The sequence below is a fragment of the Photinus pyralis genome, unplaced genomic scaffold, assembly GCF_008802855.1.
Source record: "Photinus pyralis isolate 1611_PpyrPB1 unplaced genomic scaffold, Ppyr1.3 Ppyr1.4_LG4, whole genome shotgun sequence".
Lineage (NCBI taxonomy): Eukaryota > Metazoa > Arthropoda > Insecta > Coleoptera > Lampyridae > Photinus > Photinus pyralis.
In genome coordinates, this window is record NW_022170511.1 from 10,476,246 (window position 1) to 10,548,334 (window position 72,089).

General features: G+C 35.7%; 4 protein-coding genes across 5 annotated transcripts in view; 2 read left to right on the forward strand and 2 right to left on the reverse strand.

Moving 5' to 3' along the window:
* Positions 1–7,953: 7,953 nt before the first annotated feature.
* LOC116168054 (thyrotroph embryonic factor-like) lies at positions 7,954–8,706 on the reverse strand. The gene has a single exon (XM_031483704.1). It carries the CDS (start codon positions 8,704–8,706, stop codon positions 7,954–7,956), a length of 753 nt encoding a protein of 250 aa, XP_031339564.1.
* LOC116169356 lies at positions 8,615–9,687 on the forward strand. Of its 2 annotated transcripts, none has more exons than XM_031485427.1 (4): positions 8,615–8,916; positions 8,959–9,220; positions 9,268–9,404; positions 9,452–9,687. In XM_031485427.1, exons 1-4 carry the CDS (start codon positions 8,853–8,855, stop codon positions 9,676–9,678), a joined length of 690 nt encoding a protein of 229 aa, XP_031341287.1. In that variant the 5' UTR covers positions 8,615–8,852; the 3' UTR covers positions 9,679–9,687. The 2 variants fall into 2 exon arrangements, with proteins under 2 accessions (XP_031341287.1, XP_031341288.1); XM_031485428.1 differs by having other exon boundaries at positions 9,268–9,398.
* A 23,680-nt stretch (positions 9,688–33,367) lies between these two features.
* LOC116168543 (40S ribosomal protein S12, mitochondrial) lies at positions 33,368–38,271 on the reverse strand. Its single transcript, XM_031484445.1, has 3 exons — positions 38,214–38,271; positions 38,013–38,163; positions 33,368–33,757 (listed from the first exon to the last, which is right to left on the reverse strand). Exons 2-3 carry the CDS (start codon positions 38,152–38,154, stop codon positions 33,414–33,416), a joined length of 486 nt encoding a protein of 161 aa, XP_031340305.1. The 5' UTR covers positions 38,155–38,163; positions 38,214–38,271; the 3' UTR covers positions 33,368–33,413.
* A 33,018-nt stretch (positions 38,272–71,289) lies between these two features.
* The window catches only part of LOC116169761, an 8,371-nt gene continuing 7,571 nt past the window's right edge, over positions 71,290–72,089 (forward strand). Inside the window, exons 1-2 of the mRNA XM_031485926.1 lie at positions 71,290–71,353; positions 71,407–71,760. Coding sequence (XP_031341786.1) covers positions 71,339–71,353; positions 71,407–71,760 — 369 coding nt within the window. The 5' untranslated portion in view covers positions 71,290–71,338. The remainder of the gene's footprint in view (positions 71,354–71,406; positions 71,761–72,089) is intronic.

The window sequence follows — 72,089 nt, forward strand, 5'->3', positions numbered from 1 at the left end:
CCATGTGGAATTATACGGGTCACGTGTTAATACAACCCCTAATATCATCTCTCTAAACGCCCTTATGCGGGTTAAAATACCAGTAATAGATTTGAAGGGTTTAAAAATTTCACCCCTCTCAATAAACCCCTCCTAAATAAAAATAAACATCATTCACATCGGTGTAATGATGACACTATGTAAATTTCTATCACTAATTGATTCGTTCGAAATAAATATGTACAATTAGAGAGAACAATTGAGCCTTGTTTATAGATCACTTGACAGCAAATCAGAAGCTCATGTCATAATATATTAGGTACAAGCAGTGTGAAAGTGCGCAAATACGGACGTAATTGCATTACAGCGATTAGATCAAATGCATGGAATTTTAACTGTTGCACGAAAAACCCTAATTAAATTCAATTAATTCAGTCACTACTATTAATTATGTAACGTATTCAATGATACGATATACCACAGGTACTTGTTATAATTGACTGTGACTCACTCACTTGAACCGAGTAGAACTAATTTCGTTTCTAACTGTATACTAGTAATTTGTCCTTATCGTATGATAGTTTCAATAGGGGCACTTAATATAGGAATAAAAACACTATTCAATGATTTGATCGTGCTCCTACATAGATCGGGTTTAGACATACATGCATGATCATGAACCGAAAAGTTCCACAACTATGTTACTTTTCAAAGCGAGGATCATTTCAGCTCCATCTGAACGTTTCGTATAAGCAACTTCATAAAATTAACTTCAATGCATAGTAACAGAAACCCGCACTAGATGACACTAGAGACGCAGACGCGATTGTTTGAATCTTTGAATTTATGTTATTAATCAAAGACAGAATGTATCATTTTACCTACTCGTCATGAACATTAGCAGAATTTTTGCTTTGAAAATAGTCCGTCCTTAATCATCGAAACATAAGTCTGCACTTACATCTTATTTGCAACTTTGTTAAACACTCCCAACAGAAATATATTTGGGACAGGCAACACCGAGATTTATTGATTCATATTTCCATCCCAATTTGAGATTATAGAATTTCGAACGTCCTCCAATAAAGTTTTTGCTTGCGGCTTACATGATTCTTGTTTTTGGTATTAAGAAACACAAACAAAACTTTTTGGAGAGGCTTGGTGTTTCAAATCGAGTTGTGGACTGCCTCAATAGTTCTAAAACCTTCCGCAATGGAATCATAATAAAAGAAACAAATATAAATCGTGCACAACTCTGGTTTTTTTAAAACTTAATACTTATATTTCATGATTACTTTAAATTGGTAAGATTGTGAGCAACATTCCCACTTCTATTTCTTAAGACGTTATATTATTTTTTCCGTAATTTAATGAACTTAAAAAATGAATTATATCATAATAGCAGTAAGTAGTTCTCTACATATCTTACATAATTCATGTGTGCATTAAGATGCATCTTCCCTGTGCCGTTCATAGTTTGTCTTTTAATTAATTAATTTCTCAACGTAATCTCATAACAAACTATTATGGAGAACTTCATACTACGAATGTATCTTCCCCTTTCGAGTGATGAGGCGGGCGATGCTAGTCACAGGCTGATATAGAAAAGGCGTTCGAAATTAATCGACGCTCGCGGAAGATGGGAAAGATGTCTCTCCCCTTTCGAGAGATGAGGCGATCGATGCTAGATAGTCACCGGTTGATACAGAAAAGGCGTTTGAAGTTGATAGGCGGTCGCCAACAAGAAGGCGGTCTATGGAAGATGCGAAATATGTGCCTTCCCCTTTCGAGTGAGGAGGCTGCCTATGCTACTCACCGGCTGATATGGAAAAGACGTTCGAAATTAAATGGCGGTCGCTAACAAGGAGACAGTCTATGGAAAACGCGAAAGATTATCCCTTCACTTTCTTGTACTAATTATTAATCTTTGAATTTCATATCACAATTTATTATTTACATTTTCATGTTCCTTGCTTTTGTTTTGGGTACCGTTATCTGAAATACCTTTATTTGTTGTACCTACTGTAGAGGCGATTATGCCTTTATAGTTATTTTTAAGTATTTATTTATGTATTCACGAATAAGTTTATAATCAATGTGCTGTTGCTCTGTATACTTCGATTTAACTGTTGCATGGAGGAAGTACCGTATGCAGTTTGATTCTCCACCGCGTATGTAGCTCTTTCATCTTGTGTGGACTGCAGCTTTTGTTCCTTAGCAATACACACGAAGGGGGTCCCCTAATTTCTTTAATTTATAATATGTTTTGCTTGGGCGATAATGGATTTCAACGTGAATAATTATTATTGGCGTTCTCACATATACCTTTCATGTTAAATTAATTAAAATCGATGCTGGAGTAGCGCCTTGCTTTTAACGTGTTCTTTTTTGCACATTTACTATTTTATGAGTAGTTTTGCCTAAATTGTAAATGCGTTTTGTACTGAAACCAAAGAACATGTTTCCACTTTCTATTTTTTATATAATGTCTCTTGTGTTTCGTTCTTGTTGATTTAGTGGATTTTATTGTAACGTTTATGAAAGCTTCGAAGAGTCTTGAAATGTTTTTATATTGCTTTGAACATCATTCCAATGTCCTGTGCAGCGTTAGCATTTAGAAAGGCTTTGCCTAATCTAAACTGGCCGTAGTACCGTCTGGTAAGACCTGGGAGGCTCTGGGAAGATCTCAGAAAACTGTAGCGGTCCAGCAAGTCTCCAATGAGCTATAAAAACATGGAAAGGTTTTAAAAACTAGTTCTAGGGTGGTAGCGTGCCCTGGCAAACATCTATTAGAATTGATATGAAAAGTTTTTCATTGCTCCGTAAAGCTTTGAAAAACACTTGTAGGATTCTCTCTCTGGAGAACAAAATGTTTTGCCAAATGGATTGCGTAAGTAACAAATTGAACATTTTTAGTTTATTATTCCTGGAACGGGGAACCGTATTCGAACGGAAAATCCAAAATTAAAACATCTTTTGCTTAACTCCTGTTCGCGCTACTGCCCAAAATCATCAAAGGACTTATTCAACAGCATCAAATAGCTCTCGATAAACACAGTGCATATCTTCAGCGTACAGTTTGATGCAGTGTGTGATGCCTAACCGTCGGGGTAGGTCACCATAAGGCTTTTAAAGACTTGTGAAAGAAGAGGTTTCTTGTATTAAAGATTTTCAAAACTTTTACATAATCTAAGAAGAATTAAACGTCAATACATTTTGGAGAACTTTCGAAACTATTGGACACTCATAATAATATTTAATGTCCAACAGAAAAAAATACATTTTCCAATTACAGGACAACAACAGATTAATATGTATAGAGTACAAAATAATATAAAGAAAATGAAACGAAATTCTAACCTTATACAGTGTGTAACATAGTAGTACGCAAAAATCCGTGAATAACAATAAAAGAAAATAATTAAATAAACAGATATACCAAAACAGGAAATGCAATCTAAGGGGTAAACAAAAATTATTAACTAATACGTAATATAACTAACCATTTCGAGTAATGTGGAATGAAATAAGTCAATATTCGGGCAAATTGAATCAAATAATTTACATGCGTTTACAATAGGAGATTTGTATAAAATATTTGTGCGAGGTGAGTAGTTCTAGAGAATGAGACATTGAAACGAGTATTGTATGAAGGAATATGAAAATTAATGGATGACAACAAATAAGGTGCATCCAATTTATTGTGAATAATGTTATGCAGAAAAGTAAGGCAGGCAACTTTCCTCCTGCTTTCGAGGGAGCTAAAATTGTACTTAGATAGCAAAAGGTCATGGTTGAACCCGCGAACAGGATAAACTCGTTCCTCCCTAAAATACAGCATTTTTAAGAACCGTCTTTGGATAGATTCGATCATGTTGATGTGCACTTTGTGGCGAGGAAACCAAATCACACAGCAGTATTCGAGTTTGCTACGCACAAGTGCAAAGTATAATGTTTTCAGCGAATCCAATTCTGTGAAAGACCTTGTATTGCGCACAATGAATCCAAGGGTACGCATCGCAGAACGACACAAAGTGGTATAATGATGCGTAAAAGTAAGTTTATGGTCAAAATAAATACCTAGATCTTTGACAAGATCTGTGCGATCTAGCTTAATTGAGTCAAGGAGATAACTAAACTCGATAGGTTGATTTCTTTTTGTATACGAGACCACTTTACATTTAGATACATTCAGAGGCAACTCATTAGTACAACACCAGTGAAGAACTAAATTAAGTTGCTGTTGGAGGAATAAGCAATCTTGCACTGAATTAATTGAACAAAAAATTTTTAAATCGTCTGCAAAGAGGAGCTTGTTGCAAGTAATTGTATCTGTAAGGTCATTAATAAATAGTAAAAATAATAGGGGCCCCAGGGTGGAACCTTGCGGGACACCCGATGTGACAGTAATCACGCCTGACACATGATTATTATACACTACACGTTGGACTCTGTCTCTAAGGTATGTTTTTAAAAAATTAACCAGCGAATGATGAAATCCATAGCTACTGAGCTTCATAACAATAATATGTCATGCGAAATAACGTCAAATGCTTTGCTGAAATCGGTATAGATAACGTCAACTTGACCTCCTCTGTGGTCAAGTTTTTTGGTTACAAAATCTGAAAAGCAGGCAAGATTGGTTATTGTAGAACGTTGCGCCATAAATCCATGTTGATCAGTGGATATTAGTCTGTTAACGTGAGGATATATACGACTGTAGAGGATGATTTCAAAAATTTTAGCAAAGTTATTTATAATGCTGATGGGACGATAGTTACGAATGTCCGCAGGATCACCACTTTTTAATATAGGACATATATTTGCAATCTTCCAAAGGTTAGGAAAGTTTTGGGAACGTAAAGCAAGATTAAATAAAAACGCTAGCGGAGGAGCTAGCACCTGAGCGCAGTCCTTAACTATAAAGGATGGTACTAAATCGGGCCCTATGGAAGTTTTATTTTTGAGTTTACGAATGGCCAGTAAAATATCATCAACAGTAATTGTACCAATACATATGTTTTGTTGATAACTGCTTAAATTAAAATTCGAAGAAGAATAACTTGACGGAACACGATATACGCTAATGAAATAGCTCTTAAAAGCATTAACAACTGAGTCCGGACTAGAATAACACTTATTATTATAGTTAACTATGCCAGGAATACGTGAAGAACCTTTCTTTGAATTTATGAATTTCCAAAATTCTTTAGGATTAGTTCTCACAGACATTTGTAATTTATATAAATGACTTTTATATGCTAAAGTCAGCTGCGATTTAAGTAGTTTACGCAAAGCTTTGAACTCATGCAAGTAAATACTATCATTATATTTATGATAATTGCGATGTGCAATAGATTTTTTCCTAATTGAGCATATGATCATGGAGGCTCTTTATACAGATTTTAAACAGCTTTATATGACTTTTGTATACCTAATCTTGAAAGAATCCCTTAAAGAAAAATTTGATGATTCATGAAGCCTCTTACATATTTTTAAACACTAATAAAGCTTCTTCTTAAAGATGTACCAACCGTTAAGGGTGCCCTTAAAATCCCTTAAAGGTTCCAAGGTGGATGCTTTTGAATTTTCTTAACGTAAATACTATTAAAGACTGTAGAAATCGTAGATCATTTTATTAAGCTCTAAAGGATTCTCGAATATTCTTAAAGGGGAATAGATGTATCTTGCGGAATAAAAAACTGCAGAAACTCATAGAGACCCTTACAAACTTCTTGGGGGACCATAGTGATTAAACATTTTTAATGGTTCTTAGAATACTATAGAAGGTGCTATACTCTGTTTTTTAACTAGGAAGACGGATTTAAAAACCTGATTTACACTGAAAATGTCACTAGAATCTAGTAACAAAAATTATAGACTCATTTTATACAGTCATGTATTGTGTGTTGCGCAGGGTGTTGCGTGATGTGTTTTTCTTTCACATTTGGATAGATTTCATTATTTATGCTTTTGGGTTATTATTTGATAGGAACTACTTTATATTATGCATACATCACACTTTTAAAAGCGAATTATAATAAATAGGTAATACATTGATAATAGGTAATAATCCGACATACATTTTTTGGCCTTTGAAACATTATGTTGAATTGTAGTTTTAAATGTTTTATCAGTTGTAATACTACACAATCCACATTACAATTTACAACAAATGTTAAGTTATTGAACAAATTCAGAGCAATGGAATTATATTCATATTATTAAACAGCACAGTTCACTGTTTTATGTATAAGCGATTTAGACACTGTCTTCCGAAAGTTCACTAAAACTGTCACTGTCCTCCGATCCGAGTGAAATAATTAATGGTTCTATAAGTGTATCCATTAGGCCATCCAATCTACACATCTTACTTTCTTCCTTAATAACGTGTTGCACACAATTCCGCCAATCGTCAGAGCACACATTTGCAACAGCTTTATGACCATCGGGACGTTTCGAAGGGGTATCAATCCCAGTACTTCGATCTTCTTTAATTATCCGGTATACTGTAGATCGTGCAATTCCTAATATGTGTCAAACTTTAATAACCAAATATATACCTACATCATTATTTACGTTACCTGTGGTAGATGCAATCTTCAACACAAGCATATCAAAATTCATATTCCGAGTATCAGATAACATTTGTTTATAAGTGTTTATAATAAACTGCTTCTCGGAGACTGATAAATTGACCCAAGTTTAAGCGACTACGTTTTTTCAAAGGAGACAAGCTTGCTTTACTGGTACTTGGAGTTGAACCCATCACCAATGCCAGTACACTTAGGACGCGAAATATCAACTTTAGTTCTTAAAAGAACTGTTTTATTTTGTTAAAATTTATGCAAAAGGACTCAGAACACACGAAAACTCAAAAATAAGTACAACAGTTAAGGACGAGAATCGCGATTAAATTTGACAGTTAAATTATGTCAATAGCAATTTTACCTGGGTGTAAAACGGGCGCAGCGTGAGCCAATAGAAACTAAGATTTTTTGCGGGAACTTTTAAATCCGTCTTCCTAGTTAAAAAACAGAGTATAGAAAACTTCAAAATCTCTGTGTTCGAACTGTGACAATACTTTTAAACCTTCTGAACGACTGATAAAGATCTACGATCGCGTATGGTCTCTAAAAGCCCTTTTTTTAGAATTTCCTGTGCTGCCGGGGCAAAGTAAAAACGTAAGTGAATATGTATTTTGAAAATCTTAGAAATAGTTTACGACGGACGAATGGACAAAGGAAGCGGCCACAATACCATACAGTGTTATTCACAAAGTCACAAAAAGTCTTCTGAAAGACGCCTAATTTTATGCAGCCAAAATAACATGCGCACGAATTTAGTACCTACTGTCATTCTAGATTTCAATAAAAACGACAGTAAATAGCATGCTTTTAGGTTATGATGAAAATATATTAAATTGGGCCGCTTTTTCCCTTAAGTTTCTTATGGGATTCTCTTCCACAAAAATTAAAATATTCACTTTCATATCCTCCGTTAAAATTGAGGGTTGTTTACGGTGTCTTATGCGCATCGGATTTAAACAACCACTAATTTTAAAGTAACCAACACAGAAAATAAGTCTCTTACGCTCCGCTTGGATCTAACTCAAGCAAAATCTAGGCTTGATCCCAACTATCGTTCTTTACAGGCCTTTGGATGCCCCAGATATTCAAAGTGCCTTTTGAGCAAGGAATGTTATTAATGCAATAATTTAGTAGAACCTTTTTTTACATGTTTTGAAAGAATTCTTAAATGCATCAACCAACATCTATCAATGTTATTCATAAATACAAATAGAATATGTTCCTGGAACCAAGAACTGTAACGTCCTAATAAACATTTATAAATTCTAATACTGTATTTTCTTTATAAACTACATAATGCACCGCAAGTAACTTATTAATACATAATAACTAATGACAAGATTATTGATCACCAGAGTGGACAGTCTTAATTCTTAACAATATCCTAAGCTTGCACTGGACGTCGATACACGACGCTTCTCAGCTCTTCTAATTCTATTCGCATGTTCGCAAGTTCGCATCGCAAGTGAAGGTTTTCTCCTTCCAAAAACGCGGCTCTAATCGCAAGTTCATCTTCTTTTGCCCTTCTGGCATCTCTCGAACGTTTGGCCGCTTCATTGTTTTTCCTACGCTTCTCCCAGTAGCTGGCGTCGTTGCGATTGTGGAGGTTGTTTGTTGGGGGGACTCTTCGCATGTTCTTATTCGTAATACCTGCGCCCCCTGTCTGCACTTGGGACAGCATTCGTTTCCGAAATTCCTCATACGCTTCCGTTGACGTTTTGTTGAGGACGCATTCGGCTGCCGTCAGCGATAATGGATTCTTTGGATACGCTTTGAATGGACGAGGAATTTTCACCTTTGGCATATACGATGGCGACGGGTGTACGTCACGATATAAATCGGACGATGTTGATATGTCTGATGTTTCGGAGCCAGGACTGGAAACACCAACCGTTGAGGATGGCATTTCTGTGTACATCAGCGGGTTCTTCATGTTTAAGTGAATCGAGTGCTTGCTATCCTCCGATAAATCATTGTACATAAAGGGGGTTTTAAGGTTCGAATGCGGGGTCTGCTTAGGGTCTTGAGCTAGAGATGGTGGGCGTGGTCCTCGTCGCGTACAGAGATCCAAAATTGAATCCGTGCAATCTATCGGCTCTGTGCTAACAATCGGAGACGGGGTGAATCCGAAATTCATCTGTAACAAAAAAAACAAAAATTTATTCATACAGACTGCACGTTTCACACAAATCAGAACAAGCTTAAAGTACGGTACGGATGATGTGATTAGGAGCTGATCTGTCATACGTCCGTCAAATTCATCAGTATCTCACTCATCTCAAAATGACCAACAAACCATTTACATCACAAAGTACAAATATTTCAACTGAAACCACTTACTCCTCAGGTAAAAGACCATAACCAAATCAAATTCTTAAAAATGTTTCAGCACCATCAAGATGTGGCAATGAACCGGTGGTGATTACTAACTTAACTAAGCGTTCGCTTTACGAGCAATCAATAACATCAATTTACAAAAATGGTTTACCTTTTAAAAAAACAGCCTGCAACAGTTATTACCCTGCCAGAAACTACCTTATGTATAATAATTCGCAATGTGATATAATTCCTGGACTAAAAGAGTTTTTTCCTGGTGGTTTATCATTTTCGTTTAACCAAGTTGGTCATCATTTCACGAATCAGTCACCCAAGTAAAGAAAAGGACCGCAGTAGAAGTTTTTTGATATCTTCTTTTTAGCCCTTTGTACACGCAATGCTGGCCTCCACAGGATCCAAATCGATTAGAGTTAATGCTACAACCAGATCCAACGCCACTTAAATTTCATTATGAGGAATCAACCACCACGGCCGATATGCCGAACAGTACACGTACTTGTGAATTTCTCTTATGGGCAAAAACATCTCACCTACTTTCTTTGTAGATGCCATCCAGTGTTCATTACAAACCTCAACGACAAATAGGGAAACTGCAACAAGCGAAGAAACAACGCAAACTAACGGGGCAGAAAGTAAAAAGAGTACCACGTCACTATCTTGCAGAAAATCCAAAAGAAAGAAAAAAAGCAAAAAGAAAAAATCGACTCCTGCCGATCAAGATTCGGATTCGCCGTACGGTGATCTTTATTCGGATAATGCAGAAAGCCAATAAATAAAAATAGTAAATGCCGAAGTTTCAATTTATACTGCGCCAAAAATGTGTCTCAGTGGTAGAGCGTTGGGATCTTAGATTAGGAAAGAGTTGGATACCGCGTATGCCATTTTATATGTGGCACAAATGTCATTTAAGTAACATCGTTTTTTTGCGCTTAAATTGAGAGGAAATACACAAAAAACAACTTGAAATCATGGCGAATTGTGCAGATTGTGGATGCAAAGTCGTAGTGAGAAGGAGGAACCTGGAATTTCATTTCAGACGTAAATATTGAAAATGTGCCTAATGCCGTTACCACATATTTTCCTATTTTTAATCATAAAGCTTTTTCTTTGAACATTTTTCTTTTAATATGTTAAAATTCATAGCTTAATGAACGACTAGACTTAATTTCCTACAACAGAACCAATCCCATGCATTCAAATTTTGATAACCAACGTCTTCAAGGACGGAACTCCATAGGCGTAGTCATTAGCAATCCGTGTTTTTCAAAGAGAAATTTTGTGCGGCAACAGCTTTTACGTGAAAAATCAAACAGAAAACAATGAAGATTCATATTTTCATACAATCTTTAGCTGGAGAGACAGTTAGTTTAAAAGGCATTCCCGAAAAAAGAAAAGCGGAAGTTTCGTTTATAGCCGTGTCTGATTAATAAATAGCGCAACGCACGAATTCCATTCGTATATTCAACGTGCTTTATTATTTTTATTATTTTTTTAGGTACTTCTGCTACAGAGACTTGTTATAACTTGTTATAGCAAGTCTCTGTTCTGCTACTATTCGCATTTACGGATGCTACGCCACTGGCCAATTTCATTATGTGGCAGATGGTAACAATTGCTTGCGAATTATGCGTCCATATTCTTTCCTTGTCTAAGGTTGGGATACATAACCGGAGGTCACGTGTTCGAAATTGTGCCGAGGTAAGGATTTTTCATCTGTGGCAGAGATGTGAATTTCCTTAGATCAATTTCGAATTAGGTTTTCCTGCAGTTTCCCTAATTCGTAAGGTAAATACCGGAGTAGTATAGAACAACTTGAGACCTTCTGCAGGGGCATCTCTAAAAAGCACTATGCGGGCCACTCTGTAATTGGGCACAAATCTGTTGAGGGCCCAGAACAAGAGAGAGACAATAAATAAATAAATAAAAAGTTGCAGAATGGTATCATCGAATTGGATTGCTTTGGTGGAGACAGCACTTGTTTTCTAGAATTGTTAAACGCTTCCACAGCTACGGGAATTTGCATTTGTTGTCAATTTTGCTAGGTCGTAGTTTTCATTGAGAGCCAATCCACTCTAAAAATGTAGTGTGGTTTATAGAAGCAACTGCACTAATGATGAAGGTATTATAAACTTGTGCAACAGATCGCGTTTCCTTTTTAAATAACGTTAACGTCCTATTCCCACACCTGGTTCATTCGAACATTCATATTCAAATATTCATTTTTCTTTTGCTCACCTCTTTGGGAAAATTTTGATTATACTGGATTTTTTATGTTCTTTCTCTGTAACATTTGGAGTAGTTGCTATAACCTGCGTTTGAGATGATTTAAAGCGAGATTTAAAGTTTTTTAGCGTGTGACCCCAAAATGTTTAAATTGTAACCACTGTCGAGTTTCACCTTATTGCAAAAGTAATCCCCATAAATCTTTTTTAATTACTTTTAAAATAAGGTAAAACTCGACAGGGTTACAATTTAAAAAGGGTGTCAAAGTTTTAAACAGTTTAAAATGTAGTGTTTTTATGGCACTTTATTGATCACGAAATTTCCAATCTCGGGACTTTTGGAAAACCATATACAGGGCGAGTTTTTTTCACTCCACATGGGGGTTCGTAACTAAAGTACAATAGTCATACAAATTCGAAATTCGGATTCGAGTAATCACACAACATTGCTATTTCATTAAACGTTGATGATTTACTTTATTCAATAGAAGAAAAAAATTTCAAAAATCGCTAATTAATTAACTAATTTTCATCTCGATGTGAAACAATACCCGAACCCGTATCTTATTGGCCCAGTGCGTGCTTTCTAGACAGAAAATGATGCCGAAAAAATAGAAACGCACTTATTTTTATTTTGTTGCGATTGTACCCTCGCTGTTTTGCTGCAACGTACCGTCAAATCAAAACTAAACAAACCTGTAAAAAAGTGTAAAAACGTACGAGAACTGACCGATCTGTATTAATTCCGATGAATTTTGAATTAGTAATATATGCCAAAGGTAGAACCTTTTTATTTTTCTTAGCTAGTAAAATATGCCAGCATACATTCTTGCTTACTTTGAAAATCTCCTTCTCGGCCACCAGTTTTCAAAAATGTGTACTCCTCTACTTTACTTTATCGATTTTACAGGCAGTAAATTAACGTCGCTTCATTGCAATCTCTTGGATCTCTGTGGTACAAAGGACGTGTTTTCATCCTTATTCTCATAACTGCCGCAAAAGGAATTATGACCAATATACCTAATTAAAAAGTTGAAGTCTGAAAATAACAGTAATCATATAGCCAACGTTGAAAAATAAAATGAATTGTGTCATTACCAACAAACTGAATGAATGTTTAAGAATTACCTAAAACAACGCCTAAAGGCAAATATTTATATTTTGTAATAATATTATTGTAAATAACAAGTCGAAAAATAGAAAAAATAGTATAAAGCACACGTTCCATTGTCTACTTTCGCACTCGGCTTTTGCCGCATCGCCGCTACGCGCTTATGCGGCAAACTACCTCGTTGCGACAATTCTTCTCAAATGACACTTGCTACTTTAATAACATTTTGCACTGCATATTGATAAATCCCCAAAAAGTCCAACTTTATCATTCGCCCTGTACCTCCAAAAATAAACTAGTTAATTATCGTTTATGACATTAAAGTTCACCCAAACAGTACAACCTGTCCAAAATCTCGTACAGATTACACCAATTACTAAACCTTTGATATAGCTGAAACCATGCAAAATGTTATCACTATTCGAGAGCATGGTCTGCAAGTACATACAGGATTGCCAATTGGTGGGGAAAACTCAGTCTAAAATAATACATTCTTTTTGATTATTACTATTCCAGTGTTAAAATCATAAAAAAATTGCTTCTGTACTTATGTCCCTTCTAAAAAAGGCATTATGAGGTCACTCTCTATGGCGCGAACCTTGTTGAGGCCCAGATACAATCAGAGTATAATTAAATAATAAATAAAAGTTCCAAATTTTCCTTAGATGCAGCTTGTGTATTATTAAATCAGATTTTTAGATTTGAAAAGAAATTTAATCAATTCTTACTTATCAAATTTTATTGCATGTAGCTAAATATTAAGTGAAATAAAAATTAAGCCCACGTTTTTTATTCTTTAAAAATAAAATTTTAATGCCATTCCACGTATATGACATAGTATGAAATATTGCAAAGAGCCTTCATATAAGTATTACAGAGTGGCGGAAAAACAGTATCGGAATCAGCGAAGCTACAGCGCTTAACCATCTTTTATATGAAAAAAGTGGAGATGAAAGTGCTTTGATATCTATCATTATGCAGTTTGACTGCGGAAGTTTTTTTCGTCAGGAACTCATTTCAACGATTCAGTACATATTTTTTAAATTATAACACCCTTATTTTTTTTAGTTTTTATAATCCTCTAGACCAGCGGTTCTCAAAACTATTCCATGCGCCCCTTCATAAAAAACTAAATCACTATCACGCCCCCCCCTCCCCTTATCCCGATTAAAAATAAATTTACTACTGTACTACAAAAGTATATTTAAAAGAATTACAGGTGAGGTTTTTTTTCATCCATAGGCATCGGAAATCGTAAGAATACAACCGTTTGGCAAATTTATGCAAAATTGTATGTGATTAAATGTCCCTTCCGAGAAAATCATAGGTATTACAAATACGAAGTTATGCCTAAAAAAAACCGAAAAATGCATTTTCGAAATACGCTGCTCCATTTTATTTTCAAAATATCAAAAATAATTTAACAAAAGCTTTCTCAACTTTCTGACTGCTAAAAAAGTTGTATAGCCCAAAATATTAGTTCAATCAAGTCGGATATTGCATCCATAACATCAACGGTCTTTTAGTCGTTTTAGTCTATCGAGATATCTTCTTTATACACATTAGCACCATCATTATCGCACACTGCAATCATTGTCAAACTTCAAAAAGGAATTTACCGAATTGTAGATACCTTCTATTGGTGAAAGAATTGTCAAAACAATTACATAAAAATACCTAAATATAAATAATTTTAAAGGTAAATATTTCCTAAAACACATCAGGGATTCGCCCCCAACTTAACAATCCCTTCTCCCCCCCCTTCCAGGGCGCGCCCCCTAGTTTGAGAAACACTGCTCTAACGATGGGCTTCAAATGGGTTAGTAGGGTTTTAACACTCGAAGTTCTCGACTCCAAGAATTTAGTTTTAATGTAATTTAAATCAAAAACATGAAAGCTCATGTAACAACACTAACATGAAATCTTACTCATTCGTAACGTCAAAACTGCATAATACAATATAAAAACTCATCTCACACTTTTTCAAATTATAACGAATGTTAAGCTGTAGCTCGCTGCATTCCATACTTTCCGCCACTCCGTAGACAAAGTCAGTTATAAATAGTCCATGCACTGAAATTAGTTTTGTAAAGCGTTGTTACAAGCGTTCGTATTTTACATTAATATATTAGTACCTACTATACAGGTTGTCCGATTTTCGACATTTTTTGTAGGGTATATCCGTAATTGTTATTATTATTAAACAATCTTTCACTCTGCCGTATTCAAAATAAGTTATATAACAGACTTAGGTAAAAAAGATATCGGGCCTAATCTAATTTTTTTAATAGAACACCCTGTATTTTTTAATCTAAAAAGATAATAGTTAACGAAGTTGTATTACACTAATTTTTATTAAAAGTTTATTAATTCGTCGCTATCGATTTCGGACGAGCTTCGTCCATCATCAGGCTATACTTCACCATACATGCTTTTATCTTTCACAATACTACAGATAATAACATACAACTTCAACATTCCAACATCTTCATTATTTTCATGATTCGTTTTTTACTATATACTGACGTATCGCTTGATGATGGACGAAGCTCGTCCGAAATCGATAGCGACCAATTAATAAAGTTTAATAAAAATTAGTGTAATACAACTTCGTTAACTATTAGCAACACGCTAATTGCAAAATGGAGCAATTCATCAACTAAAAAGATAAATTTTAAATTTTCTTTTAAAAAATATAACCAAAGATTGAAAATATTTTTTATACTTAATTTTTTGAACGTTTTTAGTGTTATATTTTTGACAAGAGACTTTAATATTTCGTTTGTAGATTAAAATATACGCATCTATTAAAAAAATTAGCTTATAAATTATAAACAAACTTCATTATAAGCAAACTTTGTGGACATATTTATGTATCTCTTTTAACTAAGAAAATAATTATTCTGAGAATTTTTTCCCCTCGTATCTCGTAAGCGAGCGAATATTTTCAAAGTTTGAATTTATGATTTTTATGTTCATTTTCCCTAGCTGAAACGGCCGGGAATGGACGGTTCCTGTTAGCACCTTGTATATGGGCACCTTCTTTCGAAAAATCTGAACCTTCGGTGTCGCATTTTTCTTAGTCGACAGTTTTTGTCGTCTAATTGCGAGGCAACAGATTTTCATTACCTAAACAACCGAAATTTAGTCGATAAAATACAAACCTCTTGTGTAATTATTTATAAGTGATATAGAAGCACTTACACAACTTACAGTTTTCTACATGGCAAAACGTTGCATCAAAATTGTGCATATAGCTTTAAATAAGAAAACTTAGTTCTGATCTTGTTTTCCTGAATTGCAAAGTTGATCTGCGAATTTGCTCCCCTTTCAGTTGAGGCTTAATGCACAAAATGTTGGAAAAAGACGATTTTCCATCATGCCTTAAAATGCATAACACACATCGTACGCTATACACGTATATAATTTTTAAAAGACGCGTTGTAAGTGTAAATAATTTTAAGGTGATTTTTGACACACTGAAAACGAAATTCTGATTTGGCAGACCTTTGATTCTTTCCATACTATACTAATGATAAACCGTAATGTTGGAATTGTTAATCCAGTTACCGTAGGGTTACTTACATTATGATTTTTAACCTAATGTTTTCAGATGTGAGATGTCTAGTTAAGTTAAGTTAAGAGATAAAAATCACATATTAAAAAAAGGTTCTGGTGATGACACCGATATAGTTACGCATTAAACTGTCAAAAGAGCTCATGTGCAAATGTACAATTTAGTCAAACCGAAAAGGCAGACCAAATAAGGAAGTAGTGGGAGCCATAAATCTTCCAACGTATACAGTGTTTTTAATAACATTACAGTATTGTTTCTGAATATTATCTAAAACACCTTGTGTACTAATTGATTTTTAATAGTTTATTAGACGGGTATATATTACGGATAGCTTTAATTTGTAGAAAACGATTACAATCGTTCGCGTTATTCATAAGAAAGTTATGTATAGCAATTTAAAAAGAACGTGAAAGATAATTTCCAGAAAAACTAAGCACCTTAAGTGCAGTTTACGTTATGTGATTTTGCTTACGATTTCTCTTGCGAGTTGTCCTGTTTTGGGGTCCGATCATACAGAAAACCACCAAAACAACCCCTAACAATAGGGGAATAAATAATCGTACGAAAAATCATACGGGAAATCTTCAGCAAAATCATATAACGTAAAATGCTCTTACATACAAAAATATTACTTCACCTCATCATTTAAAAATACGTATTTTGGTCATTTCGACGTATAAAATTCTGCGTGATAATGCCAAATCTAAACAAGCCAGTAGCAATGGCCTTATATTTTACCCGATTACGGGATCAAACTGTTCCTATCCAAAAGTAAATTGCAAGCTTTAATGATTACTTCACTGTGTTAGATGTATTAATTAAAATGTCTAAAATATAATTAATTTTTTTGGTGAAATTGTGCGGAATTATGTATCTTGAGGAAATTTACTATCCACGGTTTTCGTTTAAGTATGAAAGAGCAGTTCTTTTAAAAGAAGTAGACGCTCAGATTTTAATAAAAAGGTGACTTAATAAGCTATACTGAAAACATGAAATCTACCATATGATGACAAAGGAATTAATCCGTACTAAAAAACTACCGAAAAATCAATTGTATAACAGAAAGTTATTGCGGATCCACCCGTTCAGTTGTCACCTTGTGGACGCTTTCGAAACTTGATTAAAGACTATTGAGTCACCTAGGAACTGCTATAGCAGTATCCTTGGAAGTGGGAGCACTGCTACTAACAGTAATCTATATACACTACAATGACGACCAACTTGCAATAACATTTCGAAAGATCAATTACATTTCAAAAATCCACCAAAACTGTCCAAAAAGGATAAACGCAAGATTAAAAAAAACAAAGCTTACCATGATTATTTATAGATCAATTGGTAAAAAACACTTGTCACAGTATCGAGAAAAAAAAAGGTGCTTGCAGTTATTAAAACAGTATCGAACTATTGAAATGAATAGTTGCTTCAGTTCTTTTATCAGTGGTGGTCAACCCCGAGGCAACCCTTTACATGTTTGACCAATGACAGTTAGTTTGGAATAAGGGAAGTAACCTCCCACCCCCTAAAATCTTGGCTACCGTAAACGTCTTCACGCACTAAAATTTGATGAAAATTGTGGTTTACCTAGTTTTGGGATAATTTCGTCCTTTTACCGTTACGCGCGCAGTACCTTTTTGCATCCCTCCCATATACAACAAGTTAACAGTTATTTCGAGTCCGAATCGTAAAATTTTATGATTATGAAGGATACGTCGATGTTGTTTTTACATATTTTTGAATGAAAGTTTGAAATTCCGTTAGAAATTACCGATTTTACGTAATTGTTTGAATTACTGAAACTGATTGAATTATATAATTTACAAGGTGCTAACGGTAATTAGGTCGGATCTGAAAGTAGGTTTGGTAATATTAGCAACTCGTTAGGTCAGTGTTAGTAAGGATGAAAAACATCGTTAGGAAAAGCAACAAATTTTCCGTTAGCACATATGGGAATTGTTAGGATTTTGGCAATATTACGGAATTGTAACCCGATTCGTATTAATTGATCAAATACGTAAATTCCAAATAATAATAAACAATTAACCCCCTCAAACCATTTTGCATAACATTGAACAAGTTTGAAGTATTTGTAAACACATTAAGTGGACACGGTTTCTAAGTGTGGTTGTTATTTTCCGGTTGTTTTTAATGAAGTTGTACAAGTAATTAAGTAATTCTTAAAAGGGATGTTTACAGTATCGTGCTCAATGCAAAGGCCATCTTAATTAAGCAGGTTGCTGTCCCAAAGCTAGGAAACAGTTATAACATTAATAGGTAATATAAGGCATGGTTGCGACTGAAACTGTTTGCTTTTTAAACGGGTGGTCCCAAGCTGGGGGGATTAATACACTTGGTTGCATTTACATAATACTAATGCACTTCTTTATCCCGTTTAAGACAACTACAACGGCATAGAAAACTGAAACACTTTGTGAAAAGATGTCAAGGGTTTTAAGAATAATCAAAAGAGAATTTGGAAGGTGGTTGAACTTTAAGTGACCAAATTGCAAAATATTTCAAATAAATTAAAATCGACTTTCGTGAAATTTTGTTGGTCGTGTGTACAAAACTAAATTGAATTGAAATCAATTTGTCCAGTTATCGTAATATTGTATAACAAAAAAATCATTCCTTTCCTTAGACGTGAATCATCGAAACCGAATGAAGGAATTTAACTTGACACAGGGTGTTTCTGTACAGGGTGTTACATGCAGGCACTTAAAAGTACTCGAAGGAGGACTATTATAGCAAACATTTTTTCAAAGTCAGTTTTCTTTTGAAGAACCCCAATGATTCCAAAATCGGCATCTCTACTCTTTTTGTCTTAGCAACCATAACACTTGGATACTAACGGCTTCACTCACTCACGTTTTCTCTTCGGATTTTGTAAACAATTTTCCAAAATTTACTAGAACGGGTCGCGAAAACAATGTTGATTTCGAAGAAATTGGTATCTGGTAATTTTAGAGCATGAAAATAACGAACCAAAATTTGTGTCCATATTTCTGAAAATTCAACATTCAAACATAAGAAGAACTGTCAATGTTGTTTCGATCTGGCTGTTTTGGTCTTGTTTTCTCGGAACCGGCACGAAAGAACTACTTTCGCTGCTAAAATGCGTCACGAAAGTTGCAGCTCTCTCACTGGTCTGAAGCTAATTGCGTCACAAAACCGACAACCATTGTCAATGAGTTCATTTCACTAAATTGGGTTTTTGTTGTACTTGATGCGAAACCTAATTAATTAGTATTGACCTTAGCAAAAGACAATTTGACGATGATTTTGCACAAAACGGTTGTGTTCGGCAGAGTACGTAGTATTTCCGTAAATGTATTCAGTACCAATAAACGGTATCTGACTACCAATTTAATTTTACTTGAATTATTCATACAGACCAAAACATAATTTATTGTGCTCCGTGGACCAAATTAAATAAATAAATAAAAATAACACCCCGAAGAAATTCTCACTATCATTGACATGACTAATGATTTAAGTCCTCTAACATTGTTTTGGGGGAGCAAGAGTTGAGGCGAAGCTCCAAACGGCCTATCGGTTACAAAATCAAAATAATTTGAAATTAAAAATATTGGATAACTCGAATTTGTATTTACTGACCATGATTATGATTAGTAAATAAAAACAAATTACAATTAATACTACGCACAGCGAAAATTACCACAAAATACGTTTATATTGAACTAAATGTGAATATTTTTTGATTGAGAAGTTTTAAAAATAGTAATTTGCCGTCTTCGAGGTAGAAAGTAACAATACGTCAATACACATTCACGAAAAAATTGAATTCAATTCGATTTCAAGCGGCACTACCAATAATTTTCAACAGTCAATTCAAAATAATTTTCATTTTCACATACCCTCGGTGCTGTCAGTGTGTGGTTTCTTACCTGAAATAATAGATAATGAATCCTTTAACATGCACAAACACATATCCTACATACTCCCAGAAACTACATAATTGGCGACCGTGATAGGACTCATTAATAAACGAATTCATTACCTATTATTTTAGGTAAGAAACCACATAGTGAATAGCCTTCTGGACAGCACAAATTTTGTATATTTGTAAAATATTAGTTTTGAAGTGAGAAGACAGATTCAAATTTACTCTGGATTCGAGAATTAATTATTAATTAATTAGAAAAGGATGCAAATTCACAGAGTTAGTCCAAAACGTTGTCTGAATTTTAGGACGGTGAAATAGATAGATCTGTAACAAAAAGCTTACCTTGAAATTAACGGTAGCAAAAGTTCGCTAAAGCCAATTCTGATAAATACGGTGCGGTAAATCAATTGCAACGCATGCAAAAAGGCGAAAGACTTAAATACGGTTAAAACACCAAAGGCAAAATATGCAGAAGGCAGCAGAGTTTACTCTTTGGTTAACCACTAAAATACAAATTACTCCTTTCCCCATCGGAAAAATATGGGCCGTCAGAGCGCTCCTTTTGAGATAAGGGCCTGCTCAATCGGACGGGTGTTCTGTAACCCATGTAAATGTTCATCCTTAATTATACTTATCCAATAGTTGGAATGAAATGTCCAAATGAATCAGTCCAGCAATGCCCTTTTGTTCCTTGGAATGTGAGGTCAAGCGGCGCAATTGGTTATCAAAGTTGATATTTTCCTTAGTGCTTGTTTACAATGAACGTATATGTAAGAAATACATAAAACGTAAAAATTTCGCAAAGTTGAACTGTATAGAAACATACGAAGGTGTTTACAATGAACGTAATTTTTACGTACGTATATGTAAGCGATATGTAAGTCTTGCGCATAGTTGCAAAGGTTGAAAATGTTCCAAAGTTACGTACGGTAGTATGATCTTTGGTTTATTGTAAACAGCGAAGTAAATTTACGGAAACGATACGGATATGTACGAGTTTATGAAATATTTACGTATACGTTCATTGTAAACAAACTCTTAAACTGCCCGACTTTGCCGGTTTCAATCCTGGATTTTCGTGTACCATTAAAAAACTAAAACAATTAATCGATAATTAACAGATCAAAATTTAATCAGATTGATTGATTCTCTCTTCTTCCTGGCAAGAGAGCTCTCGGCGGCTGTAAAAACAATTTAAATCTTCCTATGGGAACGTTTACAAAATGGATCGATTCACTACGAAACTTACTTATTTCAAGGCCTCCTAAGAAAATTCTGCATATAACGGTCACAATTTTAGAAAATGATAATACACAGATATGTATAGGGAATGTAATAATTAATCGATGTAGAATTTTTTCCGCATTTTAAAGTGCAAAAAAATAAAACAGGTTTCATTTGAAAGAATCAACTTTTTAAGGTTGGAGGTTATAACACTTCATTAATTTTAAAACACCCTGTAGAAGGGCGATCAAAATTTAAGTCATTGGAATGTAGCATCACGTCAGGATTGTAGATTTTGGAAGTCTTTTTGAAATTCAAGTCAACGGAATGGAACCATAGGTACACGGCACTAAAAAAAAGCAGTCAAACATTAAACATTTTGAAAAATCTTGAATAACTTCAAAACCGTTGATGATAGGTATAGGGAAATGCGGTATCAAACGACCTAGATTTTCATGTAGATTTCGAAAATGTAATAAAATATAGGGTGTTCTACTTAAAATAAGAAAGTTTCTATCCACTTCCGGCACAAGTGGCACGATCATTATGAAAAACTATATTGGTATGCACATTTTCAGATTTAAATGATTAATGGAAGTCTACTTTTAGGTAACGGATTGCGTGAAACAGCCTGTATATTGATACACACGAGAGTTGATACTGCGCAGCCTGCGTATGTGCACATTAATCAACAAGGTGCCAGAGCCATAAGCTACCGAATTCAAAAAGAACGAACTAAATGTATTGTAGGAGTAGTTAAGGCCTTTGATGGACGGACAGACGCACGGACGGACGGAAAAAACACTTTTCTTTAAGAATAGCACCTTACATTTTTTTCGGGCACTAGAGTGAAGTGGAATCGAGGATTTCCTTTAGTACCTATACGTAAATATTATTTGATGGTGATCTTGAAAATCAAATTTCTCACGCCGTTACTGTAATTACTGAATAAAAGTATACAAACTATAGGTTTTGTGATAATTAAAGAAATCACTGAAAATTTTCCAGTTGAAGAAGCTATTTCTACTTTGTTGTCCTCTAAGTCACTAGAAATGTACGAGATTTTATGAGAGTTTCATTTCATGGAGGACTACAAAAGTGTTCAAAATATAGATGAAGGTGTTATTCTTACTGTTTTCATGAAAAGGTAGGTTCAAATAATTGATAAGCTTTATACAATGCCCTTCTTTATCCTTGGTTGTATTTAGACTAGAAGACTTCTACTTTGTACCGTTCAAATATTGGAAAATAGTCTTACGGTACACGGTAGTTCTTCCATTCAAATGTCAGCGGCCAACTTGACTCTCAGCCCCAACGTTTTTTACAGATATGCAATAAACAATAATGGCAATGAATTGTGCTAGTGCATGCTGTATTGTGCCTTTCAAATTTTCTAAAATAGTCTTACGGCACCCGGTAGCTCCTGCACTCAAATTTCGGGGGCCAACTTGACTCTCAGCCTCCACGTCTTTTACAGATATGGAATACACGCAATAATGACAATCAATTCTGCTCACTGTACATTAGATTCTACTGTTTAAGGATGGATTTGGATTAAGTACTATGCGATGAAAAAATAGTTGCTCGAGTCACCTTTCGAATTTTTTTTACATGCAAATTCATATATTTAACTTGAACTTCCAAAGGCGACTCGACATCAATCCTTTCTTGATCACCCGTTAGTAACTGGGAAGTATCTATACGTTGAGTGATGACCTTCAATAGGAAAATAGAACTGGATTTGATAAGACAAAGGTAAGAGCTTGTTGGCTTTTGGCATAGAGTAACTCTATGCTTTTGGTAACCTCAGTTATACAAAAATTTTATACACGTGTCTGTGTTAGCGTTTCAATTTATATGATAGCCGCGATTGGTGTAACATTGATTGCGCATCGATTCCAAAATGTTCAAGGAACATATACATGAAACGATTTTATAATGAAAAAGCCAGTCGAAATAGACCCGAAGGATCAGCTCTTATTTTGTACGATCTCGGTTGCCAATTATTTTTAATTATTTACCACCATGAGGTTGACACTTTGCACTGTCTAACGCATTTAACTATACATGTAACAGTACCTCTTTGAAAATATGGTAGTATGCCACTGGGCCAGACGGCAACGTCTGCGGTAATATCTTCAACAATTGAAGGCTTAAAATGCCGACAGAAATGTGTCTGTAAGAATTAGTATTAGGACGTTAATAATTTATGGCGTTCATTTCTACTAGAAATTAGAATATTAGTTGTATGAATTTAACGGTTCACTAACATTGGTTTTTAGTAGGTACGAATTTTTACTGTCGTATAGGTGCAAACCCTACTGCTCATTACGCTAATTTTAAAGCAATTAATTAAATTCTAGGATCACGTTTAGTTTTAGGGGTAAATCACTTGTCATCGCATTCGTTCGTCATATGTAAAAACCAGACGTGCCGATTGTAACATCCGTCTACTTTGCATATTTAAAACCGTCTTAAGCCATTCCAAATGTTGGTACAGCTACCTAGCTACCTGTGATAAAGCTCAGGGAGGTACCGTTATCTTGCAAAATGTTGCCATAACCCGAACTGACCCCATATGAATACCGCATAATAAAATTTATGCACCCGTTACATAGAAATAGCGAAAATAGGTTAAAAGGGTAGAAATCCACCCTCCGTTTGTATATGTACAGATTTGCGGAAGAGGAAGAATACAGCGGTGGTTTTAATAACATTCAAGCAAAAGTGATTGCTATGCAGTGGTAATGTAGGGTCTATGACGGGGTAAGTGTGTGAGTCAGGATGGAAAGGGTGAGAATGCATTTGCACTATATTTACTACTTGACAAGTTTGCATTGCAGTGTCCTTGCGACTGTTATTGTAACAGTTTCCTGGCATTGTCAGCTTCCGGCTTAAGGCCATCGAATTTGGTTTCTGTTTTTCATTAAACTTCTTAAAAATATGAATTTTGTTAGTTATTTATTAAAAGTAGAGAATGGTAGGTATGTGTCACGAATGGATTTAATATAACTGTAAATGGCCAAAAAGGATTGTCAAGTGCCAGGTGCCACGCGCTAAATTCTAAAGGGTTGGCTCCCACACATTTCGCATAATGTAAGGCTAATACGTTGTCAACACAGTTATTGCGGTTCGCTATTCTTGCCGTTCCTGGGAATCGTTTTGTTATAAATCGTAGGCGAAAAACGCATGTGTGTTGTGTGTGAAAGTCTTCCCAAATAAGACGTTTCGGATAATAAAGAAAGCTCCGTTTTATGTCCCAATCTATAGGTTCAATTTCACTTTGACTTCCGAATTTTTTAAGGGCGCTCGCCTAGAACTTGCCGACAATAACTGTAAATTGCGGTATGGTTGTAAAAAAATATAGCGGACAATTGCAATTTTAAGTAATAGTTGAACACGTTTATATCCAAGCTTTTAAAAAATTGGGTGATTGTTATAACGGTAGGAATTGTAAAAGAGACCTTTTTTTAAAATTTCTTTCGTCAGACAAGTTTGGGTGACACATTCAAACGGTCACAAGCTATTATACACTAAAAAACGGAAGTAGAACGACGGTAGATCAAAGCACAAACTGACCGAATTATTTAAATTTAGTCTGGCTACCATTGATACCTAAATAGAGGACAGAAAACTTACTGCATACAGCAAGGAAGAGAGAAAATCAGATAAATGGATCATATATATATATATGCAGGTTTAATTAGTATCTATACATAAACCTATGTACTTCATTGCTTGGTATAGGTAAATAATATACAGTTGATCTGCAAATTGAAGCAGAAGAATTTCATGATTGAAACTCATTGGCTCATATTAACTGAAAATTGAATTGTTCGTCCAAAAATAATATAATATACAGGGTGGGCCATTGGTGCGTTACATTTTACAGTTACATTTTTTAAATAGAACCCCCTGTATATTATTACTTCGATTCCTTGGTCAATTTTAGTGTAACTATGTATTATAAATGCCACAGTTTGTAATTTTTTCAACATATACCTAGAGGTCCATTAAGAATCATAAAACCTAGAAGGTCTTCCGCGCTGTACCAGACATTTATCGATGCGTTTAAAAAAGCATTCGTTGCCACGACCAAACCTAGCTGTGTTATGGCTGCGAAAGCATTACGATACGCAGGGGCGGACCGAGGTCTCAGGGGGCCCTGGGCAAATATTTTCAGGGGGCTCAACTTACATGTTATCAAAAAATATCTTCATTTCTGTTTTTACTATTTCTTCGAAATATTTAGTAAAATTACAGGTAAGGCAAACGCACTAAATATGAATACAAAGAAATAGTTATTTGTTATATAAGACGATAAAAAGACAGTTTAACCATTGAGAAATGATTAGTTTCCCTTTATCGTGGTGGATAAAGCAAAACTTTTATTATAGCAAAAACCATATCAATCATTGTAAAGTTTCTGACAATTCTAAATTTAATTTAGACGTCAAAAGTAGCTAGAAACGGAATTGTCATATGACCTGAATGTCATTGTACTCCGCATCCCATTTGAAATAAGAATGCCAGATGTCATTAGAATGCATAATTATCTGTTTCAATTAATTTCTTAATTTTGAATTACATATTTCTTTAAATGGAAATTAATCCAATATTATACCATTAACGGTGATATAACTCTTTTTGGTTTCATTTTAAAATAAAGGCCTTATGGCAGAGATTAGGTCGAAACTAATGATAATTGTTTGTTTCTTAAAGAAAAATTGGAAAGAAAAAGGAATTCGGGGTAACTTAGGATCAAATCCATATGCAAAGAGGGATCTTTTTTCTCGATCTGTAATTGTTTTGTATGAAACTAACTAATTAAAATAATTAATAATCTCCAAATGCGAAAATGGAATGTCGGAAATTATTACTTACAAAGGGAAAGCGATAGTGCTCCCTGAGACGATTCACTAGCAGCAGAGATACCCATAATGTATTTTACAGAACAAAGTGTCAAAATAGGTACCTACTCACAAAGTCAAGTTCTTTACCTTAGTTTTTACAATTGTTATTTTGAATTTCCATTTACGAATAAGATTTCATCGAAAAATTCCCTTCTTGAAGATCTTATGCCATTCTTCATATCGTGTTATTATTTTCTGCTGCACTTTAACGTAAGTGTGACAAAGATTGGGTGGATGCCAATTAGGAGCCGGCGCGAACGAATTTTTTAAGCTAAGACAGTACCTACATTTTTGTACAGAGTTAACGTATGTTGATTGCTCCATTGGTGTAACATAAGAATAAAGCATTTCTTGACTTTTTTGTATTTGCTTGCCGAGGTGGGAATCAAGCAACGAGGACGGCAAGGCGCTCGCGTTCCCCGTTTAGCAGCTAGAGGACGCCCCTTAATTGAATTGCTTGATGAGCCATAACTTTTTTTATTGACAGAACTTTACCAAAGCAGTTTTTGGTGTAAGTAGAAGAAGCTGATAAGATTAGCTAATACGCGAAATGAAATAACTTCGTCTGGCCCTTGAAATCCTCTTTATGGAAATCTATGGAACTTATACAGAGGTCAGTGTCACTTATCTACCGTACATATTCGGAGTTCTTTAAATTCTTTAAAAATGTGCTACTTTTTGCGTTTTGACCGTCCGTCCGTCCGGACCCACTGCTACCGTTTCGAACTACTTCTAGGGGAATGGTCCTAAAGTCCTGGAATTTTTTGCACTAGGTAGTCTATACCTTGGAGGTGTGCCAGACGGTCATCAAATTTCGCTGTCTAAAAGCCCCCCCCCCACTAATTATTTCCTGAGATGCTGTTTTTGAAAGTAAAACGTGCATAACTTTTACATACGACAACCAATTGGTCGCAGATGTTGCATACATATGCCTTTAGTGGTACCAAGTTAAACTTTAGAAAATGGGGAGAGGGGATAAACACCATGTTCTACCCTTATTGGTATTGTAATGAAAGGTCTCATCGAAATAAATTGGTTTGTACAAACTATAACTTTCCCCTGCGACTCTTTTTCGGGATCAGTGAGCGACGGGGCCTGAGGGGGGGAAGGGGGGGGGGGGTGAAAAATTAATTTTATCTCTCATTGTACTCTAATTAAAAGTTTCAACGGAAGGAACCGTTTTCTACCAACTACTGCCCTTCTTTCTGTCCTCTTATCAAAGTACGGGGGGGGGGGTTCATCCTTCATGGTACTCTAATGAAAGGTCTCAACGAAAGGAATTAATTTCTATCAACCATAGCCCTCCTCCTCGATCGGGTATATTCCCTATATACCTCAAGAACGGATTGTCGGAAGAGGGTACTCATGAAGGGCGATTGAGACGTCTGTAAGAAATATGTCCATTAGTGATGTCAAAACAAAAGCTATCTCGGTTAAAAAAAATGCGCTTTATCTGCACAAGAGTTGTGCACAATTTATACTTGTTATATCTTTTTTGTTCTTTTTTTAAAAATCAAATTCCAGGTGTTACCTATTCATTAAAAAGCTTACAAATGAGTTATGAGTTGCATAAACGAATCGGTAGGTAACGTATAAAGTCATTTGAATGAATGGTTCTCAAGGGAAAAAGACACATTTTAATCTCCAAGGAAATAAATAAGTTTCCTGAATGACCGCTGTCCGGTTCTCAGGACAATCTTACAAGAGAACCATTCATATTTCATAAATATTACGAAGAATAATACACAGAGATATTTTTGCAGAAATCACATAAACCCTTTGGCAACAACAGCTGCTGCTTCTACTTTCCGCTTTCTATAAATATATAGGTCAAGTTTCGGCCTCTATGTATATTTACACTAAAGCTTAGAGCTTTACGGAAATTTGGTGCACAGTTATGGGACATTTGACATAGACATCAATCATAAATATACCTACACAAAGGATGCGTTAAGTAAAAGTAAGTAAAGGCGAGTTTGAGGATTTCGTGCTCAAAACCCTTCAATAATACTCATATTTGTAAAGGCTGGTCTTAGGTCTGTCGTATGACAAGTGACAAGCGGGATTAAGCTTTTAAAAAAGAAATTTACAGTTTAAGATGCAATAGATTGTTAAAATTGGCTTTACAATACTACAATGCCGTTCTGCACTAATCGATCAAAAACGCCATTAGAACTAATTTAAAAGTTTATTAAAATCATGATGTTTCAAACTGGCACTCGTAGTCATACCTTTGAAGTTGAACAATCCTAAAGGGTTAAATAATTTCGAATTTGAAAACGCCGTACTATGGCATAGACTGAATGATTATTTTGGTTAGATGGGGAAAAAGGGTGTATAGATGTTGCAGAGTATTTCTCACGACAATTCACGTCCTAGAATCACTGGTTTCTTTTTCAGTTGCACTGCTAATACATTTTTCAGAATTGTATTAATGAAATATGTTCACAAGAAGTTGCCATTAGATAATAGAAAATCAAACTTTACGTTTTAAAAATTACGTCAAAATGACGCCCATTTGGGCGCACCATTAATCGAGGGACAGCTTCAACCTCTCGTCCTTCAGTTCTGGTATAGTCTTCGGCTTGTTGATGTACACTTTCGGTTTGATGTATCCCCCGAGAAAATAATCACACGGGGGTGAGTCTGGGGAAACGAGGGGGCCAGGCAACATCTGCGGGAAAAAGGTGGCGCCGTATCTGTAATTGACGCCCTTGATGTGTGGGTAGTCCCATCTTGTTGGAACCTTATCCTTTGCCTATTTATTCGTCTTCCGGTCTTCCCCGTAGCTCAGGAACAAGAAATGTTTTAATCATTTGCAGGTGACAGTTAGAGTTAATCGTGACCGCTACACCGCGATCAAGGAAAAAAGGCCCAATTACACCAACACTGCCTACAGCACACCATGCTGGTTCACGATGCAAGGGACGTTCATGGATATGACGGTTTGGTCTTGTGATACCCAGTACCTACAGTTTTGTTTGTTAACAAAACCGAATATGTGGAAGTGAGCTTCGTCACTCACCGTCACTGGTTAGGATAACGATGTCTTCTTCGACATGCTCAGTGCAACTGCTTGCCCCTGTAGTCCTGAAGATAGCGACCCATTTCAATATGGTAGACCTCGAACACTGCCACGATGTCCGACATTGAAGCGCGTTCGGAATCGTTTTTGAGCTACCGTCCTAGAATAGGCTCGTTGCTCCTTGCTCATCACTCCATCGATTCATGTTGTCAACTAAAGGGCAGGGAGGGTCAGGGGAACACAACTCTCAAAACAGCGCCCTCCTCAAACTGTAAATAGATGTCGGAAATACGCTGCTACTCACGAATATGTCGTCATAATACTGACATCTTCTGTTCAAGGGATGTCATCGCCATTTCAGTAGCAATGAAGCCTTGGTCGGCAGCACATCGTGTGTTGATTTAAAACAATTTCGTTGAAGGGGTCATCCTTTACTGACACAGGAACGATTTCTGTTGGTTTTCTGTTGTACTCAGCACTAGATCTGATTCACGATATAAAACGCTAACGCTCGACACCGCTCGCTTGTCGTTAGGTGCTTTCAATGATAGTGCTAACTTCTGGGACCTTGAATCCAAGGTCATCGCCCTTACTCCCACCAACACAACGCAATGCCTACTACTAAATGTAAAAGCAAAACCTCCCAACTCTCCTCTTTATTTTAAAACCATATCCTTCTCAATATATGTGCATCCTACTCGAAGTAGTCCTTTTATCAAATAATCCTTTTTGGATGACCCCGTATTTCCCGTTGTAATCAAGATGGCCGTTGTCACTAACAAAGTGTGATTGGAATTGCATCATGTAGGAAGATTCTCCCTTAGAAAATTCGATCCCGCTGGGATACGGCCACGGTCATCCCGGCGACAATTTACTTCCCGGCTTCGGTTATCACGGGCATCTAAACCCAGCGATGGGCAATCTCGGCTTCCCAGCAATTTGAACTCTGCAGGGGGGATGGAAAACATTTAAGACGAGGTAAACATATGAAGTAAATTCATGTTTATTATATTGAAACAATTCACCGGAATTAAGTTTTCTTATTTTTTATTGTATAGATATTTCTATTACTCTCGCCAGGAAAGATTGCCGGTCACAGCACACCTTGTGTCGATCTACAATCTATGTTTTTCTTAAGACGCGAGCGATTTCCGGAATAGGATCGTGCCAATGTTGTACGAAAAGTCTATTTGTTGAACATTGACACGATACTATCCCTGAAGTCGCTCACATCTTTAGAAAAACATAGATTGTAGACCGGGATCAAGTGTCTGTGACCGGAAATCTTTCCTGGCGAGAGGTTTAGATGTAATACAATCTGAATATGGATTATAGTATCAACTTGAAATTATTCCATTTATATAGTTAGGCAAAGTGTTTTGGTATCTACATGCGTAGGTCAACGGGTGTAAAACGCAATTTTCAAAAAATGCGTCTTTTACACTGTTGGCAATTGTGTAAACAAGACGGTTTATTTGAGCTTCTTTGCATATTTCAACCATAACAACCACTTCCGGTACCTAATTTGACAACCGCTTCTACAGTATAATTATCATTGTTTATGTCAAGAAAAAACAAAAGGAAAATGGGGTTGGACAGACGTTGTTAGGTGTGCATTTCCGGGAAAGTAATAGTCGCCGGGATGGGTTGTCGCCGCGAAAACGGTGCCGTGCCGGGGTGTACGTCGCGGATGTACCGGGTGACCCAATAAGACTATTCCTCGGCCATATCTCGAGAACCGTATGCATATGACTTAGGGGTAAAAAAATTATTGGGTGAATCGATCATGAAGAATCGCTGGAAAATATTTTCAAGTTCTAAAAATGAGCAACAGAGGACGGAACTGCCATCTTAAATTTTAAAATTGCATTTTCTTTAAATTTCGCATAATAAACTAAACAAAACTTTTACACATTTTTAAAGAAAACGTTTACCTATCATTTTCGTAAAAACAAAAACTCAGTTATTTCAAAAACAAAGATGGTGTGGGGCGTTCAATTGTTTTTGCAATAACCTGCTTTAACTTCTTAACCGTTATATATAGTTAATTTAGTTGAATCCTTCCCCGCCAGGGGGCTAGTTTTGACACTATGACCCAAAATCCTAAAAAAATCAAATGGAATGATATGACTTCTTCTTTGTGAGAAAGTAGCTAGGTAGGCCTTGGAAAATTAAACAAATGAAACACGATGCATTATAAAATAATATAACAGCCGTAATTTGTAAATTAATCTGTTGTGTTTAAATTCAGAAAGTGCAGTTTTTTGAATTTGTAATCTTTTCTAACCAAGAAGCATTTAATATGCTGGCGATATATTTTGAGTATTTTCAAATGCGACCATCGATGTCCACATCTCCTATGTGCGTTATCCGAATCAACCACGAACCATTGCCGCCAGCATATTAAATGCTTCTTGGTTAGAAATCGGCATTTTAGAAAAGATTACAAATTCAAAAAACTGCACGCTCTGAATGTAAACATAACAGAATAATTTACAAATTACGGCTGTTATTATTTTATAATGCATCGTGTTTCATTTGTTTAATTTTCCAAGGCCTACCTAAAAGTGTAGGGTGCTTTTCCAAACAATCATTCGCGCCATCGACAAATACCGGAAATACGTCAAATAAAATAAAATTTAAGCATTTTTATCAATTAATTAATTAATCTTATTTTCCCAATATTTGAGGTTAGGAACGAGATTTTGAAAAACGGTTTTCACTGGCCTCTTTGGGTGTTATTTGGCCACTTTTTCATAAACTTAAGACCTTCTGCAGAGGCTAAAAAAGCATTATGCGGGTTACTCTGTAATTGGGCGCAAGCCTGTTGGTGGGCCCAGAACAAGAGAGGGATAATAAATAAATAAATAAAGAAAAAGTCATATCATTCCATTTGTTTTCTTTTGATTTTTTTTAGGATTTTGGATCGTAGTGTCCAAACTAGCCCCCTGGCTGAGAAGGATTCAACTAAATAAACTATGATTCTTGTTTCCCAAGGAATGCTCTTTTCAACGATACCAAATTTGTTACAATCGATCAAACGGTTAAGAAGTTAGAGCAGGTTATTGCAAAAACAATTGAACGCCCCACGCCATCTTTGTTTTTGAAATAACTGAGTTTTTGCCTTTACGAAAATGATAAACTGGTTCTCTTTAAAAATGTGAAAAAAGAATGTTTAGTTTATTATGCGAAATTTAAAAAGGCAATTTTAAAATTGAAGATGGCAGTTACGCCCTCTGGTGGTCATTTTTAGAACTTGAAAATATTTTCCAGCGGTTCTTCATAACTTCATAACCGATTTCCCAATAATTTTTTTACCCCTAAGTCATACAAAGAACGGTTCCCGAGATATGGCCGAGGAACAGTCTTATTGTGTCACCCGGTACATCGCCGGGATGGGATGCACCGCCTTGGTGTACTTCGCCAGGAACTCTGTTCAAGTAAAATTCACGTTTAGGAAAGTTCGACCCTAACGGATTGATTTTAAGAACCTCATCCTAAGATAGTTCTTATAATTATTCTCCTGTGAACTTGGCTCCCCAACTTTAGAAAGCAATAATTTACGTGATTGAAATGGATTACGCTTCGTTTGCGCACAATTGTATTTTGTTTGCGCGCTGCCAGTTTCAAAATTACGAAGGAATCAAGTTGGGGGGGGGGGGGGCAACTTTACGACTGCCCTCCATGTTTACAAATTTGACATTTTTTTCTTGTGATTGTTTGCGCTCCCAATACCTTCGTTTCCGCCCCCGCCGTTTTCCAGTTATTCCAAATACAAAATTCCATAATTTAATTATTTGACGCTTTTTTTCCGCAAAGTTCGACTAATTCACTTTTATTTTGCGTAAAAATAGCATACATAGCATCAAATTTGTAAACATGGGGGGCAGTCGTGAAGCTGCCTTTGATTCCTTCGTAATTTTGAATCCGGCAGCTCGCAAACAAAATGCAATTGTGCGCAAACGATCAAAAGAAAAAAACCGTCAAATTTGAAAAATGGGGGGCCAGTATGGAATTTTGTATTTGGAATAACTCAAAACCGACGGGGGCACGAACGAAGGTATTGGGAGCGCAAACATGTGCAAACGAAGCATAAACGATCGCAAGAAAAAAAAGAGACATTTGTAAACTTGGGGGGCAGTTGTGAAATTTGCCCCCCCCCCCCCCGAACTTGATTCCTTCGTAATTTTGAAACCGGAAGCGCGCAAACAAAATGCAATTGTGCGCAAACGAAGCGCAATCCATTTCAATCACGAAAATTATGGCTTTCTAAAGTTGGGGGGCCAAGTTCACCCAGGTCGCGGTGACTTATATTTGGGGGTTTCCTGAACGCGAATATTCCGCAGGAGAATATTACGAGAGCGAGTTTTCCAGCGTGATTTTACCGCACAGGGGAAGGGGGGGGGGGAATGTAGAGTATTCATTTTTCAGTTTTCTTGTAACAGGTAACTAGCTGTAATTACAACAAACTTTGTGGCAATAAAGAATATAAGAATTTGTTGTTTAATTTAAGGTAGCTCTAGGTACATTATTTCTTAACAGGAATCACATGCGACAAATCGTATTTTCCTCGAACGCACTTCAGTTTAACACCCGGACAATCTTGAACTTTTCCAACTCTCACAAGCACAATATTATGTTCTTGCAAATTATGACCAATTCCGGGTATATACGCCACCATCTCCTTTCCATTCGACAATCTGACTAAAACGCACTTCCTGTTCGCCGAATTCGGTTTTTTTGGTTTCTTAATTAACGTCTTCAGCACGACTCCCTTCATAAACGGATTGCCATCCAGCGGATTTTTCGATTTGCGTGTTTTGAAATGCGGACCTGTCCGATGCATTCGCGCGAGTGACGCCATGGATCGTTCTGCAAATAAGGAAACGTGTAAGTAATTTAGCCGCAATTCCGCCAGGACAGCTGAAAGGGTTTGCCTAATTATCAGTGCAAGCTATTTGTAAAGGTGGCGTTTGCAATTTACAGAATTGAGAACGACGTGGCAAAATTAACAGCTAACAGTTCCATTCACGTATACAAAATGCAATAAGCAAAATCCGTAAGATTGCGATCAGCACGCACCACTTTTGTTATACTAGTTCAGGGGTGTACTTTTGACCGAAAGAGAATAAGTAATTTCACTAGTATTCAGAAAACTAATCACATTAATCAATTGGTAATTAGTGTTTGATCCGTCAATTTACCATTTACGTCATTTAGTTTCTTTCGATAATGAGAAATCAGTGCTTGACCGTCTAATTTCGACCAATACGACTCTGGACTAAATCTCTTCAAATCACCCTTTAGAGACTTAACTGGCAGGTGACGCATCTTGGACAATGTCCAGCACTGACAGATGAATAGCGCAAACCACAAAGCGTTGCTCACATCACGCTGTATTGCACCAGGAAATGGGAAAATATGTCAATAGGATAACTTAGCTACTGACCAGTGGCCACACACGCATTTTTACAAGAACTCTTAATGCAGAACATGACTTACGTACTAACATTGCGGAGATATGTGTTATAAAAAAGTTCAATTTTCGGCTTCACGTCGTACCACCTCACCATTGAAATAAATAGGTTATTTATAGTCACGCCGCTCAATCAACACGGCTTAGTATTTGTTTAAATACATGAATAAAAAATGTATTCTGAAAGTATTTAAAAAAGTGCACATATCCGAAGAACCCACGAACTGAAGTTCGTAAAGCTTCACTGATAGATTCCACCAATTACGCCATTGTATGATGTGAGAGTATTGAGATTATCCAAATAAAGCCAGGGCGTACTGAACCATTTTAAAAAATGTAGATTCGACCAATGATGTTTTGCCCTTCAGCATAACATATATCTCAAATTTGAGCAAAATATCTCAAAATCTGCATGATATATAGAAATAAGTAGGTATGACTATCGATATAAGTTTATGTACCTATAGACATAAAGAAAAAAACTTAAATTTTAACACCCTGTGGATCAGTAACGAAAAGTTTGAGGACCTGTTTATATAAACTTTTAGTCATAGAAAAAGCAAAAAGAATTCCGTATTTGAGAACATCCTCAGAACCCCACTCAGTTTCGTGGATGCCTAAATCTCTGAAAAATTATTCAAAAAGTACTGGCCTTTGATCGGAATTTAACGAATTCATCACGAATAATTATAATAATTAATAATATCATGTAACGGATTTTGTTGCACGCCAGTCTACTACTGTCACTTTGTCCGCCATCTTGGATTTTATTCGCGAAATTAATTTAATTCACGAGGTCAACTCAGGTCATTTAAATTGATCATTTTGGCCTTAATCAGAAGATTATTTTGATTTTTGAGATTATACGGGGTGTCGCAAATTTTCATTCCGATGGAAATCGATGGGTCGAAAACGAGGCAAGATCGGACGTATGTTTATCCAACAATTTATGCTTGTTTTGACGTACCGTATTTTGGAAATGTTCTGCGATAGATTATGACGTATTTGGTAGTGGTCCATACAACATCTCTATTTATTTATTTATTTATTTATTGTCCCCAGATTATAGGTCCTCAACAGGCTTTCGCCCAATTACAGAGTGGGTCACTCATAATGCTTTTTAGAGGTGCCCCTGCAGAAGGTCTTAAGTTGTTCTATACTACTCCGGTATTTACCTTACGAATTAGGAAAACTGGACGAAAACCTAATTCGACAGAATGCTCGAAACTGATCTAAGGAAATTCTCATCTCTGCCACAGACGAAAAATTTAGGTACCTCGATTCAGGTCCGAACATCCGACCTCCTGGTTAGTTCAAAGACCCATAATTGGTATACACGGTGTTTCATAATTGAATGTCAATATTTAAGGGGGCGATTTTTGAGTCCATTTTAACAAGAAAACTGCATATGAACCTGTCCTAAACGTCTTAACTTTTGAGATACAGGGTGGTAAAGTATTCAAAAATAAATCATTTATTATTAATATCTGTAATACCACTTTAGATTTTTAATGAAATTTGGCATGTATGTACTATGTATCCGGAGGCATTTTTAACATACCACATTTTTTAATTTCCACCAGTGGCGTTCGTACGGAATTTCACATGCTCATTTTGGCAGACATTGATGGTACGCCACTGATTTCTCTAAAAAAAACCGTTTCTCTGCATGACCATGACAATATCAAGCAGCGAAAAAGATTTTCTTTTTAAAATCGTGCGTTGAATTGCAAAAATCAAGCGATCAAATCTGCTCATGCTTCGTACTTCGAATTTTGCAACTTTTCCAATAGAACATTAAGAAAACTACCCACTTAAGTAAAAAAGAATTATTACTTATCATTGCAGTAGGATGTGCCTGTCACAATTATTAATTCTGTTGACGAGTTTTTATTTTTCTAAGCGAAAACCGTGCACCGGATTGAAAAAAAGAAAGGGAACAAATTTGCTTAGAAATGATTGGGGTTTTCAAGAATAATTTTTATTTTCAGAGAAATCAGTCGCGTACCATCAATGTCTGCTAAAATGGCCATGTGAAATTCCCTCGGAAATTCCGTACGAACGCCACTGAAAATTGAATTTAAAAATTGAAATTAAAAAAATGTGGTACGTTAAAAATGCGCCTGGATACATAGTACATACATGCCAAATTAAAATATCTAAAGTGGTATTACAGATATTAATAGTAAATGATTTATTTTTGAAGGTCATATCTCTCTCAAATAGTGGTCATGTTCACAACCCTATTCTCCTATCCTAACTCAACTTCATGTAAAAATTCATAAGATGAATTTCGAGTGCCGTCAAAGTTATCTCGCTCTCCTCTTGACAATGACTTTCAAAACTAAATAGAAATCTCAGAGATTAACGATGCCACGATCTTAGAAATTAAGTCAGTGTAAAGCTCAAAGGCTGCTCACCGTTCACAGTCCAAAAATTCCTCGCGATTCAAATGTTCCTTATCAAAGTAATCTTGAGGTGTGAGATCAAGGCGAAGTTAAACGTTTCTGGGAAATTCCAGATATGATGATACGATTCTCCAATCCCTCGAGACAGCTAATTTCACTGCGCCCCAAGGAAATTGACCAAAAAGTTACCAAGGCATCAGGAAAGCACAAAATTTAGATCCTCTACAATGTTCGCATTTTTCGGCATATTTAAATGTCGTCTGGTAAACATACAATACATATATTATTAGCACTTAATTCAAAAGAATGAGAGATTTACGTCCACAGTGTATAAAACACAGTTTAGAGCAAGGGCTATTTTTCTTTGCAAAAAACAATCTTGAATTGCAAATGTATTCATATGGTACAAAACAGCGCCAGTAAAGTTAAGAGCTACATAGAAACATTTTTAATTATACTTAGATTTAATGGAACGAAATTAAATCCTTTATTATTTATTTGTATTTCTAATTTGTTTGATTTTGCATATTTTCCCCTATCAAATTAATTGGAGACAGACCACTGTCTGCATCATACACTACGCAACACACCTTGCAAACTGTATGATGTGTTGCCCACCTTTGTAAACACTTTATGAAGAAATTGATGTGAGAATGCAAGTGCATGCTTTTAATTAGAGCTTCTTAAATAATTATAAAGGCAGGCCCTTATGGCACAGTTTTGTGATAAAAAATCAAGTGAAAGGTATTTCCTATGGCCTAAGATTAGATACACGCTGTACCCAAAGTAACGAAAAAAGCAATGTGAATTTAAATCTGCTGTCATCCCCTTAAATCATCCCGATAATAGCATCTAATATTATAGATATATGTCAAGGAAAACTGCTACAACATAATTTACATTGTGTTTAGCTATATCAAATAGCAGAGCTTGTATGTACACAAAATCAAATTAACTTTAACCATATCTCATAATACTATCATTTCGCAACGTAAACTGCAAATTTACACAAGTTTATTTCGATGTTACTAAAAAAGAGTGAAGTAGTTTAAACTCGTTTGCCCCATTGCAATGATCTTTCCCACTATTCGAAAAGACTTACTAGAGCAATAATAACGTATTCATGGCCGCTACTTTCATAGTTAATCAAGTTCGAAGATGTATGTATCATTGGAATTACATAAGTAAATGATACTTGAAAATCTAAAACAGTAAAGTTGTTAAATGTAAAGCAATGACCTACCTTGTGTTGGAATAAGATTCAGTGGAGAGTTTAAATTTGAAATACGAAATGCAAGACTGTAAGACTGCGGAACTCGGACAGACGTTATAATGCTGCTTGCAACATGTGACACTTTGCAGACCGCTTGTCGTAGAAAATTCATCTTAATAATCTAAAAAGGAATAGAAATGAAAGTATTAAGGATTATTTTTGTTATTTAACCTTATTAGTATGTGTAGAATTAGAGGTTATGTTCACTTCAGCAAAACAGAAAATATGGTGTATTTGTTTTTAGGTGTTGCCACTCCTGTACAATATACAGGATCGAAATTTTAAGAAACTCAATGCAGGGTGGTCAATCAAAAGGTACCATCACAAAAGGCGTAAAAGTAATATAACAATGTTGCTGCCAATGTCATTATTATATGAGAGGAATAACTACTAATTAGGGGTTTTAAATTAACGATTTTATTTAAAATTATCTATTTACGGGCTTACTTCACATAAAGGACTTTATCTGTCTGTCCATCCGTTGAAACTACATTTAGTTTTGTCTATTTATAGACTACGCTGTTCGAACTGTTTTAAAGTAAGGAATTGATACGCGGACAACGCCATTCCCAATATAGGCTCAAACGGCACTATACCAAGAAAAACGATATTACTACAAAATTCCAACTTAAAGAGCACTAATTGTATGGAATTTAGTTAGTGCCGATTTTCAATGATTTTTATAAAAAGGAATTATGTGGTTTCAAATTTTAGCGCATCCCCGTAGACTGCGAAAGGGGCTGATGCCAGCCTCCGCAGAGCGTATAAAATTATACTTTAACCATAGTCTTTAACTCGCTGTTGTTGCAACCATTTATCGGTTACTTTCAACAATAAATTGGCCGGCGATGAGATGTACTGGAAAAAAACAAATTGGAGCCATTTAATCACTATTTAGTTAAGAAAGTACAAACATTAATTTTTTATGAAATGAGGCTAATTGGTCTAGACCTCATATAGTGCTTAACATACATTCTGCAATGTAAATTGAATTATGTCGTTTATTTATTTGCAATTAACTAACAATAAATATATAAACAGTCTTAAAATGGCTTAATTATTATTATTTACCACTTACAATTTATAACATAACACGAGCGCATCGAAGTTGGAACTGAACTGAAATAGGCTAGGTACATTTTGATTATACCGGATGGTGACTTGAACTTGAATTTTAATAGTAATTTTTTCATTTCTGATTATGGCTTCCCTAATTTAGGTTTTTTGTAGAGAAAAAAATTACGAATCCATGCTTACTATAGCTTTTAATTTTTTGAACTTTGAAACCAAGAAATTGGATAACTGAAAACTGGCACTTTTAAGAAAATCAGTGGTGCCATGGCACTTTGAGACTAATGGCAAATGTAGATGCTTTTGTTTGATTTCATAATTCCATGGCGTTACCGACTTTATAAACTCCACAGTTTTTAATTTTTCAGTTTGTGAATTTATAAAATAGGATGCAATAGTATGTAACGATTCGTAATGTTTTTCTCTACAAAAAACCTAACAGATTTTATTTCTAAAATAATTAGGGGAGCCAATAATTGGCAATTAAAAAATTACTATTGAAATTCTTATGTTGCGTTCGTCAAGTCACCACCCCGTATAGTAAAAGCAATTGTTCTAGAATGTTCTTAGATCGCTCGGAATGTTCTAAAATAAACACCTAATTTTTCTCGGTAGGATTGCGTCACGTTCGCCTTCGCTCTTTATCACCGATGAATAACCTTTCATGGCGCCTCGATGTCTATCGGGATTTCTGGAACTTGACGTAAGAAATACTCCGGTAGCATTTCTTTGTCACCATGCTGCCGTTGCAGTGAATTATCATAGTAAGTGCAAAAGACAAAATATGAAAATAACGTAAGAACTTTATTTAAATGTGCTTATTTACATACAGTACCTCCACCTTAAGCGGTTTATCAGCCGTTGTACGTCATCAACAAAGAAAAATGCTATGCTAATATTTATCCAAGAGCTTATTATGTATTGGCATAGTATTTAAAAGAATCTAATTTTGGACCTAAATATTGTGGGCCTGTTAGGAAAAGTAATCTGTAGACCAGCAAATATACCAACAAGTACAAAGTGTAATCGGAAACGATTTATATATAGCGCATTTCATTCCGATATTATTCTGCATTAAAAGTAAGGATGCATTCGTCGAGTTTTCAAAGAAATTAGTGCATACTTATTAGTGTATGACTTTTGCATCACGTGGTCAAAATGCACGTGGTAACCCTTTTTGGACATAGAAAGAATGCGTTTGGGTGTTTTCCTAATAAAATCGATTAATAGAGACACTTTTACCATCTCTTGGTCATGCATAAGAATGATTCATTGTTTAGAAAATATCTATAAATAATTTTAATACAAAATAGTTTTTTAAAGGAAAGGTATTTATGTTATACGGTTCTATGTCCATAAATTCCATAATGTTTATGAGCCGCGCGTAAATAAGCTTGCCTGTCTCACAAATAATAAAAGAACGAAACTAACTGACTTTGGACTGGATTCACGTTTTGAATGGATATATTGGAGTGCTGGTAAAGTCGAGTCAATGAAGGATAATTTGTTTACGATTGAAAATCCCATTGTGGCGATTTCGTTTGTCGAAAGCAACCAAAATAAGCAAGGTAATTGTTGCACTTTAAACTCTGCAGACGTACGGCACTGAACGCAATTTTAAAGTGGGTAGATTGGTAGAATTTTGTTTATATAATATCATAAAAATTCCTTTAAAAAATGTTGTTTTGAAGATGTAGGTATTCAGTGTTCCAGACCAAATTTCCACGCTGTATATTCAAAGGAGATCCTCTATAACGCCAATTTGATAAAATTGTGACTACTCCGCTACCCTATTTTGTGCATTAAGGGCGGTACGGTACTTAATCCGGCATCGTGCCAAAACGCGAATAACCTTTGTGTTCATTGTAACAGGTTTCGATTTGCCGAAAAGTCGAGCACGTGATGCAAATGTGGGATTCGTATTGGTTAAGAAGGCACACTTTCCACAAAAATTGCGGTGTTAAAAAGGGAGTCGTTTTCGCGTTTGGAACATAAGTGAAAGTCTGGTGGGAGAGCGGCCTTTTTACTAAAACCTTCGAAGAAAATCTATGCCGGGCGAGCGCTACTTTTATCGATCGCATATTTTTTATGTTTGTTGTATCGTGTTTTTTGGAAACTTTAGTTAAACGTTTCTGGGAAAGCGAAATAAGTAAGATTTTGAAAATTTGTGCTTAAGAGTTACTCTGAAGACCGACTCGATGTAAAATATTTTCAAAATAGTGAAATTTCAATTCTTTGGGTACCCACATGTCGATACCTACATTTATGGTTTTTTAAGTTATTTTGACTTTTATTTAAAAAAAATGGCGGATGCAGACGTTACCTTCAAAATTTATTACTTAATAAATATATACAGTTTAATTCTTTAATTCTGTCACAATGTCTAAGTAATACACAAGTAATTATTAATTGTAAATCATAATAGAACAGCCATTTCTTAAAAAAATAAGTTTATTATTACCTTCGCGCCTTTATTGGAATAATGTACTTTACAAGTAATCTTTGCTGCTCAGGCACTAATACTTCTCAAACTTTTTTATGGTAATGTTCTATTATTATTTTTGCCATTGTTAGCAATAAAAAAAAATAAATTTACTACCCTCACTGACTTTGCTGACACAACAAACAGATCACACTTTTTAATATCAAACACTCCATTGTGTGATCAACCAAAACTTTCCCTATTTGTAAAGGGCAAAAAAAATCCGTTACCTATAAGACCATGGCCCGCTCCATATCCCACCGTTTCAAAATCTTTGTGACCTTGAAAGTCCAACTCCTCGTGGAGTTCCCGATCATTTTTTTTTGCCGATGCAAAAAGCACGATCTCTTTATGTGCCGGGATGTAGGCATGGTTGCGGACGTATCCTGGTACCCAAGCGACCGTTGGATGATCAAGTGGTAATTTTGTTTTCGTCTTGCCCATGTGTCGCGCCAAGAAAACATTTGGGCGATCGAATGAAATTAGTCCTACTTCTAGCGGTGATCGTCTTTCATTTATCGGGGTTGTATTTGCGGGTATGGAAGCGAAAATTAAAACCACCAGAAACGCAAAAATCTGTAAAAACTGTGACAAATACGTTTATTCTACGATTTAAGATGTGTTCAAATGAGAAAAGTAGGTCATGGGTGACGATTACACCAATGGCTTGTAAAGTTAGTGGAATGAGGACGAGTACTAGAGATTTTGATAGCTAGGTACGGATGGATGCTTGCTTAATGAGCATAGGAAAATTATATAAACATTTATTACCTGCTGATATTTGTGTAACTGACGAGTGGAGATCGACATCTGAAGTTAATTGCCGTTAAATGTAATTAGCTACGGAGGAATATTCTCATAACCTCACAACAGTTGTTAGCAATTAAACTTATTACTATCGTTGACTCAGGTCTCATGGTATGATTATGATAATTACATTACTTGAAACAGATAATACTTGAATATTGTCAAAGTTGGTAGCTTGGGAGGGTTGTCCCACTTTCGCGTTATTCGCACGGTTAGTTGTGGAGGTTAAAATCATGTGTATATGTATGACAATTAATTACTTTCTTTTAATGCAATTGTGTCTTTTAAACCTCGAAAGATGTGCAATTACAAATACACACGTTAATTAATGATTAGAGGATACATACACTACACATGCATTTCATGCAAGTTATAGAAGATTGTTAACATTTTTTTCGTAGGTACATACACACACGACACTTTTTGCTTTTACTTGCCACTTTTAATGGCAAACTGATTTTTCGGTAATTATTTCCATTTTTAACTAGGAGTAAGCGAATCTACAAATACCTTTGGCGCATGGTTGAGCATGACACCTAAACTAGATTTAAAGGTCCTTTTTTATAATTATTTTTTCAATTTGTGGTTATAAATTCCAAATAAGCATAACACATTAGGTTCGCAGTGGAGTGGAAGCTCGGCTGCGGTACTGAAGGTCCCTGGTTCGAATCTAGGTTTAGGGTCATTACATTTGCTTTAAATTTTTATATAAAATCATAGCCGACTACTAAAAAGAGAATCCGAAAAAAATGGGATCAATTCAATGAAACGAGAATATGTGCATTTGCATTTCTATATGTGCAGTTGTACGTAACTTAACTTTTTTTTACAGCGCACTAAAAGAAAGTCCCATTCTTTTCCTATGCACTGGTAAAAATGGGTTGCCATAACTGCAACCGTTTTTAATTAATGCATTTTCAAGGTACCATCTGCATCCGCCATTTTTTTAAAATAAAAGTCAAAATAACTTAAAAACCATACTTTGTAGGTATCGATATGTGGGTATCAAAGGAATTGAAATTTCACGTAGAGTTCAAAAATGCAATAAAAAATGGAGGTTTCCATTTAAAATAACGAAGCTACAAGCTACCTCCCGTATTTTCGGAAGTGCCACCATTTTGAAAATATTTTACATCGAGTTGGTCTTAAGAGTAACTCTTAAGCACAAAATTTCAAAAATCTACTTATTTCACTTTCCCAGAAACGTTTAACTAAAGTTCCCAAAAAAAACACGATACACAAAAACTACGCGATCGAAAAAAGTAGCGTTCGCCCGGCATAGATTCTCTTCGAAGGTTTTAGTAAAAACGCCGCTCTCCCACCAGATTTTCACTTATGTACCTCGCCAAGTTCCAAACGCGAAAACGACTCCCTTTTTAACCAATACGAATCCCACATTTGCATCACGTGCTCGGCTTTTCGCAAAACGAAACGTGTTACAATGACACAAAGGTGATTCGAGTTTTGGCACGATGCCGGATTAAGCCCCGTGCCGCCCTTGATGCACAAAATAGGATCGCGGAGCAGTCACAATTTTATCAAATTGCGGTTATAGAGGATCTCCTTTGAATATACAGAGTGGAAATTTTGTCTGGAACACTGAATACCTATATTTTCAAAACAACATTTTTTAAAGGAATTTTTATGATATTATAAACAAAATGCTACCAATCACTTTAAAATTGCGTTCAGTGGCGTACGTCTCCAAAGTTTATATTTTTAAATAGCAACCACTATTTTTGATTATCTATTTTTAAAGTGCAACCATTTTTTTTATGTTATATCCAAAAAGGTGTCTTTAAAAAATTGTACTCCTTGACCATGCAGAACTACGCCACTGACCATAAATTTAAAAGCGTATCTGGATGCGATTAAAGTTGGAAGCGCTTCGTTACCAAGGCCATCACTACGAAAATGTGTTTTAGGAAAAATAGAAGGTGCCAAGTAGTGGTTTAATTTGTAGATCCACCCGATAAAGAAATCAAGATACTGTATATAATTTTCCGTTTGCAGCCGTTCCCGTAGAGATATTTTAATTGTTTTTGTAGCATCTGATCGCCCACTGCATGGCGAAGCGAGTGAAGTTCCGTTAATTATTACTTGTTACTTTACTAGCAGGTCTATGTTTCCAGTGGCATATTAAACGAGCATTAAAACTGCAAGGGAAGGTTTACGCCGGTATCAGTTTGCCTGGCCTGAGACATTGCAGTGGGTGTTAATTAAAAGTATCAGTTTAGAAATTTCATTTAAGTGACCGTCGATTCTTCCATGAAATCGCCGAATTTTATAAAAGTTGTTTAGTGGGGATCTTTTTGCCGTTTGCATCTTCGAAAGTTACGTTCTTAAATCATCGATCTTTTGCTGTTTTGTACCTTTACGGGCTCGTCTCTTTAGAATGTTTTCACTGTTCCGTTAACTTTAAAAATAAGCATTTGTTATCTTTCTTCCGTTAATGGTAAAGGTATTGCTTTGATTTTTCCAGCATTTGATTTCCCGTAGCTACCGCTAATTAATTTATGCCTTGTTGGGTGCGTTCCCGATAGGGCAATCGTTACCGTGTGCGCCATATTATTGTAATTCTTCGGGTTTTAATAAAATTCTTCGGCATTTCCGGTTTTTTTTTAATTCTGTGCTTTGGAATTTGTTTAATTATTTTACTAACTGTACAATACACTGTCCAAGATAATGATGTCTATCATAGGGATCTCCATAACTATTTAAGACACGACGATGGTTAAATTAGGAAAAAGTTGCGCGATTAAACAGTTATCATGCTGTAAAGAAAACCAGAAAATTCCGATTACCTCCGAAGATATGCTATAAAAATCGAAATTTGCCGATTTCGTTTTTATTTTTTCCTGATGTTATTGGAGCTGATACAGAAAAATGAAAACACTTTCTCATTGCCACTTTTTGAGCTCTACAATACAGCATTGAGAGATTTTTAATACAACGTTTCGTTCAGGAGAAATGAACTTTTTTTTGTATGGCCCGTAAAACGTAGTGTATTGAGTAGAATTACAAAAAACAGAAATTGTTGGTTTCAACAGAATGGTGCACCCGCGCACGACGCTCTAGGCGTGTGATAATACCTATCGGACCAATTTCCTGGAAAATGGAAAATATATGTCCAATATGTATTCTCGCACGATTAGGCGATGTGCGCGGGTGCACCATACTGTTGAGACCAACAGTTTCCAACGGTTATTTCTTTTGTGTGCCGTACATCGTTGTATTGGTAATGAACAATGCTACTCAATACAGTATGTACCTTTTTTAAGGGCCATATATAAACATAAAGCACAAAGTGACATTTTTTTTTGTATTAAAACTGGTTTGTAGAGTGAAGCATTCCTCTTATCACTTGTGTTCTTTCCATCGGAATAATTTGAAACGTAATGATTCTTTCATTTGCAGTTATCAAATTTTCAAAAACTCGCTTTGTCTCGTTGCTTTCATGCACAAAGATAGCCGAATACTCAAATACCCATGAGCTATTCATTACGTCCTTCTATACGTGTTATAGTTCTTGAAAGAAATTAAAGGATGAACGCAAATTTTGAGACCTTGTTATGGACGTGGCTCTCAAAGTCTTGGTCTCCTTTACTAGCCAACCTCTTTTTGGACATCCTTAATTATAACATACTGTATACTAATGTTATGTACCACACAAGTTTTACATGTAATGAACTCTTTCACGCACAAACCTAATTTAGTGTTGTATTCTGTGCAAGAGTTGCATACTTTATTGGCGATGATTAGAATAATTGAGTAGTTTATTAGCTACTAATATCTCTTGCACAAATTCTTATTGATTTCAGTCTGAATTATAGTACAGTTTAGGTATATGATAGTGGGGTACTAAATCTCGTGTGTGAATGAAATACATTTCAGGTTGCGTCTATCTTCGAGTTTTGTATACCTAAACAGCAAAGGGTACAAAATTCAGTGCAACTCAAAAGTATAATTTCTGTTTGAAGTACCACTTTTCAAACTAATGGATTTAGTAACTTTGTAGCTTATTCGGAAAAGTTTTAAACTTTGACATGCAGCGTGTAAATTCTTAAAGTATTCCCCAAAGTTGCTTCGAAACACGATTTGTAATAGTGCTGTAGTCGTAATTACAGTAGCTAATGAAGGTTTTCACCAAAAATGTAAGTTGTAAGTAGTTTAAGGTTGACAAATTACACAATTTTTACAAGTACTTTAAATGAATGCCATCTAATGATATGACTGACCGCATGCAATAAAATAAACAATACTCTTTCCAACTTCCTTTTAACCTTACGACTTTTGCAACTATAGGTAGTCCTTTGGGGGGGATCGATTATTTTATTGAATGGATTTGGGTATAAATGTCAGGTGTATTCATACACCCTCGTCAGATTATACCATCAAGTTCTAAAATGAAGCTATTGGTGAGTGCGACTAATCAGTGTGGGATTGACCATATACTTAGATGCCACTTTCGTGCACAAACTAAATTACCCTTCTGTTTTTAAGGTTCTCTTTTTCGCGTTGATTGGACTATCGTGGGCCGACGAGGCTTTAGATGGTGCAAAGAGGACTACAAAACGCGGCATTTCGGGATACGGATATGCGAGTGATTATGGTTACGGACATTACACGCCATTAATTGCGGCGCCTGTTGTGACCAAAGTTTCGTACGGATATAAGCCGTATTACGGTGGGTATTACGGTCATGGATTAGGGCACGGATTGTACGGGCATGGGCATGGATTGTACGGGCACGGATACGGATTAGGTCACGGCTATGGATACGGACATTACTACCCCTACTATGGATATGGCCACGGGTATTATGATCTTGGACATAGCTATTACGGACTTGGGCATGGTTACTATGGTCATGGTTTGCACGACTGGTGGTGATACACTCAACATTTTTAATGAATTTGTATTTATATAGACTAAGTTTATAATAAAATAAAAATATAAAGCATACATGTGTGGTTTACAATTCTATCGCGAATATCCAAATTTCTAGGGATTTGTCGAAGGTATCTTGCAGATGCATGAGATGATAGTATAAACAGTTTTTTATCTGGAGATTGGAGATTGGAGGTTCTTCTTGACTTTTCATACTTTTATTGGCAAGTCTTGTAATACATTTAAAAATTAATACAGATTTCGTTTAATAAAGGCTCCACCAAATTATTCTAAAGTTTTCATCAATCCTTCTAAGATTTCTTCAAGGTCATTTTTCAAGGTTTTCCTTTTCAAGTTCATTTTATGTTTAATTTCGTGTTAAATGTGTTTAAAGTTCTTTTTTAAGTTCACCTATGCTCCTTGTGTAGATTCTTCCAAGTTCATATAAAATTGTTATCAATTTGATCCCATCAGATTTATTTCAAGGTAACCTAAAGATCACCTTTTCAAGTTATTCTTAAAAGCTCTCCTCAACTTCTTTTCATATTCCCTACCCTTTGTTCCTCTCACGTCCACTATTCAAATTCTTCATCAAGTTCATTAAGCTCCCTTATGTTTTCGCCCCTCTAATTCCAATGAAATTCTTTTGTTCAAGTTCTCTTGAAGTACATTTCACGGTCCCCCTTTGTAAATAAACATCTCAAGTTTCTTGAAAGTTCTGGAATAAAGTAGCTGAGCTGCCGGTTCACTTTATGGGTGATAACAGATACGTTAATAACAATTTAGGTGGTCAGAGGACCAAAAGAATCATATTTCCGAAATAAACTAAGGGTGTAAAATGTTTAGGAAATTAGGCATCAAAGTTTGGGTTTTACTAAAAAATATTGACACATTTGGTTTTTAAGCCATTTTTTGAGGAAATGACCATACGTTAGTGACCAGGTAGCCTAAAACTTTTGCTCCTTTTTAACCCTGTAGGGGAATACGTACGCTATTAAAAAATGTACGTTTGGTTTTTAGGTTTGGCTTTCTGTTTCGTAAAGATTTTTTCAAATTTTCTATTTTCCAGGAAATTTGTCCGATAGGTATTCTCGCACGATTAGATGTCCATCAACTTAACAAGACAACTTAAAAAAAATAGGCGATGACTATACTAGCATTTTTCTTCTTTTTTGCCGTTAATTATATGTGGAAATAAAAATTTTGCCGCTCTCACACTTTTCTCGAAAACTGATGTCTCTAACTCAAACACTGCATACAAATTCAAATGAAACAAACCAACTCGGTTCTTATTTCGTAAATAATCCCCAGATTTACTTCATAAATCGAAATAATTATCATATACAGAATATTCCGTCAGTATCCTTATTCGAAGAAGGGCTATCCACCCAGGTCATATTTTAACATTCGATGATCGCATTCGCAGGGAACCGAATAATCCTACTGTTTCTTCCCTAATCGCAGCGGCTCTATCAACACCGCAACTGATTAGGCCTCCACCGATCTAGTCTCAGCAAGGGCTTTTTAGTTATACTAATTCCCACCTTGTAACTGGTCGCCTTCTGGTAGTCGGTTTCCACGTGCTTCACTGTTCGTACGTTAATTTGTGCAAAAACTTGGTCACATCCCTCTTCGTTCTCGCCTCACTAGGCTTACACTCTCGAAAACATTTTAAAATCAAACGCTCACAAGAACATTTTAAACCAGCCGAGTTCAGTTAAAACACGTTCAATCGCTCGGACTACGGCAAACATAACCTAACACAACCTGTTCAAAACATATAAACATCTCTGAATGCTAAACAAAATTTTAATCCAACCAAAGGAATAGTATCACTGAAATTAGATGCATTAGATGATCAATGAAACAAAATAACCAAAATTTATAGATGTTATTAATCTCAATAAATACAATACAAAGTTTGTTCAAGGCAAATGACTTTCACGGGTGGTCGATTCCTTTAGGAATATTAAAATTATGTCAAACAATATTCCTTATGCACATTTCTTCTCCTTTGTGGGGATGTGGATTCCTCCAATCATCCTTCAAATTATTTATTGGCCCCCTCTCTACTTCTCTTGACGGGTTAGGTTGTTATCTGATCATTCTTCCTCAAAAATGCCATTAGACTTTTAATTCAATCGAGGTCATTTTCAGTTTTTTTAAGGATTATTCCATAGTTTCCTTACAAACCTCTTCATTTTAATTACTCCTCCATAATTTTTTTAAATCGTCATATTACGCAGAGCCTTTGGTTTTCGTCCTTCTCCCTGTACCATTAGCGATTTGTGACGATTGTAGCTGGATGCGCTGGGTTCAATATTGTACTCCACTGACATGTTCTCATGTAATGGCTTTCTTCTCCTCCGTGAGTATCGATGGGGTGTCTGAACGCAGCCTTACTCTGTGGGTATTGGATGCTGTGCTCAAGGGGGTTGTGCTGTCGGCGGATGTTTGGTGGGAATCCGTGTTGTATGTCTGATTGATTCATATTTGATCGCTGCTTCCTGGTGTCGGTGGGTTGAAATGACACATTATTATGGCAACTTTTTTCCCTCTACAAGAGTCTAGTTTAAAATTATAAGTCGGACGTTTCGTCTCAACTTTGTTTTTCTTAAGGAAGCCATTTTCTTTTTTTTTCAATTTCAAAACGCCATTTTGTTAAGTATCAAAATACGCAACTTTGCCAAATTTAAACTCACCCACCTATCTCTTACAGTTTCCGAAAATCCCATGGTGGCCCTCGAATTTGAATCTGCCTGTAGGTATAGAGTAGGTACACTTTTTGAGCGTAAAAGTAATCTTCTCGCTTCAGGATCCTTTGCCACTTTCCTAATGGCAAACTAATGGTATCAAACACAAAACCAGAGAACTTAGAGGGTGGGTTGGGCATAGCTACACATTTTTCAGAGTTTATAAGAAAACCCAAATTTAATAAAAAAAGAAATGACTTTTCTTACGTTATTATGGTATTGCTCTGCTCATGATCAAAAGATCATCAGGATCACTAATCACAAACATTTCTGCGGACAGAAGTTTTTCATCTACTGGTCTCAATATCTTTGAGAAGGCTGAAGCAAGACCAAAAACCATAAATTTATAGATCACCAATGAAAGTCTTTGGGTGGAAGATTATGGGTTTATTAGCGCACATATTTAAAATAATGCGCTAAAGTCAAACACATTTTTTTAATTGTAAAAATTTTATATGTGCCATTGGCCTAAGTATTTTTATTTGAAAACTTTCATTTTCACTACGAATATATTTTATATATATTTTGTATATATTTTTGGACAAATACAACAACTTTTGGCAATATTTTGCTTTTTCCTGTTTGGTGTACCTACTAGATCTGGAAAATATTTCATTGTTTATATCTGGAGATAACGTCAAGCTAATGGGAATAGAAGATTAGTCTGATACGAGGTGATTCCGCAGTGTTTTCTGAATAAAAGTCTAATAAGAATTTTCCTCTAAATCAGGGATTCTCAACCTGGGGGTCGCGCGTAGATTTTTGAGGGTCGCGGTAGGTACAGGGCAGGGAGGCAGGCAGGTAATTTCGATTTCAATTTCGAATTCAACAAAATGCAAAGTGCATAAGAAAGTTGTGACAGAAACGTCGTTTTGTAGTAATTAAAAGTTACATAGTAATAGTCAGCTTCAACCGCGGGGACTTCCGACTCCGAGACGCCTGGTAGTGATACCACACGAACTCGCCTGTTGTCGAGAATATCTCTTCAATTTGCTTTATGTGTGTGATGTGGTTAATCTATTTAGTTTCAAAATGAGCAAGCAATCAAATGTTTGGATTTTTAACGAAATCTGACAATAACAACATAAATCGCTCAATGTAAACATTTAGTTTTTTTTTTGTTAATTATTAAATTTTTGTTAAATTGTCTTAATGAATATTGGACTTCATTGGAACCACTGGAAAGCATTTTGCAGTAGCTTTTCAACGATGTGTCACAAGTATGGGTTTGCCATTTAGAATTTTTGAAGAGGGGGGCAGGGGAGTTAAGGGGGTGGGAGGTTGTCAATCATAACGTCATTCTGGTTCACCCTCGATACCCCCGAAACGGTTTTGCGCGATTTTCAATATCTTCCTTAGTTTGGAAAACATGGCCGACTGCATAGTTTTAAAATTGACCCCCCGTATAAGGGCATTACATAACTGTTGTATGTATTTAACTCGCTAACAATAAATAAAAAATATTTAGTTTAGCGTGTAGTTCATTTAACTGGGTTCCTCAATGGCATTAACAATAGGATTAAGTACAAGGGGGTCGCGGTCATCAGACCCAGAAAATAGGGGGTCGCGACTCGCGATTACAAAAAGGTTGAGAATCGCTGCTCTAAATGACACCTTCAGTTTTAGATTTTTTAATCTGGCAAATGACAGTTTGTGACTGATGCAAATTGCAAGACCAAGGTATTCTACATAGATTTTTACGTGAAAAACTCAAGTGCATTGACGCCACATTTTAAAAAGTACAAAGATTTACAACCTGAGGATTATTAATCTTGTGCGTATTCATAAGTGTAGGTAACACTTTGGAAATTAATGCAAATACTTCCACGAGTATATCTCTTCAAACTTCGATATAATTGCAGGTTTTTACTTTCTGGTGCACTGAATCATAGTTATTAGTAGTTTGTTATGTGAACTAGGATGGTTTATACCTCCCGAAGGAGTCAACTATGGGAAAATTTTTATTAGACCTTTCTACTCCGAAAATAATGCGGAATCACGTAGTGAAGAGTTTTACCTATTAAAAGGATACTTACACCCTGTATATTTGTGCAAAACGATATTGTAAACATACAGTTACCAACCATAATACATACAATTTTTTAATTAGTTTATAAAATATTCGGTCGATCAAAACGGAACAAATTAGGAAATTTGGCTTTCTTTTTAATATGTTCATGTGTAATTACGCCAAAAGACAGTACATTAGGATCGCATTTTACTCATACGAGAACCTCCCAAAACATCAGGAAGGCACGTGAAAGGTGATGAAACTTGGTAAAATATGTTTTACGGTTTGTTGATTGCATAACTTGTTGCGTTTCGATGCACACGGCAAATTTGCTTTATAAATAAACAATCTCTCATTGGCGAATTTGTTATTCGTAATTGCTAAATGTAGTATATCTTGTCAATGCATTAACTAAGCTACTTTCAAAGTCCTTTCTTTAAAAATTAAGTTAGATTTTAATTCAACTTAATATTAGAATGTATAACTATATCAACTCACTAAATGTTTATCATTTTAATTGCTGGAAAGTTGGTGAGAAGAATGGATTAAGGGTATTATAATAGTTATTATAGGACACTCCCTCCCGCTGAAGGAATCGTTGATAGGTCAGCTCGTTTCTAATACTTACAATTGCAAGGCTATCTCAAACGCTTCATTAATCATGTGTGAAGAGGTCGGGGTGACACGGGGTGATGCTAGTAATACCATGTAAAGGTCAAACATGTTTTTTGTGTGCAATGCCTTCAAAATCAAATTGGTATTACATGGTGTAGGTAATACCTAGTCCCTGAAATTACATGCTGAGTTGACCTAAAAAACTCAACTTTGGCTTTGCGCATCAGCTTAATAGAAGTAATGATTTTATATTTACATCACTAAAGCAATTCGACTCGCTCATTCGGTTACAGAATCAAATTTGGGTAAGCAAAGAGGAATGCATTTTATTTTCTTGGATGAGAATTTTCGCCTCTTTCGCCCCTTAACTTGTCACAACTAGAAACAATAATTTAAATTTAAAAACATTTGCATATATTAAAAAAATTAAATTTTAGATTCAGATACAGGCCCTTTTAATAATTAAAAAGAAAATTAATTAAAGCAACTTTTTTATTTTTTATTGTCTATGTATTAGGCCTGTTACACAAAGGACTGATGATCGAATTCTTTTTCTTCTGACGTTGTTTATCGAATTGATCGACATTATTGGCACAATAATAATATTATTAATTCACTTCTAATTAAGCAGTTTTAGACATATTTCCTCAAAGATTACATTACTCGGTTACTATAGGTATTGGATGCATTATAAGAAAGTAATATGTAGATGGCGCAATATAATATGCGATACAGCTATTTCAGATCCGTTATTTTTTATTATTGGACAGTTTCCAAAAATTGTTCCGTTTGCAGCTACAAAGTTCCACAGTTCTACAAGGATTTTATTAAAAGTTCTGTTTACTTACTACTACAGTTCAAGGGATGAGCGTGACACAACATTTCATTTTTCATTCTTTCTAAACTAAGCTTGTTCTATTTGCATCCACAGTAGTTCTATAGTTCTCGATTGTTAAAAAAACATATAAGGTATCTCTTACCTTGAATTAAGTTAGACGTTGACACCAAGAAGTGAGCTCAGTTCTCGTATCCAAACCTGAAAACAACAAAAAATATGGACCTCCCAAGCTGCAGGGCACGATATATATAATTAGTTGATTAATGCTTGAAAGGCCTCGCTCTACTCGTCATCTGCTTCTATAGTTATACCACGTACGATACTTAATTGACCAACAACATTCGCGTTTCAAGGCCCTCATACATCGGTAAGAATTACGATAAGGATCACTTACTGACCAAGTTACGTTAACAATTACAATGCAAAAGTTATCTCTTGAAGAGGTATTTAACGATACGCTTTATAATACGCAGAAGTAAAGATGGTCTCCCCTGACTGGTAAAGTGTTTGGGCTAATTCCCGTTGTCCGGATGCTTCTCTCATTATCCAATTGTGCAGATGGTAGGTACAAACAACACAATGACTTCAAGGTGGCCTTTATCTCCCTGATACGAGTGACACATGTATTGCGGCAGCCTGGTAGCACCATCCCAACCACACATACCTCTAAGTTAATGAGAAGGCGCAGAAACCAATCAATACGAATACGATGCTAACAATAATTAAATTACGACGGCTCAACAGTCAGATCGGATGTTTGAAAAGAAAATTCACCAAGATAACGAATGCGTTAGCAAATCGCGGATCACTGACGTGTAAAATTCCCATATACAAATCCTCAATAACGAGATTAGTGCCAAATCGAAACAAACTATATTTCAAAATTACAATTAAAAAGCTGAATCGACAAAGATAGAGCGGCTTCTTAATTAATAGAGCAATCCACCTTATGGTATTAACCCGCCATTAGGTTTCGACCAATAAAAAGATAAAACGCAAATGGAAATCTGGGCATCTATCTAATCGCTACAAATGTTACGGGGGTCTTCCAACAAGTAATAAACCGTAAACAATAATAATCAATTGTTACTACATCATAGAAATTGGCCCCTAGAAACACCACCTCCCAATAGACTAACATTGAACTTCAAAGTAGTTGGTAATTGGTATGTATTAATAACATAAAATAAACATTAATCCGAAATTGTTTTCATGAAGCATATAGTATAAATGTAATGATGTATACTCAGCTTGACATTTAAGTTTAGAGACCGGGCGACACGTTAAGAGTTTTATTTTTCGAGAACATTTCACTTAGTTATAATTTACATAAAGAACGTGAAAGGAATTTCAATCCATTTGGCAAATGCAATTTTACAATCTTGATTCAAGATCCCACCCGTGCACGGCGAAACAGGAAGTAGACACGAGGTAATGAAGTGAGACAATCCGTTTTGCGCCTCTCTGAATTTATATTAGATAGGTAATATTGACTTGCCAGTATTAATCACGGAAGTGTTTCGAGCGTTAATTACTACGAATTTCGTCCATTCAATAACTATATTTCAAGCTCAATGGTCCAATGTACGGCTACATTTAGGAAAATTTTACGCAAATTGCGGAAATGTAAACTACCCATTTATAAAGGTGTGGCACTAACTAAAAATAATAGTGTCGTTTTATTCTAATTAGTGACTATGTAGTCCGGATTAGGGAAAGTTGTTTTATTTAAGTATCTGATACGTAGCATAAGAAACTCTGTTTCAATAATTCCTGTAAGCGTCTCGTAGTTTGATATCGGAGATGACATACAAATCTGCAAAAAAGGAGTGGAAATGCATAAATGTTAACAAGTGTCCTCTTATCGCATTTTTCAAAAAATAAAATGGACTACTACGAGCGTTTTTCCGTCCTCCCTCGATCCGTCCGTGTGAGGGACGGGATCTCGGCACTAGAAAGTCGCAGAAAGCTCGTTTGGTAGATATAGATCGTCCCATTGGTGCAGTAAGTAATGTTTTTTTCTTAAACAGTTCGAGATAATGCCAACATTTGGGCAAAGTTTTCAATTATTTACCACAAATTTCGTGGGAGAAACAGCAAAACGCCTTGACTTGATGCACAAGGTCTAGATTTTGCGGTCTACCTGTCAAATCCCCTTTTTGGATAAGTTGGTAGAGCAAAATCCTTATTTATTCGTTAATTTCGGAAACAGAGAAATGTATTGTTTTGATTCACAATAACTAACTTATGTACTCTTTCCGCTTTAGTCAATTTTTGGGCAAAAACGCTACCGCACATACTAGCAAGGGAAAAGATACTAATCTACATAATATGAAAATGTGCTATCGTCATCTGAACATGTGTGTCAACTTTTTAACGTGTTTCTACCTCCACCGTAAGGATATCTCATCTCGCTCTGCGATATAACTGCATCCCCATTCCTTTTCACTATCCCCTTATCCTCGGGACCGATAGAAATAATCCAGTCTCCTGCACAAGCATGATGGTGAATATTTAGATTAATTAATTACTTCCTCAATCTCATTTTATCTACTTGCTTTTGTGCATTCCTTGCTGGTGGCAGTCCTACTAATACTGACTTACAGTGCAAAATGGGCTAGGAACAGGAAAGAATTCAATAAATTTTCTTTCACTGATAATCTCAGAAATAACGGTTGGCAAAGTATGCGCTACGTTACCACAAACCCGCCGTATAAACGGTCAGCTAGCTCAGGGTTGGAACACCTTCCACAGCTGCAGTAGTCCAGTAGTTCATTCTGGGCATTTGATCTTCGTTCTTCGTTGCACTTACCAATGGGGTTGAGCGCGAAGAACATCGAACCGTGGAGTGAAGGTCCTATTTAATTACTCAATGATAGTACACTTTTGCCGCCGTTTAATTTCAGAGACGAAGAGAAGAGAATCAGCGCCACTCAAGACTCTTCGTTGCTATATATAAACAAGAATTGGTGTAGAGATTAAATAGACCCGACATCAATCTGAGCTATACAGTGATAAATTATGGTTGGTTACTTCTATGTAAATGAATAACTTCTCCGTATTCATTCTGTAATAAATAAATGATTAGACATGCTCAATCAAATCCTATGATGGCGTTAGGAATGAAAATCAATGAATATTACATTGACCTTGACAGCATTCATGGTTAAGAAACACTTTCACATCTCATCTCGAAATGAGCAGTCGCAAAATTTCGGAAACACTTACCTAAACAACATAAAACGATCGTTTCCCACGAAATGTAAATCATCGACTTGAATATGGTCATTTCCGGCCATTTCTTGTTTCATGACATTGAAAGAAAGTTCCATATCGCCTAGAATTTATGGGTTCAACACACTTGTAACGATATTTATTGATTTTCACTTCTGTTTAACAATCAAGGTCATATATAGTGAATAAATGAAATTTCAAATAAATTTATTTTCCACTTTTGACGAAATAAAGCAATAAAAAGGAGGAAGCGAATTTAGGCACTTCCTACAAATAACCATTAAAATGATTAATTTACACGCTGTGTACGGCGAGGAAATTATTTAATTTTTGGGTGCGTGTCGTAATATTATTTAACGCGGGTTTAATCCGATGACATGTACTGTAAATGTGTTTTTAAATGGATTTCACCTTTAAAATGAAAGTGCAAGAAACAGGTTTATAAACCAATTTGATGCTCCATAACACTTATTGTACGGTTACTTAATTCGGCAGAGCAGCTTTTGTCATTTTAAGTTTAACAAATGCTCCTTCTTTGAATAAGTAAGCTCATCTAAATATCTACAAAGTAAGGATGCTCACTTGATCAGTTTTCCGTCTGTCTGTTTGGTTATTTTTTTTACACCACGCAGAGATTTTGCGCATTGTACAATGCGTATCTCACTTGAAATTTATGTGGTCTCCATCCCTAATTCGATTTGACCCACTATTGTACCCTACTCCTTGCCAATGGACTGGAATGTTGGAAACTGTAATCTGTAACTCAAGACTTGAACAAAAAGTGGCAATATAGAATAAGGGGTAGCGGTCAAAATAGCAGAAAAGCTTGTGATACCTACTTGATGCAGAAAGATGAGTTAATCTACCGCAATCATTAGAAACGCACGCAGAAAGTAAAGCAGCAATTAAAAATTAGAGGTTTTGTCGCCTTGGATAAAATGGGTCATATAAAGAGAAACTGTACAAAATACACGAATTAGAAGAAAAAAGCACAAAACTAAGTCCCGATGAAGGACAAGGTGACAATTTAAGAGAAAGAGAATAGTTATTGCAAAGAGTTTATGGTTACTCTTTGGTTATTGTGTCCCTATAGTCCAGTATGCGATAATTTTGACCTGCAAAAGGTGGTGTAAAAGATTTTATTGTTTTAAGTGGTCTATTTGGTTCCAAATAACATGTATTTGAAGAGTGCACACAAATTTTTTCCCGGCACAACTTTTGGCAGCCAAAACACCTCAAAATGTTTGTCATTTTTTCAGTTTTTCGCTTAAAACTTGAAAACGGTCCATATTTTATGAATAACACTTCTTTAGTAAATTAAAGAAATTAAAGAAAATAAAATTTTGCGTCGATAAAAAAAAACAAACAAAATCGGTCCAATAGAACATTTTTTACAAGTGATCAAAAAACACCCATTTTTTTCAACGAATTTAAAAAATGGGCCAATTTTAAATTGTTGGTACCTGTTGAACTCTCTGATGGCTGTTCTACAATCTTTAGGGAGGGGGGTAAAGGATTTTATCATTCCTTTAGGAGCCACAACGCATTCAAAAAAGGTTATCTCAGTTTTTTAGAAAAGTTGGAAAAAATAGGCGTTTTTGATCGCTTCTAAAAATGTTTCTATTGGACCGATTTTGTTTTTTTTTATAGACGCAGAATTTTGTTTTCTTTAATTCACTAAGGAAGTGTTATTCATAAAATATGGACCGTTTTCGAGTTTTAAGCGAAAAACTGAAAACATGCGAAACATTTTGAGGTTTTTTGGCTGCCAAAAGTTGTGCCGGGAAAAAATTTGTGTGCACTTTTCAAATACATGTTATTTGGACCCAAATGGACCATTTAAAATGATAAAATCGTTTACACCACCGTTTGCAGGAATCGGCCCTTCTGACTGCTCCGCATACTGGACTACTAGACTAACTAAGAAAATATTACTTTGTGTACCAAGGCGGGAAAGTGGATGTTTTCCGGAGTGAAGAAAGTTTCCTGAGACCCAGAAAACAACTTTCATCCCGTGGTACACACATTATTTTTTACCCTCTGCACTTACATTTAAAATGTTGCCCGCATTATACTCCATATATATAGCCTGCAGCCACTAAATCTGTGCCAATATATGTGAGAGAGGTAGCCAACAGTAGCTAATCGATCATGGGTTCTCAGTTGAAATTCCCTGGCATGTAGCGTGTTATTTCCTTAGAACATTTAAGGGTTGATTAGACTAGGGGGTTGACGATGTTGTAGTTCACACCAGGCGCATGTGAAATTCTTACTGGTGTTGTGTTATTGTCAAATATGTTTTAAAATTGGATTTGTACTTGTTGACAAAATCATACCGGTCACATTTTAAATCCTTGGCACGTCCATGTCTTAACAAATGTTACATGTTGAGATGTGCTGTAAGACTGGACTTTATCTTTGCTGGCGACACTTTATATCCTTGGTGATCTTATATGTTAAGAAAATAATGTGTTTTATAATTAGGTTTATCATTTGTTGCACAGTTACACTGTACACATTTTAAATTCTTGGTAGTCTCGTGTGTTAAAGTGTGATTGCAGATAGGCGGTGTTCTACTCTCAGGGCAAAGTATATCTTTGTGTTAAATATGTTGGCACAGATGCTCCTCATTGAAACTAAATCGGAGACTATATCTGTGTATATATGATATAAGTTGAATTGGTCATATGATATTGGGAAAGTACCATAATTAGACGCTTTGGTCAGTAAAATGAAATAATTATAAAGTAAATTTAATTATTAAATCAGTTTGAAACTGGATACTGTTTTACTATGTTACTTATTAATTAAATTCAAATTTTAAGACAACCGCGCCATCTAGGATATATAAGGCGTATTTATTTTCTCGCCTAGCCCGGAAAATGATAGCAATTGTTTTCTTTCGCGGACTCATACACGCGAGAAAATATAAGTTTCTCCTTGTACAGGATAAAATAGTACTTTGTGTACCATTGCGGGAAAGTGGTTGTTCTCCGGGGCGAAGGAAGATATGATATATATGATTTAAGTTTGAAACGTTTGAATTGATCACGTGATATTGGGAAAGTATTCAAATTTACGGAACGTGGATAGGTAGGTACGGTAATTAAATGAATTCTTGAATTCAGTAAAATGAAGTGAATATAGGGTAAATTTCATTATTAAATCAGTGTTAAACGATTTTAGGTTTCTTATTTAATTAAAAAGAAATATTAGCTTTCTTCAAAGTTTATTACAACCGCGCCAGTTTCTCCTTGTATAGGAAAAAAACACCTTTTTTTTATTTCAGCACATCACTTTCAAATATCACTTTTTCATCTGAATCAAATTTTCTCCACTGAGTTATATTTCAGATTTTTGAACATGCAGCAATACTTGAGGTGAATTATTGACAAGATGTATTTGGAGATATAACAAAGCATTACCAGTCGAGCACGGTCACCTCACCACCCTTAGTGACGTCACAAGGTCATAGTCTTGGGTTTTCCAAGGTCTTTGGTCCAAGGTCGTAAATCGTATATATAAATATAAAGATGCATATTACCGTATTTATACGACGTCTAAACTACCATCGGGTCATCCAACGCCCAACGTACTTTGATTAATCATTTTTAGGCTTCTTACTTCTTACTTCTGATTTGTTATTCTCGGATGGGGTTTTCTACATCGATATTTCTTTGTGGAAACCACCGAATAATGGATTTCTTCGCAAGGAAGATTCATTTGGGGAGGTCCACTGCCATTTTGATCAAGTCAAGAACGCCAGTTTCAACATTATCGGCTATTCAATAGAAACTTAGTTATTTGTGTATCGTGAAGTATTTTTCTTGATTTTAACGTCACGCTTATGCTTTCATACCGTTTTTTGTATTGCAAGAACAATCGTAGTCGATCAAAACTTTGATTTTGCTAGTGTAAAGTCTTTTGAATCATTGGTTTTTTAAAGTATTAATTAAAGCTTTTGGTATATGATTAGTCTCCTTGTCAGACATTAGACATTGCTATTTCGCAATATTTTAATTGCAGCGCGATTCGCTCCCTCTTTTATTTGTTTGTTTGTGTTGTTTTCTGTTACAGATTTGCAGAACGCGCCCTTTCGAATTCAGACGACCGCTACAAGCAGAATTCGAAGGTAATTCTTATTTTCGACGATTTCTTGATTAACGTTTGTTTTTTGTTTCTTTTGCCCAGAGTGAACATGACAGACTCGCCAAATACCACTCTCGACATTTCGAATGCCTTGGCACATTTTATTCCATTTTTGACACAAAATTGAATACAGATTATTTGATCCATTTTTTCGATAGCAGAAAATCGCCGAGTACACCAAAACTGCCAACAACAATCTAACAATGCAAAATTGCTGCTAATGAAGCCTGTAATGTATCACTAACGTTAGACTTAACGTTATCTGTGGAAAACGCTATTTTGCCCATACTAAATAACGAAAAATAACGTTTTTTGAAAGATAACAGGGCTAAATATCAGCAGATATTAGGGACATATGCACCAACATAACGAGAAAAACATCGAATGTCCGTAACCCGCGAAAATTCACCTTTTCTATTGACCAAACCTCGCATACAGCTAGAGCGTTTTCTCTTGTGGTGAAATTAGCGGGTTTGAATAGTATTGGGGGTAGAAATTCTGGCATAACTTCGTGAGTGAATTTGCAGGAGGGAGTTAACCTGCACCTTGGAGGAGATTTTTTCGGTAGCAATTCTGGACGCAAATTTGCGTGAACGAATCTTCGGAGAGTGAAACCATCACGAGCCAATTTTTCCGTCCAAACCTTCCGGGGGAAACTTATTCGGGGGCGAATTTACTCGGAGGCGAACTTTCTTGGGGGTGAATATTCCGAAGGCGAATTTACTGGGACGAATTTTCTTCGGCGAATATTCCTATATTGCGTTATTGTTGTTTGTAGATTTCCACTTGTAATTAGAACACCGGCGTGGAAGGTACAATTTCCTTATTTTAGACTTAAAACTCAGATAGCGTCAACATGTGATCAAAAGTTTTTCTAATTTGGTAGTATGAGAGACACTTCAGTCAAAAACCAATATTTACTTAACCAACGAAAGTGAAATTTAGTAAACATCGCCCTGTATTACATAAACACGTTCGATGTGCACTAAAATAATGATTATAAGTAGACCGTCCCCTGTTTAACGACACTTGAGTGAGAGCGAATTCCACATTCCTAAGGAAAGTGATTCTGTAACTGTTTTTACTTTAAGATGGATAACCTTCCCATTTCAGGGTCGTTGCGCGGTTTTTCTTGTCTGAAGAAAGCCGTCGCGCGTCTGGGTAATTTATTTAAGATTTCTTAAAATTCTACTAATAAAACTCGATCAAAGAAACTCATTAAGGAAATATCATTTTTGTTGGTCATACTGTTTTAAAATGGCAGAATTCAATACATAGAAGGGCTTGCACCAATATTTGCATTTAATGTAGGTATATTTCAATTGCTCAATTGGTAGGCATAATTTCTGAGCATAGCGCGCTTTTCTTGATACTTTATATTGACGTGGCTATAAAATATATGGAGGAGTTGACCACAACGTTCTCAGTGGCAATTTTTAATTTATCATGTCACTTTCTTTTCCTAATCTATTACCCCAGTGGATAGATATGGTGGCAGGTAAAAAAGGCAAATTTGTCTCGATAAAAAGGGAAAATGCAGTTAAATATTTTTTTTATTTTATAGCATATGTATGTTATAATGATATTTTAATAGGTTTGAATGAGTAGGCTAAGCCACTCTTTAACCGTAAGGGTAGATTACTGATTCCATTAACCGCAAGGGCAGATAAAGTGATATAGATGATTGTGCATTCTAATGACATCTGTCATTTTTATTTCAAATGGGACGCAGAGCACGATACAAAATGAAGTTTAGAACATACGAAAATGCTGTTTCTATGGAGATGACTGCGATGGCAGAACCTAAGCTTGCTATTTTTGACAAGGGGCCAAGGGGCAAAAGGTTTCATTGCGCTATATTTGAAGTGGCATGTTACGATAAAAAAACAGGTTTATCAATCAAAACTGTGCATCTCTATTGTGTATACGGGGTGTTATAAGATCTACATAAAATGACAACCGGTAAAAAGTTTAAAGGCAATTAATTCGTGCTTTTGTTGGTTGTCAAAACTCTAAGCTATTGTGTAAGTTTGGAAATTGTCATACTGCAGAAGATTGGTAAATATTACAGTAAATAAATCAAACTTTAATAAATAAATTGCGTGAAACTATCGCGCGGTTTGTTCTGGATTCAACTATCTTTCGAGATTCACTTTTAACGAGTAACCAACTTTTACCATAGCGATATGAAAAGTCTAATTGGATTGGACAAGGCGTTCCACCATCCACCAAATTGTTGCTACCCTTCCAAAGGAGAAAATCACCTGTCGACTGGAGAAAGCTTTGAATCATCGATAAATGTAAGAAGTATTTGTCCCGTGAACCAATGTGTGCATTTTTTGAATGATTGGTGAACCCAAAAAACCCTTTTTTCTTAGTAATTGTGAAGGTGGATTTTAAGTTCAGTAATATGCTTCACCTGAATGAAGTTGTGTGTCATGGGGTATAAGACGATTCTCAAATTACCTTTACTCATCTTAGTCACTGTCTTGAGAAGGCTTCTGTCAATAGTTCTCACTAGTTTGGTATTATTAGTAGAGATCGTTCCAAAACGAAAAGATTATGGCGCAGAACCAGTGTTGGAACGAATGCAAAATGTTGGCATATACTATTTTGTGTTTAAAGCGTTCATAACTGTTCCTCGCATCATTTTTAGGGTGGATGTTTTTATTTATAATTTATTTCGCGCAGTCGCAAAATTTAGGGTTTACCGACGCGAATTTCACCATCTTTTAGTCATGGAACGATCTGTTATAATGAGTGGTACCCTATTAAACATGGTGGTAATCCAAATGTTACATTTCCATAGCTTGTTACGTTCCATAGACAGAACTCAAACCGTTCCCATACTAAAAGTCTCATCGATCGACAAGACATCTCACAATTTCGTTTTATATAAATCTTATCAAATTACTGTTTCTCTTACAATGTCTCGTACTGTGAATAATTGAACAATTGAACAATGCATTTTGAATTTCCTCTAATAGAACGAAGAGATATCGATCTAAATTTAAATTATCGGAAGTAAAATAGCATTTCTAAATTACCTTACCATTCAACTTCTTCTCTAAGGATTTTAATGGAATTTTTCACACCATACATCAGGCTTGTACAATGTACATGCTGCTTGGTTGCCATATCTAATTGGGTGTGCGTGCCTCGTAATCACCTTTACTTTCGTGGATATTTTCTATTAATAACGCTTTTTACACGCTATTTAGATATCCGCTATTGCTCAATGAACCGGAACGAGCAAAATTTCTTCGCAGCGTGTGAAATGATTCAAATAGATTAATACGCATTAACGAAATTGAGTATCAGTTGCGTAATGTTATGTTGATTTTTTCTTGTAATTTTATGTTCTGCCTTAATTTTTCTTTCAAATGGATCAAGTGTATCGCTCTTGCAAAACATGTATTTTCCAGTTGACTTACTTTTAACACCATAATGGACCGTTAGTACCACAATGTGAAACAAACACCAAATTTCACAAAAAGGTACCAGATAGCTAATATTCTCGAGTAAAGTCTATTTTGAATTTGAAAATTTCCCTATTGTGGAATGTCTAGTAACATCTCGTTTATAAAGTTTTGCAAATTGTAATTAAGGGTTCTGGATGCATCCCGTGCAGTTTTAGAGTTATTGATAGGTGATGCGTTTATACGATCATTAATTCACTAGCATTAGTACATTATGATATAATAGCCAATACAAACAAAGGAATGGATCCGTTGGTTAGCGACGCACAATAAACATTTGTTTCTATTGGATTTGTTAATGATCTAGTGATAGTGAAGTAAGAATAAAGCTTGTATAATAATATGAACCCATCATTAGAAAGAGTTTCGACATTTAATTCATAAAAAAAAATAAGGTACGGAGGACTTTCACGATAGGACCGTGCCAATGTTGAATGAAAAGTGAACGTTTCGCCCAAACTCGTAACGGGCTTCACCAGGATCAACAAAAAAAACATTCAAAATTAAAATAAAATTTAAAAAAATGAGCTATAAATGAAATGAGCCTAAGCTGTCAAAAAACTTGTTTGGGAAGCTATAATAATAATAATAATAACTTTTATTATGTTTAAGTAACCGAAAAAAGTTACATACAATCGTCAAAAGAAAAATTACACAAAAATCTAAACCGAGATCTAAACTAATACATAAATTTAAATTTTTTCGGCGAATTTGAAATTAAAATATTCATTTTGGGAATAGAACGCCTTTGACAACAAAAATTGTTTAATGTTGTTGCTAAAAACCTTTTCATTAAGCAACTTAATAGTATCGGGTAGATGATTATAAAATTTTATTGCAATATATTCTGCACCTTTTTTCGATATACTTAATCTTAAAAGGGGTAAACGATAATCCTCCTTGCTACGTGTATCGTGAGCATGAATCTGATGTTGTTGCCTATACTTAGCGAGATTTGCCTTAGCATAACACAAGCAGGTAAAAATAAACAGACAAGGCAATGTAAGGATCTTTAAATCTATAAATGCCTGTCTGCAATCATCTCTATAGCCCAGACCTGAAATTACTCTTAGTGCCTTGCGCTGAAGTCTAAAAAGATCTCCACTGGAAGAAGAGCTTCCCCATACTATAATACCATAGGTCAATAAAGAATGGCACAAAGCGAAGTAAGCGCGTCTTAAGACATTTGCTGAGACATTATCTGCTAATCGACGTAAGACAAATAAGTTACAGCTAAATTTTGCTTGAACATGTTCAACATGCATACTAAAACTCAATTTGCTGTCAATACAGAGTCCCAGGAACTTGACATAGCGTGGTGTTAAAAGATTATGTGTTCTCAGGGAGAGAATTAAGTGTTGTGTTTTTGAAATATTGATTTTTAATTCATTTGCAATGCACCACTTATTTGCAAGATCCACTAAATACTCGGATTCACCGTTTAATTGCTGAACAGATTTACCCTGTTTAAAAAGAGTGATGTCGTCTGCATACAAAATGCAGTCATTATATAATGAAACATAAGCGGGGAAGTCATTCACATAAATTAGAAATAATAGGGGCCCAAGAATACTTCCTTGAGGAACCCCTCTTTGAATGGGTAATTTGTGTGACAGCGCATTATTAAAACGTACTAGTAAGTACTAGTGCTTATTCGTAATTTTACGACTGCCATGGAAATGTTAATTGAAGTTTGCTTATAAAAATCGGCGTCTCTGTAAATAAAGTGGGTTTTGTCTTTCATTTAAAGGACTAAAGTTTCACTTTTCCTTTCGGAGGTATTAAAAGAAAATGTTGGACGAACAGTGACAGAACATAATGGAATGTCAAACACAATACTATCATTAATGGCAACCTTCAATTGGAAATGGTGGATTAGACTACATTTTGTACCGTTTTCGGCTCAATCTTATATATTTATAAGCGAGTTGTGGTGGTGTGGTGACGTGTACAACCCGGCAACGTCTAAATATTATTGTGTAGGACGAATTTACTTTCTGCTGATTAGAATTTTATAGTTTTTATCAATCGCCTAATCGCTCGAGAAAATTAGCGTGTACTAGAAGAAATGAAAAGTTTAATTTACCGCTTACCGATACAGGTATGGTGGTATTTTAATTATCATCAATGATTTTCCAGTTATAATTTCCCCACAAAACCACGCATGCGCAATAGACAACTAACTTCCTTACTAGTGAAGTAATTTGATCGAATTTTTTGTTGTAGGTTCTGCTAATAAGAGCAATGAAATTGGACGTCCCAAAATTTTTATCGTCACACGCATCTAAAGGCGTAAACAAACAAAATGTATAAGACCACTACTACTATGAATATCTTACACAAGACCGAAAAGTAATGGTTCTGTTGATATTTTTTTATTGATCGTGAAATTGAGCTCTTGTAAAGTGGGATATGTCAAATTTGATAATCAAACTTTTCCGCGTTGGGTGGTGTAACGGGCTACTTCCATTTACGACGGTTGAAGACCCACTTGCATAAAATAAAATAAAATCTCTACGGAACTGGCAGAAATCCCAATTCATCCACGGCTAACTCAGTAATAATAATGTTTTTTTATTCCCCTTACCTTCGCGGAAGTTTGGCCCCTTATCTCCTTCTAAGATTTCTAACGTTCTGGTCCGACAGAACTCATCATACGACATAAGACACTGAAATAAAATATCCAAATTCTTTACTTGGATCTGATTTTTATCAATAAATAAAATACAAATCTGGTCATGCAAATATTTCTGATAGGTCGATTTCTATAGGAATATCAAAGTTAGTTTAAACAAAATCAAATATGCAAAATTATTAAAAATAACCGATCACTAATTTATACAATGCAAAGCATTCAAAAACAACTTACATTAACTGATGTGAAACGCCAGATTATATTACTTCCGTTACATTTGAAGTTAAAAAAATTTCAACGTGCTTGAGATTGCCAAGGTAACTTTTTTTTAAGTTTGTGACCTTTCCACCCCCTCACATCGCGCTCAAATCGTCAAATTATTGAAATGCACACTTTTCAACACTTAGTCAACCCACCTTACTCGAGTAAATCCCAAAATCCCCTATTGGACTGACCGGAACTCCAAACCAAGCCAACTCATTTCCACAACGCCTGAATTCGCGAGTTACAAGCCGTACTCGCCGAGTCTCGAGCCGTGAGAAACCGCCTTAATCCGCGTATACACCAACTAACCAACATTTGTCTCAAAACCCTGCATTCTTATCGAAACGAGCCAAAGGTTTCGAAATCTATAGCGATAAAGAGAAAAATATTAATAATATTATTTCACTAGCTACTCCGGCAGTGATTGATGTTTTCTGTACAGGATGGAAATTTTGTCTGAAACATTCACATTTTTTTAATTATACCTGAATCACAATCTCCGTTTTAATCATTCAAATGCGCGTGAACAAAGGCCTTTAAAACACACGTGCTTTAAAGTTGCTAAGTATCGACACTTCACGTGAAATAAAAAAATCTCTTAGGTCGCTTTCTGCAGAACATTTCTTTGGCTTGTACCTATCCTTTGGTTGAAGCTTTCACAAACGCGCGTAATTTAGGGTATGCTGTCAAATCTGTTCCACTTTTTAATCGCAGCATTGTTTGCAGTTTTGACCAAAAGACAGAAGATTTAAATACCTTTGACATTTCCTTCATATATGCCAGCATTATCGATGCATTTAGGACTTTATTCGTAAGTAACTTCCTATTCAGGATGAAAACAACTTTTCATATTCTTTATAATAGGCTTTACTAGATTTGGATTTTACAACAAGCGATTTAATGGGCGGTGTATTATCTTTTTCAACGGAAATCGTTTAATTCACAAAACGATGATTTTTATAAGCAAACGTGAAGTGACATTTCCATGGCAATCGTGAAATTACGAACACCCACCCGACCCACCCCACTTAATTAGACGTGTATTCGAGTATAACGTCAATATGATCTCATTGTATTTCCTATTTTTAAATTATACTGTAGGTATAATAAAAAATACTATAAGAAACACGTGTATAAGGGACACGGTCAATTCGCCAAGGGACCACTCGCCACCGACCGACTAGCCAATGGGACAACTCGCCAACGCGACAACTCGCCAACGGGACAACTCGCCAACGCGACAACTCGTCAACGGGACAACTCGCCACCTCGACAACTCGCCAATGCGACAACTCGTCAACGGACGACTCGCTACTGCGACAACTCGCCAACGAAATATTTTTCCCTGTTTAATATGTCATACAAATGCATCCCACAAATGCAATAGTCAATTTCTCTAATTTTGTAAAAAAGTTTATCGAAAAATTGTAGTAGTCAATATTTGAATGAAGACCCAACCGCCTATACCTGTTTCTATTACTGCATTTTGATATAACGACATCTTCTGCAAATTATGATTTGAACAGAAAATTTGACAATCACATCGTTATTTGAACGACACATTAAACAGGGAAAAATATTTCGTTGGCGAGTGGCGCAGTGGTGAGTCGTCCGTTGGCGAGTTGTCGCATTGGCCAGTTGTCGCGGTGGCGAGTTGTCCCGTTGGCGAGTTGTCCTGTTGGCGACTCAGTCGGTGGCGAGTGGTCCGGTGGCGAGTCGCCCGTGGCGAGTTGACGCGTATCGCGTGTATAATTGGTCTTTAAAGTACTTGCACTCGTTGCGCGTGCTTCAAAGACTTGATTATACACTTGTATCTTAATATATTATTTTAACCAAACTTGTGATAGCCAAAATTGTAAAAAGTTTGCTAGAAACCAATCTACACACCTTAAAATTACGGCCAGTGGTGTACGCCTCACGATAAAAAAGCAAAAATTGTAGTTTTGAAGCTATTCAGGATTTTTTAATTAAATTAATTTTAAACTGTATATTTTTAGGCATTTGGGAGGCGGTAATTGTCTCATAGCTTATTCTGTGAAGGTTTAAATAACCGTTTCTGTACTGTCATCTTATACAATGATTTTTAAATTAAACTGACACTTAATATTGTACCGTAACAATCGTAACATTTCAAGGTATCTATGATACAACCGAACAACTTTTTTTCGTTCAAAATTGGACTTGAACATTGAAATTGTTGTAACGGATCACCGTAACTATCAGTTTCCAGGTCAATTTGGCATGAATTTCTTGTTTTGACTGTCATCGTAATTGTAAATTATTTGGTACACTGAAGACAGATTAGTGTATAAACTGCAACACTTAAAGACCGGTTTGTAGTGTTTTATAGTAGTGAGTAGGTATATACCGTGCGTTTCATGAGAGTTGGGCAAAAATCTGCAAACAAGAATTAAATGATGAGAATTCTGTCATACAATTTATTACCGCTTTGTAAATACAAGTTCCCTTCGTCTCTCTGGGGAAATAATTCATCAGTTAAAGGTAACAGCGTAATGTCGAAAACAACGATGCAAGTCATAATGAAATATCCTCCAATTGCGATACTATGAAACTTAGTCAATAGGTTTGGAACCCAACTTAAAAATTAATGATAAGGGAAAGTGTCAAACAATTTACATTTTATTATTAATTTGAAATTAAAGCTTCGTCTTAATTGTGATGAATAATAATATGTATAACTTACTACCAAGGAATCATTTGGTCAAAGAAGTGAAATTACTCTCAGTTTTCAATTTTTATGTCGCAATGCAGAACGCTAAAGAAATTTTCGTTTCATCACTCGTGTCTTTGATGTTAATGATTTTACAACCGAAATTGTTATTGATTCTGAACGAAAAAGGAAGTGAGGGTACTACATCCTGTAGTCTTTCGCAATTTTAATTGCCTTTGCTCATATGAACAGTGTTGGTCAACAAATCTTGCTTAATGTACCGCAGAATTATCTTTGGTGCTGCCCAGAGGCGGACTGGGTACTTACGGCCCAGGTGGAATTGCATAGGTATTAGTGTAATGAAGATGGCATGTGGGGGGGGGGGGGAGCTCTGCGGTGCAATACAAACACTTTTTTGCTTCATTTTAAAGTATTCCTTTCTCGAAAATCAATTATAGAATATAGTTTTTTTTAATTGCAACTGATAATTAAAAGTAACAAAATATACATAACCCAAACGAGGCGCGTCGCCTATAATTGTGTTTCAGCACTTTCAAAATACGACAAAAAATGATAAATTCATTGTAAAACGCTTAAATAAAAACAGAATTTTATAATGAACAACCTAACTTCAACCCCAATGAGAGAAACGTGTTAATAATTTATTAATAGTGCAAGAAACTGACATTAATGCTGTCTAATACAGCACATACTTATAAATTTCCAAGGGGCCATTATGACCTACAGGCCAGGTGGTTATCGCCACCCGCCCTCCCCGGGCCAGTCCGCATCTTTGATCCTTGTACCACACTGCAAAGGGCTCCATGATACCATAGCATTTAGGTAGCAAAGGATTGGACGCTGCTACCATACCTTTTATTATTCAAGGATTATTCAGGATTATTGCACATAAACAAAAATGTAAATTATATATTCGTCGACGAATTAACACATTACATAGGTTGTAATGCCAAGTGCGATTTTATCGTGACCGCGTGAGCTGCAAAAATTCCTCGATCATTTAGAAAATGCCGCTGATATTTCCTAAGTAATCCTTTAATGGCAATTCTGTCTCAGGATTTATATAATTGGCAGTTGGCCAACCTTTGTTTCGATTTGTGTAACCTTTACGTTACTTACCTACTCTAAATTAATAACTTCCGGTTATAGAAGAATTAATGTCTCGTTATGGTTGTCTTGCAATACATCCTAAGACTAATTACAACGTTCTGCGAATATGTGAAGCATGATTTTTTGGAAGACAAATTAAAAACAATAGATCGGAAAGGTGGGGTGGTATTGGAGAAAGGAGATCGCCAGGAAACTGCATATATATAAAATCGGACTGGCTCCTCTTTATTATTACTTTCACCGATCTGTTGCAAAAACGCCGTACCATGAAATCGTATCTTGTAAGTTTTGCCCCGTTTCACTTATCGGATTTTAATCGGTGTTTTTTCCGCAGGTGTTGGTCAGTTTTATTGTGACTATTCTCGCAGAGGATAAACCCGATGCAGTTGCGCAAGAAAGAAGTGATTCCGATAAACAGGAATACGAGACCTACTATAAATTTTCACCCCAAAGGAGTGCACAACAAATACCAGAACAATTACTCAACTTTCATCAGCAAGCCGCTAATTACGTGCCCCAAGTCAATTTTATTCCTCAACAGCAGAAGTATGCGGCTGCACCGGTACCTGCACATATAATGTACGGATTTGCACCGCAAGTTCAGCAGCAGTTGGAGTATGCATCGCAACCGGGAGCCGCGACATTTGCGCAATCTGCCCACAAACCCCAACCCGCTGCTGCAGCAAGGGTAAGTTTTTTTGTATTAATTTTATATTCCCAACCCGCAAGCGAGCATAATTTCGAATAGGGGACACTTTCGTTTTTAATCGATGCCTAATTAAAACGATTCGTAAATACTTTAGAAATTTATACGTAAAGGCGGGCTGAGCCACAAATTTCACGAAATATATTCCTGCCCATTTGCATTTCCAATACACGCAAATTCCAAATTCTTGTACTTCACAAAACTAGATCTCTCACTAAATTACTGTTATTAATGTTTACTCTACATATACTCCGCCGTAAAAAAACTGGCGTGTCTCCGTTTAATGAATGTACACTACATACTCTCTAATC

Bases quoted from the DNA above. Each gene is read 5' to 3' on its own strand.
- LOC116168054 (XM_031483704.1), bottom strand. From the start codon at position 8,706: ATGAATTTCGGATTCACCCCGTCTCCGATTGTTAGCACAGAGCCGATA.
- LOC116169356 (XM_031485427.1), top strand. From the start codon at position 8,853: ATGACCAACAAACCATTTACATCACAAAGTACAAATATTTCAACTGAA. The intron at 8,917-8,958 runs GTAAAAGACCAT...AAAATGTTTCAG, and splicing joins TGAAACCACTTACTCCTCAG to CACCATCAAGATGTGGCAAT. The intron at 9,221-9,267 runs GTAAAGAAAAGG...TCTTCTTTTTAG, and splicing joins TTCACGAATCAGTCACCCAA to CCCTTTGTACACGCAATGCT.
- LOC116168543 (XM_031484445.1), bottom strand. From the start codon at position 38,154: ATGAATTTTCTACGACAAGCGGTCTGCAAAGTGTCACATGTTGCAAGC. The intron at 33,758-38,012 runs GTAGGTCATTGC...CCTTATTTGCAG, and splicing joins GAATCTTATTCCAACACAAG to AACGATCCATGGCGTCACTC.